Here is a 72,089-nt window from a genome sequence, read left to right on the forward strand (position 1 = left end):
GTTCATATTTCATCACAAAATCAGTTCATATTTCATCACAGTTTCATGATTTCATCATAGTTCACATATCACTATATCAGTTCATAACAGTTTCAGAGACTCAGAGTTCAGTTCATCAGAGTTCATCACAAAATTAGAAATTAGAGAATCAGAGTTCATCAGAGTTCATCAGAGTTCAGTTCATAAGAGTTCATCAGAGAATCAGTATCAGATTTCATCACAAAATCATGTACATAACTAAATGAAAAATTACCTGGAAATGAGGAAATCTATTGCTTTCTCTCAAAGCTCGAAGGACTTTAGGCTTTAATTTTTTCAACGCTTCAACGCTTCTCTATTGCTTTCTCAGAGGCAGAGCTCGACGGAGGTGACATGCGAAGTGGCTGAGGGCGCGACGGAGCTGACGGCGGGACGGTGCTGACTGCGCGAGGTATCTGAAGGCGCGACGGACCCAACGGCGCCACGGAGCTGACGGCGTGACCGTGCTGAAGGCGCGACGGAGGTGAGTGCGTTGAGGGCTTCAGGCGTTCTCTATGTCTCTCACAATCTCACTCTCTCTGAAGTCTGACCCTTGCTGAACTGTGGTGGACTGGTAGGTCGTGGCCTCGTGGAGTCGTGGCGTGGGTGTTGTTCTAATATTCTGTCTTCTGTGGGAGGCTGTAGACGAAAGTGGAGGCTGCGAAGGGAAAAAGGGAATTAAGGTTCCCACAACACAAAACGGCAGCGTTTTGCTGCAATGTTAAAAAACCGGCCGGGTCTCGGTTCGGTTCGACTGACCGGTAATCGGCCAGTTTGCCGGTTCAACACCGGTTTTTAAATTCTACGATTTTTCTTGCTATCCAAACCACTTCAGTGTCCGATTTATGGTTCAACCGGTTTGACCGGCCAGTTCAAACCGGTTTTCAGAACATTGCTTTACATAATATGTTGTAAAATGAGAACAAATATTCTTCACATGTTTAAAAGTTTGCTAATAATTTTATAATTAATCTCATTGTTCAACTTGTTTCTTAGACATTACTCTTAAATAATTATATCTGTTTACTCTATATTTTATTTTATTTTGGAGATGGTTCATCTTTGAGATATAGATCAGGAAGGATAAATAAACAGCTGCTATAAAGATATAATCACATTTGCTGAAATTTTTGTTTTAGGACATATACTTGATATTTAATTCAATTTTTGCTGCTGAAGGAACTTACCACCAGTCTACCACAAGAGCTGGGTATATGAGCTATGATATGTGGATCCATTTGCCGCTACACCTCACTCCTTGACTCCCAGCATATGTCTACACTCTTATAGTATACCGCAATGTTTCAAAAACCGGACCGGGGTTGGTCGGATCGGTTCAACTGCGAACCGACAATATTAACGATCCGGTTAAACATATAAAACTAGTGAATAACTGTTGAACCAGACAAGAACTGGTCAATCGGACCGAACCGGAACCCGGCCGGTTTACACAAAAAGGAAGCTCCTTCGTTTCTATCTCCCTTTCTCCCTTTCTTTCATTCAGAGAAATCACACAAAACCCTAGCACTGTAAGCCTACACCACCGCCGCAAGGAGTGGCATACTGCCGCCGTCCGTCGCAGTCAAAGTTCACCATCCGTCATCTAGCTTCCCTCGTGCTCCAAGTCTTCAACCCCTGTTTGCTGTCACCGATCGCGGCTGCTTCCTCGAGCTCGGCGTCCGTCTTCTTTGTCTGCTCAGCCGCGCTTCCGTCGCCGTTTGTTTGCCGTTCACGTTCGCGTCTTCGTTCAGCTGTCGTCTTCGTTCGCGTTCTTCGCCGTTCGCGTTCGCTCGGCGTTCACCGTTCGCGTTCACTCGCTGTTCCCCGCTCGAGTTCGCGTTCGTCTGGAAGCCACGTTGCTCTGCTTCAAACTCTGCGACCAACCCGCGCGCCCACCCAGCCGTCGAACAGCTCTCTTTTGTCGCCGCCGTGAGTTCCCTATACCCGCCGTTCCCTATACTCACACAACACCAATACTCTGCTTCAAACTCTGCAACTTCTGATTTCTATTACAATAAGTAATTATTTGATTTGGTAGTGGTTTGGATTTTTTCATAGACTGAATTAAAGTTACGAACTTACAATAGTTATGTTCTCTTCTCTATCACATTGAAATTAAGCTTTGAATTCTCTTATCTCGTTTTAATTTCACCGCACTCACCATGTTTGATGAAATGCTTTAACCATATTTCTGGTTGGTTTTATAATTTCTAGCTTTTAGAAACTTAGTAAGTTGATTGCATGTGAAATTAGAATATTTGGATCATAGTAATCAGGAAATTTTAGCTACACAAATAGCATCTTTGCAGAAAATATATTAGCATGATTATTCCACTTGCATTAGTGTTCTTCTGGTAAATTTTAACTGTTATTGTGAACTTGTTAATTTGCTAATTGTTCTTGTGTTGTTGTTCTGTTGTTCTTCTGTTACTTCTAATTTTTTTTGTTTTAGTTGTAATTTTCTGTTCTTGAACTTGTTAAGTTGATAATTTGCTAAATTGTTGGGCTGCTGTTGTTTTAATTTGCCAAATTGTTAGGTTGCTGCGACTTAATTTGTTGGATTTTCTATTTAGGTCTTATTCTTGTTTATTTGCTAAATTGTTGTTGTGTATTTATTGTTTATTTGCTGGATATTGGTGATCATTGTCTTTGAGATATTTATTGTTTATTTGCTGGTATTGGTGATCATTGTCTTTGAGATTATTTACTATGCAGGTTTAGTGTCATTAGAAACTGTGTTTCTGTGTGTTATGAGCATTTGGTGAAGCCTGTATTGTACCTATTCAAAGCTTAGTTTTACCAAATGGTCTTTAAAGCAACTCGTCTAAAATGCTACTGTACAAACCCAAGTCTATTGTCTCTTAAAGCCTGTATGCACCTTCATTTGGTGAAGCCTTTCTAGCACTAGTTCACTACCAACTTTGTTATTAATAATGTTATCAAATTTATTTATCCGAGTACTATGTTTATTTTTCAGTTGGATTTATGATAATTCATTTGATATTCTTATTCTTGTTAGATATTTCTTTTAACATTTTGTGTGATGATGAGGAATTGTACTTGCTTGGTATCATGCTTTCATCTGGCAATTTTGCATTTAATATAAAAAAAGGAAAATCCTAATAGAGGTAATTCACCACTCCATTGGAAAAACTTCATACTACCCTATACCCTCAACTTAATACTTGCATATTTATAATTTATTTATTATTCTATTCTAAAACGGATTTTTCGGTTGATGTGGTTGAACAGTTGGACCAATGAACCATTAAACCAGTGACTAAAGCGGTTTGATGACCGGTCCAGTTCTCAGAACCTTGGTCTACCGACCAAAGGCCTCCTTCAAGGACACTATTTCACCAAATGTGGAGCCACCTGCCGTTCTCACTCAAAACGTGTCATTTTCAGCTCTCTTTCCGTCGCTTCCTCACTCGCTCTATCCACGAGAACATTTATGACCCACCATTTTCACCCTCCAGGAAGCCACATCATAAAGTAAATGAGAAAAACAAGAAGCAAAAGAAAACAAAAAACAACAATGATCCTGATAAAATTGCATCCCCGAAACTTCCCCTAAAATCAGAGCTTCCATTTGATTTCAGATACTCTTACTCAGAAACCAGCTCTTCCGTGACACCCATCAGCTTCCGCGAATCACCGAAGTTCTCTCCGTTTGGACCTGGCCGGCTTGACCGGAAATGGACTGGGACGTGCGCACCAGTTCAGGAGGAAGTGAACCGGACGAGGCTAGAAGAGGAGCGGAACCGGGTCCTTGGAGAACCACTCACGGAGGATGAGGTGGCGGAACTCGTGGAACGATACCGTCACAGTGACTGTGCAAGGCAAATCAATTTGGGTAATCTCTTTGCAATCTCTCTTGTTATTGTTATTGTTATTGTTATCGTTATTGCTATTGCTATTGTTATCGTTATCGTTATCGTTATCGTTATCGTTATCGTTATCGTTATCGTTATCGTTATTGTTATTGTTATTGTTATTGTTATTGTTATGGTTATAGATAAATCAAATAATACAAAAGAAAAGAACCAGTAGTAGTGGTGGTAAGAGAAGTGGTTTGTCTACATGAGGTGATAGTTCAAATTTCAATATTGTTAATGTAAGGCTCTATTGATGAACTAGGGATTGCAAATCACAACCCCTTATTGGAATACACGGTTGGAACTACCAACTGTGGAGGAAGTTCTTCCTCTCCAGTTTTAACAGTTTTAACAGAAAATTCACAAAACTGAAACTAACTAATCAACTAGCTAGGACTATGACTACTGCCCTTATGCCTGCTAGTGCAGCTCAAAGGGAACAAACAGATAGCGAATTAACAGCAATTAGGAACCAAAACAACTAAAACCAGCAAGTAGACTACATGCCTCTCCTCTTGTGAACTAAACCAAACCTGTTTCTATCAGTAAGCAAAACTGCCAAAACATGTATATATGTTAAATTACTTTATGTGATTTTCTTTCCTGGCTTTAGTGGCTTCAATTCTAACACAATTGTTCTGTATGCATGTCTGTATTATTTTATGCTTATCTGCAATGCTAGTGTAAATGCTTAAGGATCGAGAAATGCCAAATACTGCAATTTTGCAGTTTCTTTTCGTTTTTGTTTCAACTGGATCTTTCTTTATAGTAAATTTTTGTACCAGGTTATCATATAGTATAATAGTATAATTATATAAGTGAATTTCAAAATCATTAGTGTAAGATTATCAATTTAAACTAGATGCATTTTTAATCTGATGCACCAAAAGAAATGCATCTTCAATTAACTCATCTACTAAATACAATAACAAAGGCTTGCCCCACTAGATAGGGTTAGCTGCATGGAGCACAAAATGTCATTGCACCTTGTTGTGAATCGTGTCTAAACTCAGTCCATTCATGCTATCTTTGGGCTAATGTATGATGGATAGTTACCAGTTACCACCTTTAATTGGAAGTAGATAATGTTGTATATGTTGTGGTGGTAGGGAAGGGAGGAGTCACACACAACATGCTGGATGACATCCATAATCACTGGAAGAAAGCTGAAGCTGTCAGAATCAAGTGCTTGGGTGTGCCAACTCTTGACATGGACAAAATTTGTTTCCACCTCGAGGTCCCCATTCTTGCTGTCTAATTTGCAGTTTACAATGTTCATTCATAATTTGTGTACTATTACTGTATTTACAGGACAAGTCTGGTGGAAAAGTCATCTACCGAAACATCAATATTTTGTTGTTGTATAGAGGTCGAAATTATGATCCCAAGAACCACCCTGTTATTCCTCTCATGCTGTGGAAGCCCTATGCACCAATATATCCAAGGCTTGTGATGAGTGTCATTGAGGGTTTGACGTATGAAAGAACGAAGGAAATGAGAAAGAAGGGGTTGGACTTAGACCCCCTGATGAAACTCAGTAAGTGAACTTTGGTATTGAAGAGACTGTATTTGGTTATGTTTTCATATTATTCTTGGGAAGATAGCATAACTGATTTAGTTTGAATTAGTTTTATTGTGAAGTGATAAGTTTGGTAGTTCGTCTAAAAGTGATTATGATAGATAGTAAAAAGATTTTACTTCTTTTAAAGTCAATTCTAGAGGCAAGAATTGATGATCGTTCATGAAAATCAAACATCATCTCAAATTGATTTTGGGCCTGTAGAATTGATTCCAATTTCTAAAGCATCTCATTTGAAATAGAAATACATGCTAAACTAATGGCTACTATTTAGTCCTTGCCTGTTTGAAAAAGTTGCTGATCATAACGTGTTATGATTTTCAAATTTTTATGTTCAGCTAGAAATGGTGTATATGTGAATGTAGTGGAGAGAGTGAGAGAAGCTTTCAAGACTCAGGAGGTTGTGAGACTGGACTGCAGGCATGTTGGAATGAGTGACTGCAAAAAGATTGGAGTTAAGCTAAGGGTATGTCAAAATCCATTGTTTGCATCGTGTAGCTGAAAATCAGATCGTACATGAGTATGTGCGTGAAGTCATTTAACCATGTTGCTATTGTAGGATTTGGTGCCGTGTGTCCCAATCTTGTTCAAGGATGAACAGATAATCCTCTGGAGAGGAAAAACAGACCAAGAACCTGCTTTTCAGGACCACGATGTAGTGTCTGCAGTGTAATCTGTAAATATTGACAGGATTATAAGCTGTTGCCATTTTTACTCTATGGAGACACCCATGTTCGGGGCAACATGGCAAAAGTTGAAACGGTGCTCTCATGAAGAAAGGAATACACATGAACGGATAGACTCTATTATTTATGCATTGATCTGCTATGAAACTAGCAAAATGTAGTGGGATGGGTTTTGTTTTTCCGTCAATTAGTTGTCAACTTGTCATGTACATGCTTTGTTGATGTATTATATGTACTCATTCTTATCTTGTAAACTGAGTCAACACACATTAGTTCACCATTAGATAAGGTGTTCGACTAATCTCATGAGGGGTTCTTAAGAGTGTCGAATAATAAGTCAGTCTATGTTGGCTCAATTTATGTAGTATGAATACATATAATTTTCTTCACAATTTAGGGGGAAGTCTAGCAAAATGCTTTGAATGCTTATTGCCACGGAAGAAAGATTTTCCATTTTCTTCCGTGTGTTATTTGTTTTACAACTCATGAAGGATTAAGTCATTATGGGAGAGTCTATGTACTACTATCTATTATATTAGTAATATATTAAAACAGAATTAAAATGGTCTTTATATGCATTATTAGCCGTCTAAATTTCTACTATTATATCATGTCAGTTTAAATGACAAATTCACACAATTTAAATATAAATTATATAATTAAATTACCTTTTAATCTTTTTATCTTTAATTAAAATACTTCTCAATTTTTTACTTTTTTTCCCTCATGTATTCTCATTATTTATTAATTTTTATATTTATTTTCAAATATAATTAAAAATAAAATTAAAAAATTGTTACTATTTATAATTTATTATGTAATGAATTGGTATTATTGGCATTAATAAGGGTACTCAAATTTTACAATCTTTTATATATTTTGATAATTTAAGAATTGTAATATTTGTTTTAAATGTAATTAAGAATAACAAAATTATATATTAAGCAATGAAAGATTACAGCCGTAACTATAATAGTCATTTTAACAGTCACGAATAACAAAAAAATATCATAAATATGTGCACACTTTTATATATATATAGTTCTGAAATATCCATTTACATTCATAGTATAACTATTTTAAAGAAATTGAGTTTTTATTTTTGTGATCTTATTGTATTTTATTCTTCTCTCCAAAGAAAAAAATAAAATAAAATGCTTATAGCTTGATCATGTGTTATTCATATGTAGTCGAAGATTTTTTTTAATATCTATGACCATCACCAAAATTTACTATGCAAAATTGCCAGCATGCCTCCAAGAATTGCTCATGAGCATTGATAAGTTCAATATTTATGTTCTTTAGCTCATTTAGCTTTTCCCACAATTTATATTTTAAATATTATTCAATTTGGCAAATATTAATTTTCAGAATCGCAACTGCTCAATTAATATCCACCCAATATCAAGAAGCAAGGTATAGACGAAAATAATTACTAAATTTCAAGAGAAATCCAACTTTCTATTAGAGTCCAGGTTGGTGTCACTTTTTTATAATGTTGATTTTTTTTTATAAATATAAAAATTAGCCGATATCTATCATTTTGCATACACTAAGTTATTTATAATTTTTCTTGCTCAAATTAGTTACTTAATTTTTAATTAACCTATATTTTTATATAACTTAACGTGGCTCCATCTACACAAAGATACTATCTTAAAATATACAACTCTAATCATGAATTGCTCTTAATATTTTAAAGTAGATTGAATGAAAATAATGTAATTAACCTATTTTATTTTTATTAAAATAAAATGACTCCAACATACAAAAATAAAAAATACAATAATATAATAAGAATATTCTTTGGTGGTGAAAAAATTAATTTTAAATCGTTTAACAAATTTTTTTTGGATATAACTATTTAGTATAATTTTAATAATATAAATAGTTTCATAGTTTAAAAAAAAAAACAGACACACACACATGCACGTCATACTTTTTATCCAAATAATCAAAATATTATATATACTACGTACCTTCATCATAAAATACTACTAAAGGATTCGAAAACCAAAATACCCGTATAGCAAAGCAAAATCACCACACACACAAATAATAGAAAAAAGAACTACATTCACAACAGTACCAAAAAAAAAACCATATCCATAATAACAAAAACAGAAAACAATAATCCACAAAATAGATAATAAATACATTTAAAAAAAGCTAAACATAATATTTTATAAAATTTGATTTGTTATTTCTACATTTGTTATCTTAAGTTGTTGCCAATATTTTTTATATATAAAAAAACTAAATATGATTAATATTAGAGGTGTCTGGTATATAGAGGTGTAATGCTTTTACCTATATATTATATTTAGTAACAATTATTTTTTCTATGATTATGTATTTTATCTTAACTATAGGCCAGGAGACATCTGTTGGGGAATACTGAGAGAATTAAAACAGGGACTCATGAGGTGCAAATCCCATTAAAATACATGATAAGAAAATAAAGAAAACACACTTTACAAAAGGTAACCAACCAAAAAATGTAAAGAAAAAGAGTATTATTGTAGCAAAAAAAAAGTATATAACAAAACAAAGAGAAGAAAACAAAAAAAAAAGTATTGTTGTGGATACTAGAATGTGAGATTTTTATTTTTTAGCAAATTGATATAGTGCTTCAAATAGTTCATTGTTTTGGGAGTATCAGTATACCAAGCAATACAAACCTTTTTTTTTTCTTTTGAAAATAATGTCATGATTTGTTTAAATCTCAGATTTGTCATTATTATCAAACTATTCACATACATCATTCAACTATTAGTGTTACAGAAAAAAAAATTCTAGATCTATCAAGAAGGTCTGTACTTTATATTCTTACTTTTTTAAGAAGAAAAAAATATCAGTATCTACATCAATTTATAAGTATACATAAGTGTTAGCCTATTTCTTCTTTCTGTAATCATTTGTACACAGCAATTCAATTTTAATTTGCACCTAACTTTCTTACAACTTAAGCCAAAAATAACCACATTTGTCGCCACCCAAAAATTACTACAATCAGATTTAAATCCGTGGGTTGCACATAACTATATTTTATCTTAATATACATGTAAATGATATTAATTTTATAATTTAATATTATGCTACCCTTCATATTTTTTTATTAATTAATATTTAAGAAAATATGTTTGGAAACTATCCTGAACATTTTTTAATTTTTGATAAATTTTATTCTTAAATATATTATTATTATGATGGTATCTTTCTACTTAGTAGTTTAGTATATTTCAATTTTTTATTGGATTTTTTTACTATAAAATTATCTTTTACAAATGTAATAGTGTAAAAGGTTGTTGAGTTTAGAAAATTAACCCATGTTTAAAGTGATGACTAAATATTATTGGGATAATAATCAAATTAGTTGGACGATCTATTTTATTTAGTGTGCAGAAGTAATTTTATTGTACAAGTTCACATACACACACTCAAATCCGACACGAAGTCCGCCTTATCAAATCATTCACTCCTTATGACAAAAAAAAAAAAACCCATTCGCTCCAAACTTAATCCAAAGTTTGAACGGCTGAACCATATGAAAAAAAAGAAAAACACATTGGCCCAATATCCATAATAAGCCCAATCATTGGTTCAACATCCAAATCCTTTCCCCTCATTATCTTGGCACCATCACATGAAATTCATTTCAATTGAATTCTTTCTCACATCCACCGAACCAGCAATTCTCTCTTCTCTCTCTTCTCTTTAACATAACATCATCTCTGAAGCAAAAAGAAAGAAAAGAAAATTTCTGGAGCTAGGGTACGATCAAGAATAAAAAGTTTGTTTCCATTCTCAAGTAAGAAAAGAAAGAAAATGGACTACAATAAGAGGGAAGATCTCGACCTAACAGAGAATCACAAAAAGGAGATTTCTCCATTTGTGCTTCATTAAGAAGCGTTGAAGAAAATAACTGGGCTACAAGCACCAAACTATAAACTATGAAGAAATTGAAATTAATGGTGCTCTGCTTGAATCTACAGTCAAAAAACAAACTTGGGGCCAAAGCAAAGATCAATGGCTCATAGTCAAGAAGCTTGAAGAAAAAGGATGAAAGAGAAACGTAAGCTTGCATGTATCTGCTTCGGTTTTCTCCTACCTCTAAAAACGCCGCTGCCAATTCTGATTGTTGGAGAAGAAGACAAACCATGTTGAAGATGCCTCAAACCGTGGAAGCTTCACTCTTCTATAATAGGGGTGAATAGTCAAGGATTGAAGCAAGAGAAAAAGAGCAATGATTTCAGTTCTCATAGCTCCCTGAACTATTCTTGTTCTTCTTCTTCATAGTTTTCATTTTGTAGTTCTTTTTCTCAGTTTAGTTTGTCTGAGCCCCATTTGAAAAAGACAAACATGGTGAAGTTTGTAAGAAAAAGCCAATGAGTGAAAAAAAGCAGAGAGCTAGACTTGGAGAAAAAGTCTAAGTTATTTCAGAAATCCTTTGTTAGTATTCCTGTTTTGTGTCATGATCCTGAAGAGATTTCCTTGCAAGTTGGGTTAGTACTTTGCAGTTGAAAGCTAAGGTAAGTCCTAGTCAAGTTCAGGTTAGTTTAGAATCTGGACTTGTCCCATATTGGATTGGGTAGATCCTAGGGAGAATTAGTGTTTGTAATCTGTTAAAAAGATAGTAAAATTCTATCATTATTGTGATGGAGACTAGATGTAGGCTACATTGCACTGAGTAACCGAACCAGGACACTTCTATGTGTCACTCTCTACTCTCTTCTCTGTTACTGATTTTGCTAAATTGGAGACAAAAATAAAGTATCTCCAAGTTTCTCTACTCAACAACATTTTATTATTACTATTTTCTCAAGAAACTCTATTCTGGCACCTACCGTGTTAGGAGACAAAATCAAAGTATCTCCTGTATTTCCTTAACAGAAAGCAAAATTACAAGAAAAGTCAAAAGAAGGCCTAGATTCAACCTCCTCTTCTCTTAACCACTGATTACCATCAATTGGTATCAGAGCTTGGTTTCATAGAGATCAAGTTTTGCAGCTTGGAGAAAAGATCTTGATGGCTAGCAATGGTGGTTCAAACCTAGTAGCTTACACACTGATAGAAGGATAGTCTAACAATAGACCTTCATTCTTCAATAGAAAAAAACTACAACTACTGAAAAGAAAGAATGAAGATCTTTGTTCAGACAGTGGACTACACCTGTGAAAGATAATCATGAATGGTCTCCAAATCTCCACCAAAACTGGCGCGGATGGAGTTGTCTCTTCCGAAACCGAAGCCGAAGCCGAAGCCGAATGGAATGAAGATGACAAAAAGAAGGTGGAATTCAATGCCAAGGCTGTCAACATGCTAAACTGTGCAATCAGTTTCGAAGAATATTGAACAGCTTTAAGATGCAAAACAGCAAAGGAGATCTGGGATAAGCTCTAAGTCACACATGAAGGAACTATTCAAGTCAAGCAAACCAAGATCGACATGTTGTGTAAAGAATACGAGATATTTTCTATGAAGGAATAAGAATCCATTGATGACATGTTTGAAAGATTCTCCATCATTGTCAACGGCTTAGATGCTCTGAGAATTACATACTTTGAATATGTACTAGTGAGAAAGGTCCTAAGAAGTCTAACAAAAGAGTGAAAAATTAAGGCGACTGTCATATATGAGAGCAGTACCATTAGTCAAATGATTTATGATGAGTTAGGAGGAAAACTACTTGCTTATGAAATCACTCACTTAAAAAATGACATAGAAAAGAAAGGAGTTGCTCTCAAATAATGTGCTAAGTCATTGGATGATGAATCCAGTTATCGTTTTTCAGATGATGAGTTTGTGTTTTTTACTAGAAAACTAAAAAAAAATTATGAAACTAAGAGGAAGAAGTAAGGGAAGCAGCACAAATGGACTAAAGAAGCACTTAAGCAAGGTCATTTGTCACAACTATAAGGAAGCAGGACACTACAAGTATGACTGTCCAAAGTAGAAGAAAGAAGACAAGTCCCGAAAAGGCAAGAAGAAAGGACTTATGGCCGACCATAGCCAACTTGATGAGTTTTGCCTAGCATCCAAGAAGAAGGATGACATGTGGTACTTGGATAGTGGATGCTCTAGGCATATGACCGAAAAGAGAACTATGATTCTAGAAGTGAAATTTTCACTTCAACCGAATGAGTATCCGGAAATCCAGTTCCAAATTCAGAAGCGAGGGTGGCAATTTCTGTGCAATCTACACACTGAAGTTGGACAATTGATGATTCAGGAATTTATGGCAACCTTTGGGTCACCTACAAGGATGTCACTGGAGTCAATGAGAAAAACCATCAAAGCTTTGTGAGAGGAGGTGGAGGTAGAGGACATCATTACACAGCAAATCTATAGCATTGCCTCCAACTCCTATTCACATGCCAGGCTGAGTTTTTCACATCTCATCTACTGTCTTTGTAAGGCTGCTAGGGTGAAGGTGGATAATGATTTCCCTATTCCAGTTGAGAGGCCTATCACTAAGAAGACTATGGAATATGTTAGGAAATACCAGAGGATCCACAAAGGAAAGCAAGCTGAAGAGGAGGCTTAGCAGGAGCCTCCCTTGCCTCAAGGAACTATTTTCCACCTAAGAAGTGCTGGCAGCAGCTCGCATCCTCTCTTGAGCAGATGAGGATGACAAAGATAGCTGCTGGGAGTAGCTTGCTTCCACCCTCGATCAGATGAGGGCAGTATAGGACAGTCAAAGCACTTTTCTCCATCAGTCCGATCCATGAACACCCCTAATTTTGGTGAGCTCTTTGTCAAGGTGGCTTGTGCTTGAATTCATCATTGAACTTCCACCAATGTTTGGACTTTAAGTGATTGACAAAATTTCCAATCAAGTGTACCAAACCTTGACGAAGTTCCACACAAGTTAAGAGCTCCCAAAATTGATCCTCATCTTGTAATCCAAGATCCCAAACTTTGTTTTCACACCCGTCTTTTGATTGATTCTTGTGATTCCACTCGGGTGAGCTCACTTCAAAATTCTCATATAGACACCAAAGTACCTTCCTAGACCCAATCAATTGAACAGTACGCCAACCTTTGCACTTAAACCTTGAAGATTCAATCTTAATAAGCCTAGAATTACGTTTCCAACCACTACACAACTCTCTCTTACTCTTTAATCCACAAAGGGCCCGAAATTGACCATCCGTCTCTAGCAAACCATATTCAAGTGGGATAATAAAGCTTAGGGACAAGAGTTTTACCCACTCAAATGTTAAGATGGATGATGGTAACTTAGGAAGAGAAGTCTCTAATAACTTTAACAATGTGATCTTCACTCTCTTTTATTCCTCTTGAATAACCTCCATCTCTTGACAAACTTCCTTAATTTTCACTTGTTTGTCAACTTCTTCCAACTCTTCCTCATTGCTTAAGTTATGTCTTGCAAGTTATGCACGGTCCTCCTCGGCATCAATATCAATTAAACCCAATGGAAGAAGGCTCAATAAGATCACCAATGTCACTAGTTGGTGCAGAATCATCCTCAATGACAGGGCTTGCTTCTTGCTTAATTTCTCTAATTCTTCAACCACTTTTCAAATTTCAATGCGTTCAACCTTCTCTATTTATTGCAACTCATACTTCAACTTAGCTTCTTTCTCTTGAGGCTCCAAAATTTCCTCCATACCACGTCGTTCACTTGAAGTGGATTCTTCGCATTTCATTTGTGAAAATACTTGAATTGTTACAAGAGCTCATTGAGGTCAAGTGGTTTAAAGCATTAGCTAGGGTAGCCATGATGGTTTCTTACCTCTTTTGAGATTCTTCTTGCTTTTTGAGAAGCATGATTGCGGTGAGTCGGTCCATCGCTTCTTTGAAACGATCCCTTGACTCTTGTTCCTCTGGGCTAACATAATTAGGATTGTTTTGCTCTTGGATCGTTGGGTGTTGATGTTCTTTTATAGAGGGTTGTGGTGTAAAAGATGGTTGATAGTATTGGGAGTAGCCATCATATATGGGAGGTGATTCATTTTAGTAAAAATATTGAGGTGGTGTATATGAAGGTGATGGTTCAAGAGGGTTATAGGAATAATGATGTTGGAGTGGTGGAGGTTCAATGGGTGCTCGTTCATAATGGTCACAAGGGTATTCGTAAGGAGGATATGGATTTGGATTCTAAGAAAGTGTTTTGTGGTGGTGGAGTGTGGATTGATAGTATGGTGGTTGAGAAAATTGTTGAGGATGGAAGTCTTGGGGATATAGTGGTTGAGGTTCATAATCATAGCAAGGACCACTATATCTATTGGATGGGTATGCACCATAAGGAGGATTATGATTATAGTGGGGGGAGGGGAGATGAGGAGATTGCCATAAAGATTGTCTATATGCATGTGACTCCTCTCTCAAGTGATAATTTCTTCTTTGGTGAAAATCGTCATTGAGATTGTCATTTTCTACAACATTTTCACAACCATACACAAAGCCAAAAAAATGATAATTCATAAAAAAGGGAGAAATCAAAACAAAAAATATCAAAAAGTAAAAAAAAAACTCCTAACTACTAGCAAAAACCAAGAAATAACAAAAAAGCAAGTTATTCACAATATTCACAATAACCAATAGTATAACACCATTTCAGTTCTTTGGTAACGGCACCAAAAACTTAACAAATAGCTAGATGTCAGTTTAGAATTTTCACAAAAGAATCGCATTGCAAGTATAGTCCATACTAATACATAACTCTCAATCAAAGTTTAAAAGGTTGTCATAATACAAATCAAAATAACTGGGAGTAGAATCCTAGGTCATTCTCCTTAAGAATTGCAATCGAGTGCTCAATTATTGGCTATGAGAGAAATCGGAGAGTTTGGATTGCAATTAACAAGAATTTAAATGACAAAAAATTAGAGAATCAAGTAATAACTAAATATCAAAACAATTAAACTAAGACATTTAAGGAAATTAGCTAAGAAAGATCTTGGCAAGGGTTGATGGTTAAAGATCACTATCCTTGTCACTAACCACAACATGATAATTATAAAGAGCAATCCTACTTTGTCATCTCCAACATCGAAAGAAAGTCAAATGGGCTTAATTAATCATAATCCATAAGTTCTAATCAACTTACTAATTAAATTAGCAAAATATTAGCTTAAATGGAAACAAGATTAGTTAAAATCTCCAAATTATCAATCAACTTAGACATTAGTGACTCAAGGTTACCCAAGTTATTAACCCAAGTCAAGAATGCAAAAATCTACTCTAAAACTAATCCAAATATTTTATCAAACACCTAGAGTGTATAAGCAAAAATTATCATAAATCACAAGAATTAGTAAAATCTATGGCTACCAAATGTAAGAAACTAATAACAATAACTCAAATAAGCATGAAGAAGACATAAGACATCAAAATGCATTAAAAGAATATGAAATTTAACAAGAGTGTTCATAAACTAAAAGTGGTAAAAACGAGAAATTAATAAAAGTAGGAAAATTAAGACACCAGAATAAAAAAATATGAAGAAAACTACACTAGAACACGATCAAAATCTACTTCTCTCTCTAGAATTGGCCTAAAACATAATGTAAAATTAAAACAACACTACTTGGTTTATTTTCCTTCAATCCGTGGTTCAATAGTATCATAAATGAGTTAGATTGGGACCAAAATATATTGAGCCCAATTGTGAGTCACATACTTCTCTAATGAGGTACGTTTTTGGTGTCCCGCGTACGCGAGATATGACTGTATACGCGGACGCTCAACGTCAACTATAGACATATGCATATCATTTTGAAACCCTGGATGTTAGCTTTCTAATGCCACTGGAACTGCCTCATTCGGAACTCTATTGCTTAAGTTATGATCACTTTAGTACAAAAAGGTCAGGATTGACATCTTTACAATCCTTCACTCCTTCATGAATTATCCACTTTTGCATACTTTTTTTCATCCTTCCAAACCATCTTTACCTTCTAAAACTTAAATAATTTAAACAAACATATCAAGGTATCAAATGAAATAAAGATGGATTAAATTCGATAATTTAAAGGCATAAAAAGTGTGTTTTTCACAATCAAGCACAATTAAGACAATTTTACAAAAGTATACTATTTCAATGAATAAATACAAGATAAGTTGATAAATTTCATTTTTTTCAACCAAAATTCATTATAAAATATGAATTTATCATTATGCCATCACACTATTAACAAAAAATGAGTCAGGCCTAAACGTAATGTACTTTTAACAAACACGTAATTCGTGCCATTGAAATTTCAGTAACGATTTTGGTGAATAAAGTGGCTTAACTCTAAGGGACTGATTGGTTTGTGAAAATATTTTTTATTTTTGTTTTTTATTTTTAATTTTTAAAAATGATTTTCATTTTCAACATTTCACATATAAGGAAACAATGATTGATTTGTAAAAAGAGGATTCATTTCTAAAAGTTTAAAATAATAAAAATATATTTGGTTGGTCTATTTTTAAAATGTATTTTTCAATGTTTTAGAGGATAAAATTATATTTTTATTAAATGTATAATTTTAGTTATTTAATTTTTTATTATGTTAACAATTTATTTGTATATAATATCAAATATTAAATAAATTATTATCTTAAACTAATGCTTAAAATATTATTTTTATTCCTAACGTTTGAGATAAGTCCTATGTATGTCCCTAATGTTTAAATCATCCTATTTGTATCTTTAATGTTTGTAAAAGTGGTTCAATGTTATCCTGCCGTCAATTACACATCATGAGCTTTAGTTGGAGTTCTGAAAAATCTCTTTTTGAAATTCGAATACAAATGTCTGGGACAAAATCAATGATCCACTCTAAATAATAGCTCATAAAAAATTAAAACTAATTCCTACAACATTCACATAATTCACTTTTTTATGGATATAATTGAACCTGAACACAAATAGTGGGTATAATATTAAAATCGAACACATCCAAGCGAGACATAATTGAGAATGAATACAGTGAGAAAAATTGAAAAATACAATCTGATTTGTTAGTATAATTAATAGTAGAATAACATTGAATTATTTTTATAAACGTTAGAGATATAAATAAATAGAATGATTACATTAGGGACATAAATAAGACTTACTCAAAATATTAGAAATAAAAACGACACTTTAATCTAAAATAATTAATTGCATTTATATTATATATATATATATATATATATATATATATATATATATACTATTAAAAATAAGACTAGCCAAAAAGTTAGTAGTTAATCTGTTATTCCTGTAATTCTTTTGATTCAATTAGTAGGTATTTAGTACTAAACAAAAAAAATTAATAAATATAGTTATCCAATTCTAAATTTTTTATCCAACTCTAAATTTTAGAACTAAATTGATCATATTTTTATTGTTTTTTTTTTATTGTTCCTAGCACTATATTTGGCTATTTTAGTTCAACTTAAAAGATTTCATCTTATTTTATACTTATATTAGATAATTATGTTATTTTTATTGAAATTAATTAATAAAATTTTATTTTAAAAAGTTGACCATATTAAAAATTTTATCTTCACTTTTTAAAAGGATATTTATGTAAGTTGGTTAAAAAATAAAAGACCTAACAACAATATTTGATGACAAAGAACGGAAGAATTGGCATACCAAAAAATTAATGATAAAAAAAGGAAGAAAAAAAATCAGCGGGTAAAATTAATAATAGAAAAGAGAAGAAAAAAAAATCAATGCATAAACAAAAAATTAAAGAAATTCAAATGGTAAAATTAAAACTAAAAATTCCATATTTTAAAATAAAAATGTTTTCAAAGATAATAACTACGAATTCCAAAAATAAAAAGACATATTTTTAACTTTGTTTTACTTTTTTTAAAAATATTTTTAATTAAAATATTTTTAAAATGCTCAAATAATTATATTTTCATGTTTTATTTTTAGAGTAATGCTACGTGTACACTAAAATCAGCGATTAAAATTAGTCACCAGTATAAAATATATGTTGAAATACAAATACACAGTGACGGATCAAAAAAATTTTAACAGTGGGAAAATATATATAATTTTTATAATAAAAATATTACATTTACATAAAAAATTAGCTATCAAATTATTTACTATATATTTGTGTGTAAATACATATATTATTTAACTTATTTTTGATGTGTATTTTGTATTTCAAAATTTGTATTTTAAAATTTATTCTATATAAGTGATTATTTTCTGTATACATAGCATAATTATTGTTATAATTATATTTTGTTACCGCAAAATATGATTAAGTTTCAAAATATCTAATTACAAATTAAATTACTAAAATATTAATTTAAAAAATGATATATAATTTAAATTTAATTTTTTATATTTCATATTTTGAAACCTTGATAATATAATCAAAATATTTTTTTTATACGCCGTTAAACAATTATTTAAAACTCAACTTTCATACAATTAGCTTTTGATGATATTCATAGTTAAAAAAGTTCATTCAATTAGTGTAGTTATTATGAAAAAATTAAAGCTAATTTCAAAAGGAAAAACACAAATAGATAGATAATATTTTTTGGAGTCAATTTTTAAAAAAGAACTCTAATCTTAATAAATTTGAAAATTAATCATTATAATAGACATCTACTATGAAGTTCTCAAATTGATTATCAAGTATCTAAAGTTGAATAAAAAATTATTTTGGGAACAAATTTAATAATTTAGTGGGACAAATAAATATTATTATTATATACTACATTACTACTCAATAAAATTTCAAATTGTGGTGGGGGCACTTGTCTCACACCAATAGAAAGAGATTCGTCCCTGTAAATACATATTAAAAATAAATTAAATTATACATATATATACACAAATACATGAACTACTGATTTGTGTAAATGAATTATAATTCAAATGACAAAATCTCCTGTATTCATTTAAAAGGTTGTGAGTTCAATCTTCCTATCTTTGGTTAAAAAAAAAAAAAAAAGAAATCTACACCTGATTTTGTGCAAGTCCGGTTGTGGCGTTGTCCCATTCTTATAAACAAATAAAGGCTTAAACCTCCATTCACCATTTGAACGCCGCACTCAAGACTACCTTCTAACTTGGAAGTTCTACTTCTTACTCCTCTCGAACAAGAGTGACAAAAAGCAAGAAAAAAAATAGGTCACGCAGCAGTGAAAGAAGGAACTCTCTTTCTGTTTGGTGAATGGCTAACGTTGTGGATCACGATCAGCAATGGCTGCTCAACTGCTTGTCCGCCACACTCGACCCCAACCACGAGGTCCGCACTTTTGCCGAAGCTTCCCTCAATCAAGCCTCTCTCCAGCCAGGTTTTCCTCTCTTTCCTCTGCGCATTCAACTTGTTCATCTGAAAATCTATCTTTAAAGGTGCGTAAATTGCGTTCAACTCTGGTGCCTACTGCACATTGCCAGAAAGATTTCACCTCTTTCCTGCTCCCAAAACCAACAAACCTAGTCAATAGAAATAAACACACTTACACACCCTAGACTTGCCGAAGACACCATACTGACCATAGAACAATGCAAGGGCAAATGTAAGACTGTTTCTGAGCTTTCCCCACACATCACACCCATGTCATTGGACATAGCTTTATGTGGTTATTGAACCTGCAAGTTATCATTAGCGTTAATTCTTTTAAGCACAAGTATCTAAGTAAAGGATTTGACTTTAGAGGGAGCTTCCAACTTCTGGATGGGTTTATCCAGGTAGAAAGAGGTTGTGTATAAGGAGTGAGTTAGAATCTGGAAATAAAGTCTACAACTAAACATGCCAATGTCTCAACTCTGAAGTGACTATAAACTTTTATTAGGGGTAGAAGACAGAGGATATTCATAATTAAGCAGACCTGAAGGAGTGACTAACTCAGAGGATCGTGAGTTTATTGTTTGAATTTACCAAAGCTTCTACTCACTATGTTCAAAAGTTTTTGGACATATGTAGAAGAAGCAAAGATTGTGTGGCTGTTCACAGTTTTTGCAGTGCTATGGTGTATTTGGTTGGAAATACTATGTTTAGGGTTTTTGGTTTATTATTATTATTATGATGATGACGATGCTTGCTTTTTTTGGTGCTCAGCACATGGTCTGTTAGTTAATGGTGATCTGAGTGTTGAGTACAAGTGGGGTTGGCAAAATGCCTCTAGTCATGGCTCTAGTACTGGAATCATCAGGCATGTTAACAACAATAAGATTTATATTAGTGAAAGAGTGAAAAAATTTGAGAGAGAAGCAAACATGATCTATTTCACTTGTGTTCACTACCCAGGCACCAGAACTTTTTCTTGTTAATTGAGAGGGATACAGCAAGGAGAGAACCTTGTGTGGTTTTTAGATTTTTAAGCTTGATGGAGTGGAGATCTGATTGATTGTTGGATTGGTTGGGTGGATTGTTGTAGGAGTGACATCAGTGCATTCCTTTAGTCATTGGTTAGGCTACAATATAGACTCTCACTGTCTTTAACTCTAGCATTGGGTGAGTCGCTGGATTCATCATTCTCGTTAGTGAACATTGTTGATAGTCCTAGTCTCTGTCTTTTGCACGTGGAGGAAGGCCATGTTTCTTGTAACATGTGTCTACTATGTGCCCCGTTCTTCTACAATAGGAACAATGTTTGGTGCTATGGTCTCGTACTTGGCCTCTACCTCTACTTACCATGTCCCATCTTCCCCTGCTTCTGCCCCTAATGCTATTTGTTCCTTCAGTTGCGACATATAAAATCTTGGAGTCTATCTGTTAAGGGATTGATTTGGTGTTCTTGCTGGGTGAGCATATTAAATATTGTATCAATTTCAGGGAGGGGTTTTAGTCACCAAATTAATCATTGAGGCCTTGAAGGAATCTTGTTGTATAGTCTTCAATTCTATAGGTTCTCATCAATCCTAATCCAAAATTGCATATGTTGGAGCAACTAGTTCACAGGGCAATTGGTCTGAAATTATGAATTTCTTCCCAAAGTCCCTTCACCTTTGTGAAATAGGATGTTATACTGAGGTCACCTTGTCTCGCATTGTACAACTTTTCATACAATTCTGAAACATGATAATGATCTCCCTGATAATAGTATAATACCTCCTCAAATCACTCCATAAATTTGATGCATCATTCCTTGAAATTATCCTTTGTGATGTCTTAAGAAAGGGACAAGTTAATCCATAACATATATTTTGCAGCGATCCCAGGCATTAAACTGTGGGTCGGATATGTCAGGTTTGGGGAGGGAGCCATCAATGAAAGGAATATTGTTTTTAGACTTCAAGACTAACCAAATTGAATCAGGCCAGGTGGTATAATTATGAGAATTGAAACAAAACAATATCAGAGGATTACCGGGACTTTTGACTAAATGTAGAAAATAGGAACTATTTGGTTCAGAAGTGGGATGCACTGTGAATTGATTCCGTTGAGTTTGGAGATGAGGAAATTGAAGAAGCAATTGAGAGAGAGTGTTGAGATCCACATTTTGAGTACCAATGTTACCAAAATCAGTTTGCTGCACATCCATTGAAGATCAGAATAGAGCACAAACCTCAATTGAAATAGGAATCAAGAATCATGAGCTAAATCTTGAAAGGTTGGATCAATGAATCTTAGGATAGAGTAGATTAAGAACTTCTTTAGAACTCGCAGATTGGAACTGTTACCCGAACCAGATTTGAAATTCTGTAGGATAAAGTAGTTCTCATCAGACTCTTTTGTGTGAGTTTAAGAGAAGGGGAAGAAGCAAGAGATGAGGGGAAGGGACGCCATTGCAATTGGTCATGAATCAAACCTAGGGATGATACCATGTGAAGAGTGGAAGAGAGGAGATATGAGGTGAGAGGAAAAGGGAGAGAGCTTGCAGCTAATGGAGAAGGAGAATGAAGTGAATTGGTGTAAATGGCAAGAAAACTGAATCTATTAGCAAACCTGCTATCTATGGCAAACTATTACAAAATATCTTAACCAACTAACGATCATCTAAAAATATCTTAACCACTAACTGTCCACCATCTATACATAAACTAACCACTAACTATCTATTTACTTTACACCTCAATTTAGAAGGAAGTAGACTAGAAGATTCAGGTAAGAGTTAGTATTTGGTGGAGACTTTTTGTTGCGAGAGCATCTTCCACCGACAGAAAATGAGTTGGATGCACAGCTGTTTGGTAAACAAGGTTGTAGAACCTGTTGCTCTTGATGGTGGCGAGTTCTTGATGGCACCGGAGGAGGAAGTTTCGGTCGTGTAGCTTCGAGGACAGTGTAGGTAGCATTCTCGGTGGCGCTTCAGAGATAGGAAGTGGCAGAGCTGATTGCTCCGAGTAGGAATGGATCAGAGTTTCCATTGAAGTTATGCAATGGAAGCCCTTGATACCATAACAGAAGATGGAAAGAAGAGAGAATAGAGAGAAAAGGGAGAGAAGATATTTTCTGAATTTGTTGCTTTGAGTTACTAAATTTCGGTTAGCTTATATAGTATTGTAGAGGAGGCTTGTTGAACAAGCTCATCAAGGGTATATTAGGTATTTAACCTGTAAGTTAGATATCCTAATCTACCTAGGAGTTCTGGCTGGTAGAGTCAGTTTCTTAAGTCCTGCCTCTTCTAATGTAATTCAAGAGTTTTGTAGCTTTTATTCTATTATGTGAGGATGTCTAACCTTGTTGTGCACATTGTCTTATCTTTCAATAAATTTCTTTTCTGTTAAAAGAACATGATGCTGGGGATAGATATTAGTAAGGTTTCTGTCTTAATAAGTGGGAATGGATAATAAATTTGGGCAAATACTCTTTTATACATTGAGGACCTGTGGTCCACTGTGCTGTTTGTACCTTGATCATAATATTTCTTCTTTCATTAAGAGAGGTTGTGAAAATAATTTACGGTGTCTAGAACAATTTCTTTCTTTATTGAATTACTGTGTTATCTCTTAATTGGGTTGGAAGAATATGGATATATAATTAGGATATGGATCAATATTGTATGTAAAATGAGGGAGCTTTATAAATGAGGATCGTTTATTTTCTGCACAAAGTCATTATTCTCTTTTAACTGCTAGTGATGTTTTTCTTATAATTCATATAACTTTTGGCATGTCTTTCTAGTTCTTCATGGACTGATAGTGATTGGAGCAATGCCCGTGGTCATACTAACTTTCATGCTAAGTGCACATAATTTTCTCATTAGTTTTAGGGCAATGAGAATTGGTTCAGTTCTTCTTATATTTCAACTTCTAGCTTGGATATTACTGTATTTTAATGGTAAATTGCTATGTTGTCTCAATATGGTGTGTGTTGCATTAATTGAAATTGTCAATCTGAATGGCCGTGTAGGATTTGGCAGTGCATTAACAAAAGTTGCTGCAAATAAGGAATTTGCCGTGGGATTGCGTCAGATATCCTTCTTAGTTATCCCGTAATTTTTATTTTCAATTTTCATTTGGAGTTGAAATATTTTCCTGAATCTTTTCTTGTTTTGTGATAAGTTTTTATATCAACTGCTGAAAGTAACATTCATTATGCTACTTTTCATCATTGGTGGCTGTTTTCCTTGTTTTGAAAATTTGAATCTTTCCAATGATTTAAGTAATCAGGACATTCTTTCCTCATGTCAGTTAAATAGTCAACTGTTTCAAAAGAAAGGAAAACAATCTTATGAAATTTGATTACTTAACATTCCTATACTTAGCTGCAGTTCTTCTTAAGCAGTTTGTTAAAAAGCATTGGTATGAGGGTGAGGACGCTTTTGAACCTCCTGTTGTTCCTGACGATGAGAAGGTAAATATATTCTCATTTCCAAAATTATTAAGCTTACTATAAATGGTTGTATGTACTGATATTGTTTCCACTTAGTGGAAAAGACTTGGTTGTTGTTTTCTAAAGATTTTTTGGAATTAAGATTTAGGGTTTATTCATCTGTTGAAGGCCATTTAATGAAATTTTCTACAACTATGCTTGCTTCTCATGCTAGCTACATCATGTTTCATCATCAGGAAATTGTACGCAGAATACTTCTGTTAGCATTGGATGACGGTCATAGGAAAATCTGCACAGCTATTGGTATGGCTGTGGCATCCATTGCAGTGTATGACTGGCCAGAATCATGGCCAGACTTGTTACCAGTTCTGTTAAATTTGATTAACAATCAAACCAACTTAAATGGAGGTATGAGCATTTTTGTATAACTTGGTGATTGTGGCATTTTATGTGTGTGAACAACTTTTGCGTCAGATGAAACGGGATCTATTTTCTTGTAGAGACAACATTAGATTAAAAGATAACTTTTTTGTTTTGCCCTTTGGTTTTCTTAGCATGTTGTTACTAGGCTTGGATCATTGGTCACCCAGTTCATATACCAATGAAATATGGCATGATGCAGCTTACTAGTTGATTTTCTTTCAATTTCACTTTTTTCTTGTACTGTAAATAAATTTGTGATACCTGTTTGTTTTTTCTTTTGTTATTTTTGGGGTTTTGTTGTTGATTTTGGTGCTACTATGTTTGTGGAATCACTATGTTAATACACTTGCTTTTGTCTCCTCACGTAATTTTACTTTAGTGCATGGAGCTATGAGATGCTTGGCTCTTCTTTGTGCGGACTTGGATGATAAAATGGTTCCAACACTAATACCTGCCATGTTCCCAAGTTTGATGACAGTTGTCTCCTCTCCCCAGGTGATTTTCTTAAGTTGCTCTTTGGTGGATTGTTCATTTCAAAATTGATACATGTGACTAATGTTTTGTGCCACTCTCTTAAGATGATACTGGGTACGATGGAAATTTCAAACTGAAAATAATAGAGGATGTGGCATCAAAATAATAGAGGATGTCTTTTTTTTTTTCTTTGCATGGTGTATAGTGTTGATCAATGTCTATCCTCAAGAGAGCAAGAATTGAACCTAAGGATTGAAGCCACATATACTTGTTTCACCTTCACAAAATTTATTATTATTTTTCTACCAATTCAATATGATATCAAATGGAACCATCCTCCATGATGTTTACCAACTCATTGCTATTTTCTTTAGGGAAAAAAGGAATTCCTTGTTGAGTATGCTTTGAAAAATTTTCATGCCATCAAAGATCACGAGCTTTACACGAAATAGAGGTCTAATTTCTAATCCTATCCCATAAAACTTGCTTATTTGTAAATCTTAAGTGAAGGTGGGTGCCCTTCAACAAAATACTCCAACTGCTGACATGGATTCCACTAAATCTTTCCTACACCTACAACTAGTAACCTAATCAAGTTGAAATTGACATAAGGTTGTAGGGCAGATCAAACACTCACCAAAGATGACAAATAAAATATTACATAAAGAGTCAGCCATAAGCCACTGCAAGGAAAATTTATTCTAAGTTTTCCCTGCACATAACACACAAAAGAAAATAGCTTTTTGTGGCCTTGCAAAATTTCATTGATATTATTTTGTTGTGCATAGTTGTTCGAATAAAGGATCTGGTCGTGACAGATATTGCTTCTAATGGTGTCTTTCATAAGAGGACTAAACATATTGGTGTATATGATCTATATACTCAAGCTTGATGGGGAGTGTTGAAAGTCAGCATGTAGTTGGTTGTTAGTAGCTTAGCATTTATTAATGTAGTTGGTTGATAGTAGTTTAGCATTTGTGATAGTAGTGATAGATATCTTTATATATACCTCTCTTTGGACGAAATGAAAATGCAATGAGTTCTTTCTTCTATTTTCTCTACATTAACAATAACTTCTAATCTAGGAAAAGAGGGGAGCATATTGGAATGAAATTGACAGGTCTGGTTATAGATAATGGTCCTTTCTGCCTACTGGCATCTTGCACTATTGCATATTAGCTTTGTCAGCTGTAAAAAAATTCATTTTTATTTTATTAGTGCGATTTCCTTTTGTTTTTTGTTTTTTTTTTTTTTTTATCAAAGATAGGAAGAGTTGAACCCACGACCTCTTAAGTGAGTATGGGGAGACTATGCCGTTTGAGTTGAAATATTTTTACTAATCTAATCTTGTTGATAATTCATTTTCATACTTACCCATGATCAATGAATTCTTGACAAAATAAAATAATATAGAATGGAAATTAGCATTTTTCTGTAAGCTGAGCATATTGTATATCTGGTTTTGCATTTAGATATATGACATGTACTTAAGAAGCAAGGCTCTTTCAATTGTGTATTCTTGCACCTCCGTGTTGGGGACAATGGCTGGTGTATATAAGGTATTTCTTTCAGCTAAGTGACTGAATGATTCTTGTGCATTGTTGGATTAGTGTATTTTTCTTTTAATTATTAATATATCAACATGTTCTGCTCAGACAGAAACAAGTTCTCTGATTCTTCCTATGATTAAACCATGGATGCAACAATTCTCTTCTATTCTAGAAATTCCAGTCCAACCTGAAAATCCAGACGATTGGAGTGTCAGAATGGAGGTTTGTCTGGTTCTTTCAAAAGTCCTGTTCGTAATTTTTCTTTTTAGTTTTGTAATTAATAATGTGATAAGGAATTTCCCTTGTTCAAGGTTGTGAAATGCTTGAATCAGTTTGTCCAATATTTTTCGAGCCTCATCAAAAGCGAATTTGAGGGTATGTTCTTCTGCTTATTAGTATGCCGAGCCTTTTATTGGTGGTCCTGTAATATTTGTTCTACATCATGCTGGTCTTGTAGTTGTACTGGGACCGTTGTGGAATACATTTATCTCCACTTTGAGAGTATATGAGCAGGCATCGATTGAAGGAGCAGAAGATTCATATGACGGAAGATATGATTCTGATGGCTCAGAGAAAAGCCTTGATTCTTTTGTTATCCAGGTGATGATAAAACAGATAGTTGTTATGTTTATTGTATGATTTTATGATATCAGAATGGACATTCCACTATTGGAGATATTTTTCATGTCAGTCAACTAACTAATTGATTTCCCCTATTATAGGTGGTTTCTTCAATTTCCTTTCCAGTTACTTTATTTTTACGTGTGTCTCTTATTATTGAGTAAATGGGGAACTAGAACCCTATTAAAGATATCCTTGGTTAATCAATCCAAATTTCAGATATCTATTGTTCAGCACCATTTTTGAATTTCTTAATGGCGAAACAATGTGTTTGGATATTTTCTAAAGAGAATTTCAAAATTCAAGTGATTTTATCGAGGGGTTTTGGCTATTAAAAATGAGGAATTTTAATTCCCCCAAAAGAGGAGTTTCTCTCTCTACCTCACTTCAAAATGCATTTATATGCATTAATTAACACTTAAACTGATAAATGATAAAATCAACTATATATTTTATTAATGAAGATAATCTAACTATCTTTTCCAAAACAAAGCATTTTAAAAATACAACTAATATAATTACTTCAACCAAACAAAAAATTTTAAAATTGAAGGGAGTTTAATTACAGAATTTAAATTCCTTTATATTTGAAATACAATGAAATTTAAGAATATTCTATCCAAACACACCCTAAATTTAATTATCAAAGTCAGTCAAAACAGATTCTGCAGAAGATATTGAAGTTCCTGAAATGACAATGATATTGTTCTGTGTTATCAAATGTAGTGGTTTTATCAACTTATTAGCAGAGAGGGCCGCCTATAGTTTTTGATTTTTATCTTTCCTTAGTTCTTGTAAATGTTTTGCTGAATAATTGGAAAGGATTAAATGTTGTAGTGCTTGGATGTCAAGTAATCAACTGGTTGATTTGAACTGGTTCAGTCAGGTCTACATAGTTTTATATGCTTTTGTTTCCTTGATTTCTCATCATAACTTCTTAACTATATTTTTGGTTCTTAACTTTTATACAGCTGTTTGAACTTCTATTGACCATTGTTGGTAATTCAAGACTAAGCCAGGTTTGGTTTGCAACATTATAAAATGTTATTTTCTGATAATTTTTTCTATTGTGAAGGGTTTTATTTAGTTTTGTTTTTGTTAAATGTGTTTTTCTTTTCTGTAGCTGGTTCTAGCGAATGCCAAAGAATTGGTTTTCCACACTATTGCTTTTCTTCAGATGACTGAACAACAGGTATTACATTTTGAGTCTTTGCATTACTCCTAGTTCACATGCTTTTCTTCCACTATCTTGCTGGTTGATCCCATGCAATGCCAATGACTTTTTAGTACCTATTTCACTGTAGAAGGATGGATGGAAGTCTAATATTTGTGTCTTTTTTTACCACATGTGCAAGTTGCAACTACATACATCTTATGGTTTGCATATTTATGCATTTTTGTGTCATATATATGAAAGGGAAAGATCGATGAGAATCTTCTAGTTAGTTTTATCATGCTCATTGTGTGTTGCACCAAGGGGTTTTGGATTTATATGTTGGAACTGATGAACTGTTGAGTGTTAGAGAAGGGGAGAAAAGACATAAGAATTCTGTGTGTTGAGTTACACAGGGGAGCAAAGTTTATATAGCTTGAAAAAGGAATTCTGTACATAATTACAGGATATACATAATTAACTACCGTGAGATTGGATTAGAAGTGATGTGCAAATCCCCCTGGTTGTCACATGTAAGTGTCATTGGTTTGATTGTCCAAAATTGGATTTCTGCAAGTTGTTTCAGCCACAAAAGCTCGCAGGAGGTTAATGCCATGGGCCAATATTCTGCTTCAGCACTAGATCTTGCAACCACAATATTCTGGTATATGAAAAATGGGTTCCTCGGTGCATGAGGTCCTATGGTTATGAACTCTAGTCTCTAAAGAAGGATAAGATATATGCATCCTTACTTGCCACTAAATCACCGGTGGAGTGTTTCCTCAATTAGGAAGAGTGTTCATTTTGCTACAAAGCAGGACCTATATTTGCACACTACAACAACAACAAAGTTTTATCCCACTAGATGGGGTTAGCTATATGGATTCAGCGACACCAGAGTGGTCTGTTATAAAGCATATGTGTCTAGCCCATTTATACTTGAGTTTCTTTTAATGATTCCTTGGATCTCTCTACCTCTAGCTACAAGGCTATCGAACAAGCCTCGTATTTCCTCCTAAAACTTGACCGAGTTATCAATAAATTTCTCTCAACTGATATTGATTGAATGAAATAATAAGAATACACTGGAGCAATTATGGATTGTTGGTTTGAGATAGGACATATATTTGGTTTAATTCCTTGACAGATTAAAAATTATGGGTGTATAGTGGCACCATTGGTTCAACCTCTGTCTTTTCCAAGTTTTCTGGATTTGCATCTTGACTAATAAAAATTAAAAACAATGACACTTAGGATTTGTTCTATCACTTTCTAGGTTCATACGTGGACAACAGATGCCAACCAGTTCATTGCTGATGAAGAGGATGCTACTTACAGCTGTCGCATCTCTGGTCAGGAACTCCTTACAACTTTGTTATTTTATGTTCTTTGAATCTGGTCTTATATTTCAATGATTGACCCCATATGTTTGATCAGTTATGTTCATCATACTTAGTGATTGATGCATAGGAACCCCGGGGTGGGGAGAATTTTATGTAAGTCCCAATAGTTATTAAATGAGGGAAATTGAAAGGTGTGCCAGCTCTTAATGTGCCTAACAAACTGATGAGATGGCAGAGAGGGAATAGAGAGTGGCAATCCTGTGTGATTTTGTAAGGAGATATTATTTTCAAGGGAGTAGGATGGAGGGGGATATACAAGAATTTGGAATTGGAACTTGTTAGGACCATTAATTAGTTAGGAGTTATTGACTCTAAATAAACAGAAAAAATGATTCGTAGGAGACCAGGAGTGGCTGATAATTTGTGGCATATTACTTAGCGATTGTTGGAGCTCTTGCACTTCCACAAATTAGTGTTATCCCCCATGGGTTTGGGGTTACCATTGATCCTACAGCAACATTAAAATTACTTTCATTTCCTGGTACCAGTTCTAACAACTAACAAGGCTTAGGAGAAAATCAAGCCTCTTTTTGTCTGTTTTTAAATTCCTCCTGTATTCACTGATATTTCTTAATACGGTTCTGCATTCAGAAATACAAGCTCGTTCTCCTTCATATTTTCTATGTGGATACCAGGATCCTATCAATATGATTAGAGAGTATTCAATAGCTTATTCGTCAACTCATTTCTGGATTATTTCTATTAATTGTTTCTATTATTCTGAATCTGATTCACATTTTATCCAATAAAGAATTGAGTGAACAGTAATTTCTTTACATTCTCTCCTTTTTTTCAAAATCACCGAGCCACTCTTCTTAGTGGAGTACCTGAACTTCTCTCTTACCACTATGGACGGAGCAACCATAGGCTGACCTCTGAAGGGTGAGATTGCATTGGCCGTCAGTCCGGTTGCCTGAGCCACGTCTCCCCAAATTTCGTCACGGGCCTCCACGTGCAGTGTCGTCTTCTGGAGCTTTTTTTGATGGTTTAGATCACTTGAAGTGTCTGAATATTATATATATTCAAATGTATAGGAAATCATCTCTTTATAAAGGAATTACAGAAATAGAAATAACTAAAAAATGGGAAAAATACTAGCCTAAAATAAGGAAAGATTTCTAATCATAAAATCCCTAAAAGTAAGCTAAACTAAAATTGAAAAGGATATTATAATTAATTCTATTTACAGAAAAGATTCATGAAATAAATTAGGAATCTGATTTTGATTTAATCTAGTCAACACTCCTCCTCAAGCTGGCTTGAAGATATCCTTCATTGATAGCTTGCTTATTATGCTATTAAAAGTCTTTTTGGGTAATCCTTTAGTTAGAACATCTACCAATTGTTCCGTGGTTAGAACATATGGGATACAAACTCTCTCGATCTTTTCCTTTATAAAATGCTTGTCAACTTCAACTTGTTTAGTTCTATCATGTAGAATTGGATTATGGGCAATAGAAATTGCAGATTTGTTGTCACAATACAACCTTATTGGTGGAGAAATGGGAACCTTTAGTTCTTGTAGGATTTTCTCTACCCATAGTGCTTCACATATTCTATGAGCCACTGCTCTAAACTTAGCTTCTGCACTACTTCGTGGCACAACACTCTGTTTTTTACTCCTTCAACTAACCAGGTTTCCTCCAACAAAGGTGCAATACCCAGATGTTGACCTTTTATCCATGACATTCCCAGCCCAATCTGCATCTGTATAGGCTTCTACTTGAAGATGTCCATAGTTTTTGTAGAGTAACCCTTTCCCAGGCGACCCCTTCAAGTACCTTAGGATTCTAAAGACAGCATCCATGTGTTCTCGGCAAGGTGAATGCATAAATTGGCTTACCATGGTCACAACAAAGGTTATATCCGGGCGTGTATGGGATAAATAGATTAGCCTCCCCACTAACCGCTGATATTTTTCTTTGTCCATTATATTTTCTGGTTCAGCTGGCTTCAATTTTAAGTTAGGCTCTATAGGTGTTTCAGCAGCTTTACAACCAAGTAATCCCGTCTCTTTTAAAAGATCTAGGATGTACTTTCGTTGGTTCATAAAAATGCCTTCCTTAGACTTTGCAAATTCAATTCCAAGGAAGTATTTTAATGAGCCAAGTTCTTTAATTTCAAAAGCTTTGGCAAGCTTTTCTTTCAAGTCTTTTAGCTCCAAGCTATCATCACCTGTCAGAATAATGTCATCCACATATATAATTAAGATAGCAGTTTTATTAATTGCTGAATGTTTATAGAAAAGTGTATGGTCAACTTGGCTTTGAGTATAACCAAGTCCCTTCACCACCATTCCAAGTCGTTCAAACCAAGCTCTTGGGGATTGTTTCAATCCATAGAGAGATTTCTTTAGTTTGCACACTTTATTCCTCCTTAGTTCAGCCTCAAATCCAAGTGGAAGTTTCATGAACACCTCTTCCTGTAGCTCCTCATTCAGGAAAGCATTTTTTACATCCAATTGATGTAAAGGCCAATTGTAATTCGCAGGAAGAGATAAGAGAATCCGCATAGAGTTGAGTTTAGCAACTGGAGCAAAAGTCTCTCGATAATCTCCTCCATAGGTTTGTGTAAATTCCCTAACTACTAATTTAGCCTTATACCTCTCTATGCTTCCATCAGCATTGCACTTGATGTTGAAAATCCACCTGCAGCCAACCACTTTTGTATTCTGTGGCAGATCTACAATCTCCCAAGTTTTATTCTTCTTGAGTGCATGCCACTCTTCCATCACTGCTAATTTTTAATTGGGATCATCTAGTACTAACTCTATATTCCTAGGTTCAAACAGATTTGTAATTTTAGAAGTAAAAGCTCGATGTTTTTGAGAGAAATTTTGGTAAGAGACATAATTGGAAATAGGATGGTTGGTGCTGGTTTTGAATACCTTTTTGGTGCAGGTTCTGGTTTCTTTCTTAAGGGCTATTGGCAAATTATTATTAGAAGTAGCAATATCAGATTTACGTGGAAGATCCTCAGGTACTACAGTTGGGCCGTCTTCCGGATTTTCAGATTGGGTTGGTACATAGATGATGGGCTGGTCTCTATTCTTCTTGGAATATTTCTGAACATAACATCAAAGCTCTTTTTCTTATTGTGGTATTTCTTTTTCTGTTTGTGTTCCAACTAATTCTGGCACAATTTCAGAATTGATTTCCACATCTTTTTTGGCAATTATTTTAGAGTTTGTTTGATCAGTGAAAGTTGTATCCTCAATATGTAAGATAGGAGTGGGTAAAGGTTCATGTAAAAAATTTTCTTTACTTAGACTCTCCCCCTAAAGAAATTTTTTCTGAAAAAATGTTTCATGTTCCAAAAAAGTAACATCCATGCTTACATGACATTTCTTTGTGTGTAGATTGAAACATTTATAACCCTTTTGACTTGGGGAATAGCCAATAAAAATGCATTTTTCTGCCCTTGGATCAAGTTTACTTCGGGGTGAAGGTGTATGAAAAAATACAGTACAACCAAATACTTTTAAAGGTAAATCAGAATGCAACCTACATGCTGAAAAATTCTTTTCGAAAATATCCAACGGTGTGCAGTAATTTAACACACGCGTAGGCATTGGATTTATGAGATAGGCTGCTGTTAGGACAGCATCTCCCCATAAATACTTTGGAACATTATCCTCAAACATAATGGCACGTGCTACTTCAAGATGTTTATTCTTCCTTTCAGCAATGCCATTTTGTTGGGGTGTATTGGGGCATGTAGATTGATGTTGAATACCTATTTTTTGAAGAATTTCACCAAGATTTTTGTTAAAGAATTCAGTACCATTATCACTTCTTAATATTGAAATTTTTGTGTCAAATTGAGTTTTTACCATTTTTGAAAAATAACGAAAAATTTTAGAAACCTCGGATTTTTCATGCATGAGATAGATCCAACATAGTCGTGTGTGGTCATCGATAAAAGTCACAAACCATTTCTTTCCAAATTGAGTTGTTATTTTCGATGGACCCCATACATCACTATGAATCAACTGAAAAGGTTTAGATGCATGATAAGGTTGAGAGTAATAAGGAACTCTGACTCTTTGCACGAATACAACTTTCACATTAAGTAAGGAAGAATCAATATTCTTAAACAAACTTAGAAACAAATGTTTGAGATATGGAAAATTAGGGTGTCCTAGTCTATTGTGTCAGAGCATTATTTGGTCCTTTATAGGCATAGAACTTATACCACTAAGTCCTTGAGTTACTTTATCTTCCAAAATATCCTCAAAATGATAGAGTCCGTCCATCATCTTAGCATTGCCAATCATCTTTTCCGAGGTCCGGTCCTGAAAAATACCATGAGTGTCAAAGAATGTCACAGCACAATTGGAATCTTTGCAGATTTTACTAATAGAGAGAAGATTACAAGAAAGTTTTGGTACATGTAGGACATTTTTTAGGTTAATGTTTATGGACAATTGTACCTTTTCTAACAATGGATGAAAAACTACCATCAGCAGCTCTAATTTTTCTCATTTTCAAAAGGAGAATAAGTTTTAAATAAAAGAAAGAGGCTGGTCATATGGTCAGATGCACTTGAATCGACAATCCATGGTGCATTCAAGTTTGAAGTGCAGTTAAGGGACATAGGAATACTAAAATTATCTGTTTGAGCTAAAGAACCACTAGGAGTATTAGATACAGAACTGGAATTTAACAGCCTTATGAGTTGATCAACCTATTCCTTACTCAAGGATGATTTTTTAGCCTCATGAGCAGTTGGGGTAGAACGTATTTTGAGACCAGGTTTGCTGCCTTTAAGATGTGCTGGTTTTTCATGAATCTTCCGGCAGGTTTCTCGGGTGTGACGAGGTTTATTGCAGTGGTCACACCAAAGATTGGAAGGATGTTTTTGATTTGATGAACTTTTAAGTGCAGCAGGTGCTACTAAGAGTGCATTAGACTCCAAAGAAGTCTGTTCAGTCTTGCCTTTCCTCATCATCACTACTCTACGAGTTTTCTCTCTTCTAACCTCAGCAAAAACTTCTCCAATTGAGGGTAGGATTGCTCTTTCAATAATTCTGCCACGAACTTCATGTAGCTCCACATTGAGGCCTGCAAGAAATTGAAATATCCTCCATTCTTCCACTGTTTGTTGGTGGTGTTTGGCATCAGCGGCTGAAATCCACTTGTAGTTATTGAAGTGGTTAAGGTCCTGCCACACCCGCTTCAATGTGTGAAAATATTTGGTGACATTGTCACTCCCTTGTTGAATTTCTCTAGCTTTTAGAGTAAGTTCATAAATTTGGGATTTATTCCCAAGATCAGAGTACATTTTCTTGATATTATCCCACAATTCTTTGGCAGTGGTATAGTACATATAGTTACTACTGATATCCTCCTCCATTGAGTTCACCAGCCATGTCATCACCATGGAATTTTCGGTAGTATCCCTCACATTATATTGTGTGTCAGTGACGTTAGGCTGGCTTCGCTCACCGGTGAGATATCCAATCTTTTCTCCTTGACGAATGTACATCTGAACTGATTGAGACCACCTAAGGTAGTTTGACTCATTGAGTCGAAATGTGGTGATCTGAACTGAATGTGAGTAACCACTAACTAGTACCCGTTGCTCAGATTTTAAATTTGATGGAGTAGGAGTGGTGTTCTTTTGTTCATGATTAATGACTGAGGAACTGTCAGCCATATCTATAAATTAGAGGTACAGTGCAGAGATTCTGCTCTGATACCAACTTGAAGTGTCTGAATATTATATATATTCAAATGTACAGGAAATCATCTCTTTATAGAGGAATTACAGAAATAGAAATAACTAGAAAATGAAAAAAATACTAGCCTAAAATAAAGAAAGATTTCTAATCATAAAATTCCTAAAAATAAGTTAAACTAAAACTGAAAAGGATATTATAATTAATTTTATTTATAGAAAAGATTCATGAAATAAATTAGGAATCTGATTTTGATTTTGATTTGATCTAGTCACCAAGATCTATCCCACATCCATCAAAGAAAGACAACTCTCCTAAAAAGACCTTTTGAGGAAGATGAAATTAGCTAGTTATTTGGTGTATGGACAAAGACAAGACATTTGGTTCAGATGGTTTAACTGCAACATTTTTTTACGGCTGCTGGGGTATCTTTAAATATCTTCTCAAGGTGTTTGATGAACTTCATAAGAATGGAAAGATTGGTGTTAACATTACTTCTACTTTCATCACTCTAATTCCTAAGATAGACAAGTTAGTTAGAGTAAAAGATTCCAGAACTATAGCGCTAGTCACTGGTTTGTATAAGATCTTCACAAAGGTCCTTTCAATCCTCGTTTGAAGTTTTGTGGGACAACCATTTCGAAAAGTCAACGTATTTTTGTAGCAGGAAGGTAGATTTTGGATGTAGCTTTGGTTGCTAACGAGGTGGTCTCTGGTATGAAAAAGTGAGCGAGAGTGTTTAGTGTTCAAATTAGATTTTGAGAGTTTATGATAGGGTCAAATGGGGTTTTTGGATAAGGTGTTAAATGATTTTTGGATAAGGAAAAGGATTTGGTTTTAAATGGACAAACTGGATTTTCTACCTTGCTACAATTACTTTCTCAGCTTAGACATGGTTAATGATGAGCCAAAGTCGTGGTTCCATGGTGAGAGGAGTTTGAGGCAAGGTGACTATCTATTTTCCTTATTCAATTTAGCGGTTAACTTCACTTATGCTACACCTGCGGTACATATCCGATCCCAAACTTGGATAAAGAAGGAGGGTTGTGTTAGGCCTTCGCCAACATAAAAACTTAGTCGAATCTTCATGATATGAATCAAAAACATTATTACGTTAAAGTTAGGTTGTTGCCTGTACGAGTGTTAAATGAGTAAGGGTTCCTGTGTTTATGTGAACGGATGAGGATAAATAAACTAGTTCACAAAGAAAAATGTAAAGGTAAAGGTCGGAGCGACAAAGGGTTGAAATTTGGGACATGGAACATAAGCGCTCTAACAAGAAAATCCATGGAGGTGGTGGATACCATGACAAGGAGAAAGATTAACATCATGTACCTACAAAAAACAAAATGGGTCAGCGTGAAGGCAAGAGAGTTCTTCGAGTTCAAACTTTGGTATACTGGAACGGTGAAGAATAGGAATGGGGTAAGTATTATCGCGAATAAGCAGTGGAAGAAGGACGTAGTGGATATCAAGAGGGTGTGTGATTGGAGCATCTCTATCAAACTTGTGGAAGGAGGTATTTTTCATGTGATTAACGTTTAGGCACCGCAAGTGGATTTGGACGAGTAATACAAGATGATGTTTTGGGAGGATCTAGAGGTTTTCTTAGAAAGAGATTTAAATGGCCATGTTGTTGGAAGAGAAGTAACTGGGTATAGAAGTATTCGCAGAAACCATGGTTTCGGGGTGGCCAATATCGAGGGTAAGACTATATTGGACTTTTCCTCAAACTTTGTGACCTTCTCATCGCAAATACATGTTTTAAAAAGAGAGATGAATATCTTATAACCTATAGGAGTAGTATGACAAACTCTCAAATCGACTTGTTGTTGAGGAGAGTCGACCGAAAATTTTGCATTAATTGTAAAATTATTATGGGAGAGAGTTTAACAACACAACATATGATGCTCGTCATGGATTTTTGCATTAAGTAAAAGTTGAGAAAAAGACAGCATACGAAGAACCCAAGGACGAGGTGGTGGCGGATGAAAGGTGAGAAACAAAGAAGCTTTTTAAGATTGGTAGGAAAAGAGGTAAAGTGGGAAGGGAATGAAAGTGGAGAGAAGATGTGGAGGGAGATGGTAGAAGTTATTAGAAGAATAGTAAAAGAAAGTTTTGGTAAAGTTAGAGGGATATGACCAAGAGACAAGAAATCCTGGTGGTGAAATGCGAGTGTACAAGAAAAGATAAAGGCAAAAAGGGAGTGCTCTAAAGAATGGTCTTTGTGCCGCAATGCAAATAATTGGGAAATATATAAGGTGGCTAAGAAAGAGACAAAAGTGGCTGTAAGTGAAGTAAGAACTAGAGCATATGAGGGTCTCTACCAGTATTTAGGCACGAAGGAATGAGGAAAATGTACATATAGAATCGCAAAGAGCCGTGAAAGAAGAACGAGAGACTTGGATCAAGTTAAGTGCATAAAGGATAAAGAAAGGGAGGTTTTGGCTCAAGATGAAAAGATTAGTGAAAGGTAGAAGAACTACTTCTACAAGTTATTTAATAAAGAACAGAAGACTCTTTCGAGCATTGGTTGGCCATGCACGAGGGAAGAAGATTAAAACTTCGACTATTATTAAAGGAATCGAGAATTCGAGGCCAAAAAGGCTCTAACGCGGATGAAAAATGGTAGGTAGTAAGACCGGATAATATTGAGATTGAAGTTTGGAAGGGCTAGGAGAAAAAGGCATTAGTTGGTTAACCAAGCTTTTTAATGAGATTTTAAGGTCAAAGAAGATGCCAGATGAGTGGAGAAAGAGCACATTGGTATCTATCTACAAGAATAAGGGAGATATATAGAGTTGCGAAAATTATAGAAGGATCAAACTCATGAGTCATACCATGAAGTATTGGGAAAGAGTAATAGAACGGAGACTGAGCTAAGAAACACAAGTAACAGAGAATTAATTTGACTTAATGCTAGGCAGATCCACCACTAAAGCTACATACCTGTTAAGAAGGATGATGAAGATGTATCATAGTAATAAAATGGATCTATATATAATATTTATTAATTTGAAAAAAGCGTACGATAGGGCTCCAAGGGAGGTCTTATGGAAGATTTTGGAAAGGAAGAGAGCAACAATCACATATTTGTGCAATTAAAGACATGTATGATGGGGTACAACTAGTGTGAAGACTCAAGGTGGTGTGACAGAAGAATTTCCTATTGGTATAGGATTACATCAGGGATCATTCTTAAGTTTATACCTTTTCACATTAGTCTTAGAAGTACTCACAAAGCATATCTAAGAGCTTGTGCCATGATGCATGTTTTTTGTCGATAATATTGTCTTTATGGGAGAGTCAAAGAAAGACCTAAATAAAAAGTTGGAATTTATTGAGAGAAGCTCTAGAAGTGTATGGTCTGCACATAAGCCGTAGTAAGATAGAATATATAGAATGTAAGTTCGGCCGCGGAAGGAAAAACTCTAATATAGAGGTGAAGATTGGAGAAAATATCGTACGAAGAGTTAAAAGTATATTGGATGCATCATATAAAATAATGGGGAGATTGAACAAGGATCCAAGCAGGTTGGTCAAAATGGTAGAGTGCGTCTGGTTTTATATGTGACAAAAAAATGTCTTTAAAATTTAAAGGTAAATTCTATCGCACTGCTATCACACCGGCTATGCTTTATGGTATAGAGTGTTGGGCGGTCAAAGGGGAGTACGAACATAAGTTAAGTGTGATAGAGATGAAGATGTTGAGATGGATGAGTGGTTGTACGTGATTGGATAGAATAAGGAACGAAGATATAAGAGAGTTAGAGTAGCACCTATTGTAGAAAAGATGGTAGAATCCCGTTTCAGGTGGTTTGAACGTGAGAAGAAGACCGACAAAGCACCCAGTCAAGAGAATGGATGAGATGGAAGATGGATAAGTGGTGAAAGACAGAGGAAGGCCTAAGAAGACCATCCATAAGGTGGTCAAACAAGATCTATATGTAAACGGTCTCTCTGTAGACATGATACATGATAAAGCTAAATGACGTCTTTAAATCCATGTAGCCGACCCTACCTAGTGGGACAAGACTTTGTTGTTGTTGTTGTATTCAATTTAGTGGTTGATGTATATAATTAGTTGATCATTAGAGCAGGGAGGAGAGGGCTTGTTAAGAGTAGGATCCATAGGGAGTGCAATTTCTCATTTTCAGTTTGCCGATGATACCATTGTTTTCTTGGAAAAATGATAAGGAGAGCTTCTCTAATGCACTCTCCATCTTTAAGGTTTTCCAGCTAGCCTCTGGTTTAACAATCGATATGGTTAAAAATGGCTTAGTGGGGATTAATATTGACCCAACTCATCTCTTTGACATAGCATCTTTGGCTGGATGTCAAATTCTAAAATGGCCTCTTTTTTATTTGGGTGTTCCTTTAGGTGGGAGCCTTACTTGAACCTCTTTCTGGGATCCTATTGTGAAGAAGATTTCTAAGTATCAAGTTTGGAAAAGGAGCGTATTTCTTACTAGGAGGAAGGATCACTTCTATTCGGTTCTGCTTATCAAGTATCTCTCTTTATTTCCTATCTTTGTTTCGTATACCAAATGAAGTGCCTAAAACCATTGAGAAAATAATGCGGAACTTCTTTTGGTCTGGTGCAATGGATTTTACATTGGATCATCTGGTGAGTTGGGAGATTTTCTGTCTACCAAATAAACAAGGAGGACTGGGTTTTTGATAATATTGTATTAAAAAGAAAAAATTAGCTTGGCAACAAAATGGCAATGACTTTTTCCTGTAGAACCACATTCTCTTTGGCATAAGGTTATTAGAAACAAGTATGACTTGAACAGAAATTGATGGGATTCAAATCTTGCTTCACATGCTGCTCGTTCTAGCCCTTGGAAATTTATTTCTAGTGGTTATGTTACTTTCATACCTTTGCTTTCTTCAAAGGTAGGGGATGGATCTCGCTTTCTTTTAGGGGAAGATCATTGGCTAGGCGATGCTCCTTTTAACTTGTCTTTTCCATTTTACATAACTTTCCTGTTAGGGATTTGTATTCAATACAGGGTAGTCTTCCTATTCTTGGAATTTTCACTCTTTTAGAGATCTTAGTGATAGAGAGTCCATGGAGTTGGGAAATCTTTTAGGTCTGCTTGAAAATGCCCGTTAGGAAATCATTTATCTTCCTTGTTTCATGAGATTTATTTGAATGTTGGTTCTTTCAGGTGTGCTTTTATTGGATGAGATAATAAGTTCTTTTGGTGCTGAAGGATATCTGGCCATCGAAGATGCTGCAAAACGGTGGTTCACTGAGTCGCAAACAAGAAAAATGTCTGGGACTGCAAGCTGGTGGAGGGTATAGATAAAATTTTGGTTTCCTTTGTTCTTTGAATAATCTATAGTATGTCTGAGAGAGAATATAGTTGTGAAATTTAAATAACCTACAGTATTTAGAATATTCCGAGTCTCAAACAAGAAAAATGTCTGGCATTGCAAGCTGGTGGGGGGTATAGATAAAAAATTGGTTTTCCTGGGTCTTTGAATAATCTATTATGTTTGATAGAGAATATAATTTGTGAAATTGGATTTGTCTTCTGACATTTGTTACTTTAGAATATTGCTAGCTCTGAATTCCTTTTTTATTCTTTGATTTTCAGTCTGCAACTCTTTCCTTGCTTTGAGTTCTATTCATCTCGTTGAAAAGCTTGAAAGATTTATTCTGTTATTCTTAGCCATTTTATGCATGCTCATGGTTATTGAAAAGGCTGAGCCATTTGCAATGTTTATGATATGGCATACTGATTTAGCTTATTTGCGAATCATTTGTAGAGATATTCAGGTTGTTACGTCTCACTTTTGATTATAATTTCTAATTCCTAACCATGGCACAACAATTTTTTTTTTGGCAGTTAAGAGAAGCTACGCTCTTTGCCTTATCATCTCTTTCAGAACAACTGCTTGAGACAGAGGTTTTGGAATTTTGAATTCAATTGTTAATTCTTTTTCCAGCGACGTATTATTTTGCTTTGCAATTTGATTTTTTTTTTTTTTTTTTTTTACATATGTTTCTTTCAGGAGACAGGGTTTGAATCAGCAAGCTTGAAACACCTGATTGAACAGCTTGTCAGTGATGACTCTCAAGCAGGTCGCATCTCGACTGTTCCCGCACCTCTTTAATGCTTCCAATTTGTTTCAGTTACTGCCATGGGTTCAATTATTAATGTCTTATTTGTCCATCATTTCTTGCAGGTCCTCTTGAATACCCTTTCTTGTATGCTCGCATTTTTACTGCAGTTGCTAAATTTTCCCCTGTGGTAACCTATTCTGTCATTATCTCTATCTAGCTCCTCTCTTTCTGTCATATTTCTGATTGTACTTGTCATTTTACAGCTAAGCAGTGGTACACTAGAGCACTTTCTTTACATGGCAATGAAGGCACTTTCAATGGATTTGTGAGCACAGTCAACTTGTGTTAGTTTGTATTTGTCATATACTTTCTTCTAACATTGTGTTTGACAGGCCTCCACCTGTAAAAGTAGGTGCTTGCCGAGCACTTTCCCAGCTCCTCCCTGAAGCAAATAAAGAAACTATTCAACCTCAGTTGTTGGATTTATTTTCATCCCTCACCAATCTTCTTATTCAAGTACTATACAATATAAATCATTTTGCCTTTCATTTTGTATTATTTTTGCTTGCAATAGTTATGTTCATATGATTTCCAGGCATCTGATGAAACCTTGCATATGGTACTTGAAACATTACTTGCAGTAGTTAAGACAGGTTAGTGTATATTGCTTTTTGATATTTCAATAATAAATATCCAGTCCTCCTTCTGGACTGGTTTCTCCTTTTGTACCCGCATCTCTGAGTGCAACGCATATCTGACATCTTTGTGTGTGCTGTTCATCTTGGCGTTTCAATTCATTTATATTTATGCTGATATTTTTACTTATAGCTCATGAATCTCCGGAACTGGTTGAAAGCATTATTTCTCCTGTGATCCTCAATGTTTGGGCATTGCATGTTTCGGATCCTTTTATCAGTATTGATGCCCTTGAAGTTATTGAGGTAATAATTTGTCTTTCCCCCAAATTTTGTTTCTGAAAAATACTCTCTGTTTAGTGTTTAGTTCCTTTGTTGTTTAAATTAATCTTTTTTAACTCACTACCTGGAATTCTAAGAGAGACAAAACCCCCCTTAGCCCTTTTGACTTATATTGAATGCTGCATGATCCAATCCCATATCGATATGGGTTATAGGAATTGGCAACAGCTAAATAATCTATTTGCAATTCCAGTTACAGAAGTATGGATGAGTATCATCCTAAAGCAAGTGACATGTTAACAATATCAACTAACATCTGAAGACTTACCCTCAATTTAGTGCATAAGCATTCGTCAAGCTTAGTATATATATATATAATCCAAGGGCCCTAAAGAGAAATTATTAGGGAGCTTTGCTTTATTCATAGTTTCTTCTGCTGTTTGATTGGTCAGAGAATTGAGAAACTTGTGTGTGTTTTGGAGAAAAAAAAAAAGGGGGGGGGGGGGGGTTGGCATCCAAGAATATGACATTTGCAGCTAAGTGACATTGTAAAATTTTCTCTTACAATCTACTTCATGATGGTTTGAATCCAAGTGGTTGGCAAATACAGTTTCTGACGCTAGTAGTCTTTGGGTATTCAATTTTGCATAATGCTTGATTTTCAATGATTATGCTTGATCAAGATGTTAATAAAATTGAGTCTTCTACTCCTTTGCTTGATTCTGTTCATCTCTGTCTTTTTAGGTAATCATAAATTTCAGTTCAGTTTTGAAATCCAAAGCTACAGCAAAAGGTTGAAGCTTTTGTTTGGACTGCTATTCTTACTCAAATTAAGGCAAATGATGTTCATAGAACTCACAAAACTCAAAACAGAACATATATATATAAACATGTAGTATTAACTATAAGCACATCGGAAAATGATAGAGTAAAATCAGCACAGGAAAGAGAGAACTATGAAAATTAACAAAACAAGGAGTCACTTGAGCACTATAGCTGCTAGGTTTCACTTAGGCCTATTAAAATCCATAACTAACCACGAAAGTAATAAAGCAAATAATAGCAACTCAGCAAGTGAGAGAAAGAATATATTACTCTTAGGTGCTTTGTCTTACATGAGAGGAATACTAGCATCTATTTATAACAACAGTAAATCCTTGATACTACTAAGGAAATAATGATAAATGCAATGCTAATCCTAAGAGATCATATTTGATACTCTTTGATATGACATGATCGTATCCTGATTTCTGACAAGGCCTGACTTACTTCAATCCTATTTCCCCCTTTATATCCAGTACTTCACACACCTTGATTCTATTACCATAGCTAGTGTTTGGTTTACAGAGGAACGGAGACAGACAAACAGGCAGAGACAATAGAGGCAGACACAAAACATTTGTCAATGTTATCTTGTGTTATGTACTCCATATATGGTTTCAGGTAAATAAGTAGAAAGTAAAGTCTTGAAACTAACTCTGTCAGCTTGGCACAGTAGTGATGTATGGCCATTTTCTTAGAGGAAAGAGAGAGAGAGTTGCACCAATATTATCCTTATCAGACAGCCACTTGATAAGTTGTTCGCAGTGGCAGTTTGACAACCAGCTTTGATGCTCTGATAGGGCAATGAGGTGAATAATTTTTTGTCCCTAGGACACACTCTCTGTCCCTGTCTCTCATTTTCTCACTCCAAAAGTCCAAACATTTCAAAGCTTTTGACCGTGTTTCTATGTGCCTGTCCCTCTAAAAAACTCGGACTCCTCTTCCAAATCACTCACTTCTGACATCTCTTACTAATATTCAGGAATAAATGGAGGCCAATAATGCTTGGCTCAGTCCCTTTTGTTCTGATCACATGCACTTCAAAAAATTGTAGGCCTTTTACTGCTGTCGTCAAATGTGTATTACCTGTGGTTTAGATTTTGATTGCTGGCTCATCGAATTTGGGATTGCCTATAGTGAGATCACTTTGGTATATGCATTTGGTGCTTTAAATAACTATGGGTTCGCTTAGTAGATTTATTTAATTTTCTCCTTAGATCTCGTAAAGATGCAAAGATCTTGTGGCTGCGCTTAGATTATGCTGGGAGTTGGAAGAAGGGTACTAAAACATAACTTTTGTTTTTTCCACTTACGACCATTAAAAGATATTTGAATATAAATGTTTTGCTTGATCTGAGATCTGAAATTATTAATCATTTGGTTCGTTATGCTCCATCGATGGTTTAGCTGCTAGATTTCTATCTGCACACTTCATTTTTTTTTCCAGGCAGTCAAGGGTGTTCCTGGATGTATACATCCTTTGGTTTCCAGAATTTTGCCGTATATTGGACCAATTTTGAATAAAGTATGACTACTTAAATTTATTTTTTATTTCTATAGACAGTTATTTCTGATCCACTTTTTTGAACTTTCTGATAGCCCTGATGCACTTCTTAAAATTTTCTGGTAGCCCCAAGAGCAGGCTGATGGGTTGGTAGCTGGCTCCTTAGATCTGCTAACAATGCTGTTGAAGGCAAGTCAACTTGCACTGTAGCCAATTTCTTTTACTTTTGTTAAATTCATTAACTAACTTAGATGTTTAAGCTTGTATTTTGTTTTTCTCTTTTTCTAATGTCAGCTTGTCATAGCTTTGTGCAGAATGCACCCAATGATGTTGTCAAAGCAATATATGATGTCTGTTTTAGTGCCATTATCAGAATAATCCTTCAAAGTGATGACCACAGTGAAATTCAGGTCAACTTTTTCAGATACACATAAATATCCAACAATTTCATTACTGTATTTGAAATTACTTTCAATTGTAACACAGAATTGAATGTTTGCATGTGCAGAATGCTACGGAATGTTTGTCTGCTTTTATATCTGGGGGAAGAGAACAAGTTCTTGTTTGGGGGGATTTTGGATCAACTATGAGAAGTTTACTTGATATAGCTTCAAGGTAGTCATGGTTATTTTACATGTCTTGGTAGATAAAAATCTACAATTAGTGCGCATTGCATTCTGAGGACTAGAATACATTTTCTAGACCCCCACAATTTTTCATGGAGTTCAAGGAAAAATTCACAATCAGATTAATTGACGGAAACTTGTTATAATAATTAAAATTTCTTTGTGCTGTTCAGTTTTCATGTCAAACCTTGCTGCAGGACATGAAAAAAAGCAAATGGGTGACTTCTAGCTCTACATATATTTATTCAGTTATTCCAGTTATGTCGTTATCGATTTTTATTTTATGAAATTATCCCCGTTACATTTTGAGGCTGGAAATAAGTGGAAGCTTCAACTTTTGTGGTGATTGCTGAATGGTTGTAGTAACCAAAACGCAAGACAGCATACATTCTTTCTATTTTTTATTTTTGATTTATTTATTTATTTTTCATGTTGAATCCTCATGATAACTACAAGTTGTAAATTTGTTATTTTCTTTGTTTTTCTGTTTTGTGCATGGTCTATTTGTTTGTCTGTGTGTGTTTACATTTAATGTTTCAGATTTTTCACTCTATTTCTTGTAAATTTGTAACAGGCTACTGGATCCCAATTTGGAAAGCTCGGGATCTCTTTTTGTTGGAAGTTACATTCTTCAACTTATATTGCATTTACCGTCACATATGGCAACACATATACGAGATTTGGTTGCTGCTATTGTTAGACGTATGCAATCTGCCCAAATTTCCAGCTTGAGAAGCTCACTGCTAGTAGTTTTTGCAAGATTGGTAATATATGCAAACTTATATATTAAGTTTGATTAATTCTTTTGTTGGTGTTTACCTGGGAGGGATATCTGGTTAGTAGCATATAGAAGTGGAAACACTAATAGAACTTGAATGCCTTGATTTCTTAGATTCCATCATTTTTAAAAATATCTTTAGTAGATTCCTCTTGTGTATGGCTGCATTAAAATATTAAAATATGGATGGAAAGAAATACAAGCTGTGACAAATTTGACCTAACCTACTTGTGGGTTAAGTTTGAAATTTGTAAGTCTATAATATTTGGTAGCTAATTAAACTCTTTTAGTATTTAGTTAAATATTCAGTTTTAATAATATGCAGGTTCATATGAGTGTTCCTAATGTTGGACAATTTATTGATTTGCTGATCTCTATTCCTGCTGAAGGTCATGATAACTCCTTTGCTTACGTAATGTCAGAATGGACTAAGCAGCAAGGTGAACATCCTTATGCCCTTCATATTGTGAAATCCTTCTGTCGTTGCTTTTTGGAAACAAAAGTAGTTAAGGAAAGTCCTGCGAATTTTCTGGGAATTGTTTTAGGCGTAGAAATAGAAATATAGTATATACGTTGTCTCACTCAGAGTCACCCACTTACCCTTTTTCTGATTACAGCAGCCCGAAAATTGTTTGTTGATGGATAATAGAATTTCATAGAATAGCAAGTTAAAATACACACCATATGCATTGGCACAGACATATCTGAATGTTGGAAATTTTAGTTCTTTTTTCGCGAGAGTCAATTTGGGGGGGGGGGGGGGGGGGGGGGGGTTAATAGAGACTCAAACATTAGAATGATTAACAGCAAATGGTTAACATGCATATAGACAAGATCTAACAAATTTAACTGTATGGCATGTGATGGCAGGTGAGATACAAGGGGCCTATCAAATAAAAATTACTACAACTGCCCTGGCCTTGTTGATAGCCAGTAGGCACAATGAATTGGCAAGAGTACACGTACAAGGCCATCTAATTAAGGTATTACAATATTATATTGATTCAATATATTCGTTTAAACATTCTTTTCGAAGTGGCTGCTGAGTAGTTGAGCTTATTTGCTTTTCAAAGTCTGATGTGGGAATAACGACAAGATCAAAAGCTAAATCAGCTCCAGATCAATGGGTAATGTTGCCACTTCCTACAAAGGTAACCCCATTTTATTATATATAGAACATTAGAACCTTAAATTGCATATGATATTATTTAATCACAAAGGCTACTTGTTGCAGCATGCTGTGTACTGGCAAATGGTAAACCATGTGAACTCATTGCACTGTGTAAGAATCCCCGAACATAGGGACTAGAGGAAGTAGTATGATTGTATTATTCGCACAGATGAGTCTAGGTCTTAGCTCACAATTGAAGAGAAAATAGAACAACATATGCAACGAGCAAGAGAAACAGCACACTATAGCAGCCCTACTCTCACATGCCAACTCCCAAATTTTTCCTCCTCCATCTTTCCTCTATCCTTTATATCCCTCTTTCTCCTAACAGGAAATACAGATGCATTATGCGCACACCCACGTGCTAGCATGGCATTTCCTTTGTTCTCAGTTTCTGCCCAAATTAGTTAGAAATTGAGGATTCACTCAATTTTCCAACTCTCTGGTTCTGCTTAAATCCAAAACTATCCCTGAAGCTTTTGTGCCTATATAGCTGCATCCCTTTGGGGTATTTATCCTTAAAGCTAACACACTGTCAAGTGGTCTCATTTTTGTTGTTTATCATTGCGACACTCATGGCTGTTTCATCCAGAGACATCAACTGCCAATGATTTCATATCAAATCAGTATGGAGAATATTATTGAAGTAAAAAATCATATTCAAAACTTTGTTTTTCATGGACAAAGCACACTTCACTCCATCATATGTATTGATGATTAATTTGTTTTACTTACGTATTTATTTACATATTTAAGTGTTCAAATATCAAATTTATTGAACTTGTATTTAAATACATCAAAAGATTTATGCATTATAATTATATGAAACATCAGTGTATACAAACCCGCAATCCAATTTTTGTCAATCAAAAGCTTTGAAGCTCTCTTAACTAAGTTAATGTTGTAATGGACTCTATCTGATTTTTCTTCCACCAATTTGCAGATAGTAGGTTTGTTGGCAGATGCATTAAGTGAAATACAAGAACAAACTTTGGCCGGAGATGAAGAGGTAAAATTTCCACCTGGATGTGTACTAAGTTTGTCAGTGTATCTTATGATGCATACTAATTAAAACTTTTCATTTCTCATATGAGAAACAAGGAATAGAACTGTTAATTCCGGAAAGCCACTAAAATGAGGCAGTTTAATGCAAATTGCTGTTTGCAATTTATACACTGATTATTGGAACACTGCAGATTTATACTACGAAATTCCTTTGTAGCTTGTAGTCAGGTTGATAAGCACAAATTACTTTTAACTGTTTAGAAACTGAAGGACCGATTGGGAAATCCTATTGCATTATTTCTATAGAGAGATTACTCTTGATAAAGTACTTGATGTCTTATTGCTTACATTAAACCCTAAACTCTGAATCATCTAATGCAAGATTTCTACCTCCATATTTAAAAAGGGCAATGGAAACTTGTTTCTTCATCTCTCTTTATAAATGTTTATTCAGGAAAGCGATTGGGAAGAAGTTCAAGCTGATACCAATGAAAAGGATAGAGAGTTTCTTCAATCAGTCTCTATATCTGCATCCGGAAGACACAATGATGAACATCTTGAAGCAATGGCAAAAGTGTTTAATGAGGTTTGTTGAGCTATGGTTTATGCTACTCTCAAGGTCAATTTTTGGATCATATATTTATTACTATTATATTCTGAACTTCCTTAAAAATTTTAAGGATCAAGAGGACCAATATGAAGATGACCTATTAAGCGTCACCGATCCGCTTAACCAGGTCTGTGCTGGGAGTTTATACGTTTCATTTCAACGTAATGCACAAAAAATTACTTATTGAATTTTCAATAATATTACTTGTTATTGACAGATAAATCTGGCCAATTACCTTGTGGATTTCTTTGTCAACTTTTCTCAGTCAGACAGACAGCTCTTAGATCACATTTGCAAGGTTATCTGCCATTTTGAAATTATTTTCTACTGATTGAACTTTCTTGTATATGGATGAATATAACTTAACCTTTATTTTGTGTTATTTGCTCCACAGAGCTTGAATCAGTCTCAACAAAATGCAATTCAAATGGTACTGCAAACATGAGCACATTTGGGATGAAGTACAATTAGGATAATTCTAAATGATGGTGAGAAATCGAAAAGGCATTTTTCTTTTTCTTTTGTTTTTGGCAAGGTTGGGGAATCTGTTTGGGGTTTCTACGGATGATTTCTTCTTCTGTTCCCCGTTGTCTCCCCCTTGTATCGTTTCATTCAATGTGTTGTATGTTATGGGTTTCAGTTTTGGGATTGACTCCACGTTCATTGTCTAACTTGAAAATTTATGCGTATCAATACGGTAACGTTTGTGTGCAATTTATTAACGAGGGAAATAGAAGAAACAAGTGGTGTATAAGAATGTAGCACGGACATTCACTTTTTTAGACTAAATTGACCAAATTTTATTTTTAGAAAAATGTAAGACTTGCAAATGGTTTATACATTTGAACTAACTTTATTTTGGAAATATTTAAACCGTTATCTAAAAGATGAATGAAAAAAGTTGCAACAAACTACAATCTTTAAATTTTTTTTTTATTTGAGTAGAAATAAAATTGCCAAAAGCTTTCCTTGTAAAAAATCACAATACTAATACGGGTAAAATTATATTGTTTTTGTATTTGTACATGCAAAAACATTATGTTAAGATTTTATTTCGTCTTTTTAAGAACTTATCTCGTATCTATTCATTTTTGCTAAACTGGTATTTTTTGAAAATATTTTTATCATTTTTTTAGATGTTTAGTTGAGACCACAAATGGAAAATAACGTTCAAAGACTCAACAAAACAACCAAAATGAGCCATCAAAATAACAACAAAACAGCATCCAACCTCATAAGAAGCATTCGAACCTCAATAACCGACACACTCAAACTCAACCAGAACAGCACCCCACCTGACCAAACAAAACAAAAACCATAAGACCAAAATAGAAGCAAAAAACACAAACAAATCTTGATTCGTGGGCTGTAAATGGATATTTGCTTGAATCGTCCTGTTCCATTTACACTGGAGAACATTCAGGTTTGGCAGAAAAAAATTTTTTTTTTTTGTCTGATGGATTAGACAGCCTCTAATCCTAGACATTACTTATGTTTTACACATCCACACAACACACTCACACACACTACATGCTCTTATGAGGCAGCAGATTCTACCACTAGCTCAAGTCTTGGCTGCGTCAGAAAAAGATTTAATCAGTTGGGGTTCCAATATCATATGGTCTTTGAACCAATATCACCATCAAAATTATCAATACAAACACAATTAGCACTAAAAACTAGACAACCAATTTTTAACTCCGGACATCTTCCTCCAACCTCCCAAGCCTCTAATCAAAGTTTATCTTCTCTTCATGATTGTCTCTAAAAAATTCTGGTTTTTTAACTGGTTCATCCTATCTAGTATCTACTCACATAAAAAGGCCACACCATCTCTTCTCAATTCTCTGTAATCAAGCGAAGATATAACTTGCTCAAATCCCAGGGAAGAACAATGATAACAACACAGGTAATAATGTTAACTCATATTATAATTGGGACAACAAAAAAATGATTTGTTTGGATTTAAATTTATCTCAGACTGCCTGAGAACCAAACGACAACCACAACCACACTATTTTTGCACCTGCGAATTTTTGCTCCTATTTCACATTCTTGTCCAATACTCACTATATGGTGACTGGATAGAGCTTCCGGCTGCAGTGCTTCTACCACCCATCATTGATATGAAGAAGAAGGAAAATGAGAAGAAAAAGAGGAAGAAGAAGAAGAAGAAGAAAGTAACTTTCACAAGATTTGGGAAGTTAGGGTTAAATAGAAAGAGAGGAATCAAATTGAGTCCAAATTGTAATTTTGCCGGCTAAGCTAGTCGTTGCACACTTTAACGTGACAAAATAATGCCACGTCAGTACTACGATAGTTGAGTCATCACTAAAATTAGGGACTATAACGGTGAAATTGGAATTTCGATAATTAAATTAGATAATTGCATGAATCTGAAAGATCACTATAAAAATTTACTCTTGATTTTACTAAAACATGTTTGGGTCAAGGTAGATCAAAACAAGTTTGATGCACGTACCATCTGATTAATGGATCAATCCGGACTAAAATTTGGGTGATCAGTTTTTTAAAATTAAAAATATATTTGTTTTGTTGATTTTTAGCAAATCGAAGGTGGTTTGATATTTAGTGATTTGGGAGTGAAACCTACTCCTCTTTGTGAGTACTAATTTTTTAAAAGTGCATCAAAAGACCTTTCAATTGAACAAAATAAAAAGAAAATCTGAAAGACAACCAAAGCAATTTCGAAAATAAATTGACTAGAACTGAAATAAATTGCATTGAATTTAAACAAAAACAGTAAAATGGCTTCGATCAAATCAAAGGACTTTTAAACTTGAAAATAAAGTACTGAAATGTAAAATTAAACAAAGAAATTAAATGTTTTCCTTGAAAAGTAAATTTGCAAAAGAATTAAAGATGACAAAAAATATAAATGAAAGTGTAAAAACAATGGAATGAACTCTACAGAAAAGAAATTCGAGGCAAATTCAGAAAGTCTCTGGAATGTGAATATGCTTGAGTGTTTTTCTAAAAAGATTCTAATCTTTATTCATTCAAGTCTTCTCATATTTATAAGTATCTTCAACTAATCAAATTGAAATGTAACTTTCACATTCCTTAGTCTTTTAAACAACTGTCCTCGCTCCTTTTGCCCAGTATAAATAATTGTTGAAAACAACTTTCGACACTTGAATTCTTCGATTCGAACATATCATCTAACATCCTCGACTAGATTCACCGATTAGCTCCTGCTTCATATTCTCTGCCATAAATTTTTTCAATACGAACCTTTACTCTTTAAGATATAAATTTATTAAATCTCGAATTCAGCATTTTTTCAAAATATAATATTTTCCACTAACAATAGTATATCCAAAAAAAACGTAATTAAATGAGAGGGGTGTTGTTAGATGTTATCCGTAAGGTCCATGGTTAAAAGAAACTAAGAAAGTGACCTTACTACACCTACATCTTCCGAAGAAAAGACTATATACTATATAGCAAAGCAAGAGTTTACCTCTATCATCTTGCCATTTTACCTTACACGAGTTGGTGACAAAAATGCGCTAGAACTATTTGTTCATCAAGTCAAACAGACACGCTTCCGTACTTCACACTCAAGTCAAAACAAACATCTAGCCATATAGTTATCATTAATTAGGTCTATTTGACAGTTTTGTAGACGTGAGAGAACCGTCATAGACATGAAAAATCCAAATTTCATCTAAATTGATTTGTTAATGTTACGTTGTCAGTAGTAATTGTATTCATTATTTTTTTTTCTTTTAAAATAATGTTTTAGTCAGTTTTATTCATTACTTACTAAAAATATTTATTCCCTCCGCTATCATTTTCTAAATAACTACAGCAATTATAATTGTTGTAATCATAATAAAAATTATAGTAATTTATGAATGAAATTAGCAAAATAATAAAAAAAGGGAAAAGCATAATAACAGAGGAAAAAAATATTTCTTTTCAGAAAATAATTTTGATAAAAAAATATATCAAAATAAAATATTAAAAACGAAAATAAAATATTTTAAATTATCAATAACTTCTTGATCCATCATGTTCGTTCTTCTTAGAAATTCAAGAGAACATATACATTGGGCATCCGAAGAGGCTACACATCTATTTTATGATTCTATGTAACAAAATCAATTAATTTATTCTCTACGATCAATACGTACAAAAGCGACTTCTTTACAGATAATTACAGGAACAAAATTGCTGCCAAAGAACAGCTAACAATGATAAAAGAATGATGAAATTCTATCACAGATTCAACAGTGTGAAACTGATGCAGCCAATTCCAGAACCAAAAGCATTGATGCACCTTAGCTGATCCATCATCTTCATCCAATTATATTCAGCCATGGCCATTCCTCGGCTTAACTTGACTAAGTTATTTTGGTCCAAAAATCAAGCCTCCGCGTAGCTAGTGCCTTTCACGTATTTGAACTACCCTTGCTAAAGAAATCGGTGCTATAATTTTGATCACCAAATGCCATTCTCCTAAACAATCTTATCTCTTCCGATAGCTGCGCAGAGTTAAAAGCCTCGCTTTCTCCAACTCGCAATCCATTCGTTAGGTCAGAAGCTCCTAAGCTATCAAAAGCTCTAACAACCTATTAAGCAAAATAACTCCTTAGCACTAACGTCTACGTTAAGTACAAAAAACATATTTTACACTTACAGCAATTACCTGTCCCATGCGAGGCCTCTTTGCAGCTGAATGTCGAACGCAAGATGCAGCAACTTCTATCATACAGAAAATTTCACTTTCAACATAATTCTTTTCTAGCCTTGGATCCGTCAAAATCCCCAACTCCCCACTATCAAGTACATGACTCAATAATGGTCGAGCCTGAAAAGGAATATTGCTTCTGTGAGGAAAGGCTGATGAATTGTGAACATTAAAGAATGATTTTAGGTAAGGTTTAGACCCGATAGTCGCATATCTAACTGTTGAACTTTAAATTCTTCTGATGTATGTATGCATAATTTACCGATGCAAGCACACTATAACATGTCTAACCAAAATGTCACATTCTGTAAGTACAAATTTAACATTTATGCGATGTTCAGTGACCTCAATCTTGAAACTTACACTCATCATCTTGTTAAATTATCAAATGCCTCAAAATTTAAAAACATGAAATTCAGTATTTGATCATCAAAAGATTGCAGTCTATTGAGAGATGGAGGCATGGAACGGCAACCACTTTGTATGGATGTGAAGCCACTTAAGTTGAACCTGTCATTCCTAAATTCTAGCATTCTATGCAACATGGGCACTGGAATTCTCAAGAAAGTACAGAAGTTTTTCATAACATTGATTAACTCCGTTTGATCCTTTTAAAAGCATCCTCACTTTCCCATATGACTGATTCAATTTCAACAATGGTGTTAGAATTCCTAACAGAAACAGACCTAGTGTCATTCAAAATTTACTAGGGATGAAATTTTGCAACTGCGGATTCAGTGGAAGGTTGACAAAGTTTTAACCATTTTAAGTGACTGTGATAAAGGATGAAATTTCCAAAAGGATAAAAGCACACATCATGATTGATTATCAAGACTGCAAGGGCCAAGAACGATCAAACCCCTATATTCATATGGGGTTTGATCGTTCTGAGACATGGAGACATGGACATGATGACACATGTCTGCTGTTTGGTTTGGTGAGACATAGATTTTTGAAGGATATAGGAGTACACGGATGGACACAGAGACACCAAATTTGTGTACCTTCAATTTGGTGAGACAAAGATACAACTTGTGAGACACTAATTTTTTACTCTTTTACCCTTATTCAATTTTTAAATTTTCAAAATTTGTCCTCGTATCTCCCCAAACCTTTTTCGAATGAAGGGTAATTCAGTCTTTTTCAAATATTTGTATGTCTTATTCATTAATTTTGCCAAACACAATACATAGACACAAATATTTTATGTCTACGTCCTTAATGTCTGTGTCATTCTGTCTATGTCTCATCCTATACATCAACCAAAACGGAGCCTAAATAGACACTAATGGTATCTCAAACCACATTATAAAAAATTAGATGCAGTTGCAAAAAAGAGCAATATGAACAAGACTGGCATGGATCTTTACCCATTCAACTAAACTCTCATCTCCCAAGGGTTGAGATGTATCTACTGGCTTCCGCCCAGTAATGAGCTCCAAGAGCACAACCCCAAAGGAATATACATCAGACTTCTCAGTCAATTTGCCACTGGATGCATATTCAGGGGCTACGTACCTTTAAGAGAACAAAAAAGAAATTAATGTTTATAGATAGTTAGTCTCAGAGCAATCTAAAATAATATAAGAGACACATTAGATTGGAGGTGTATTAATGAATACCGACCCAAAAGTTCCCATGACTCGTGTGGTTATATGTGTATTTGCATCTAGGGCTAATTTTGCTAGCCCAAAATCTGAAACCTATAGCATTAGAAGTAGTAGTACTAAGATTAGAATACAAAATAGAACCATTGAGATTGAACTTTGAACAAGTAAAACGGTACATACTTTAGCTTCGAAGTTATAATCTAAAAGAATGTTCGATGACTTGATATCCCTGTGAATAACCCGAGGATTACCTGAAAGTGCAAAACAGTTAACAGCATAAATAACAATACAACAAAAGCTATATTGCACTAGATGTGGTCATTTACATGGATGATTTTCTATAATACGGAATTCACACCAGAAAACGATTTCTTGGACTAATTAATCAAAACTTTGCTGGAGAGTACCTGACTTCAACATAACAAGATTTCCTATAAAATCACAACATCCTTGATTATCAATAAAAATTAATGCATGTAGATCTTCTTAGGTATCTTACTATAGAAATGGACATTTATCATTCCGTTCCTTAGTTCGACGATCATGTTTCAAAATTCAGATTAGCAAAAAGAACTTGAGAGAAGCATATTCTATCAACCATCATTAACTAGTAGCCCCGCAAAATTATAATTCAGTATCTTGCTAATCTCAAATATCAAAATCTCCAAGAGAAAAGATGGCCGATATGCATGTATGCACATGTCAAGACCCTAATTAAAACGATAAGGATTGATAATTACAGTCTTCATGGAGATAAGCTATCCCTCGAGCTGCACCAGCTGCAATTTTAACACGGTTTGCCCACTCTAACACCGGCCTACCATCCCCTGCAAATTTCAATTTTAGTTTAGCATAACCAAAGAACATCATGAAACAACAATTTAGCACTCGCAAAAGCTTTACCATGTAGATGAAAATAAAGGGTATTATTGGGGACATAGTCATAGACAAGCAGTCTTCTGGTATCTTGAATACAATATCCAACCAGTGAAACCAGATGACGATGATGTATGCGACTAATAATCTCGACTTCAGCTTTGAATTCTTTCTCTCCCTGACCACCACCAATTTTCAGCTGTTTGACTGCTATCTCTCTCCCATCCGGCAGGTATCCTTTATACACGGAACCAAATCCACCTTCGCCTAAGAGATTTTCAGTTGAGAAACCATTTGTGGCCTTGATTAATTCTTCATACGAAAACCACGACCTTGAGTGGCCTAGTCCACCAGGATCAGATGGTGTATACAAAACATCACTGCCAGAGCCGCTTTGTACAAGAGGAGCTGAAGAATGCGTCTTATAGAATGAGGAATCTGGACAAAAGTCACAACATTTAACTAATTTAATGGCCAATAAATGAGGAAAGTTATTATGTACTATAAATGGTTTATCAAAGCCAACATCATATTCCCCAAAATAATGAAAAGCTTGGTCTTATTAAATTTCAAAAGTAAACAAACCACCAAATAAAAAGAAGACCAAATTATTAAAGAAACCATTAGTGCCCAATGTTTTTAGCTTAGTTTTACCTGAATCAGGAGATGAGGCAGGAGTTGTTGGCATGACGTAACCACCATTGCTCAGCACCTTTTTCTTTTTCCTCTTTATCATGCACCAAATTGCAACTCCAATGATCCCAAACAGCAGAATTCCCGCCACTACACTGATAGCCACTATTGCAGCGGTACCAATTCCATTACCACCTCCAGCTGTAGGACCTGAATTCTCTGTCTGTGATCCGTTTCCAGGTGGAGTAAGAATGGATGCCGGAGGCGGCGCCAACTGATTTGGCGCTGGTGGGGATGATGATGACCTAGGTGGAAAATTTGAAGGAGCCGGTTGAGTGCTAGGTGTTGTGGGAGGAGGAGGAGGAGACGTGGAAGTCGAAGGAGGAGATGAATTTTGGGGAGGAGGGGTTGATGCCGGTGATGGCGATGATCTTGGCGGCGGCACAGATGCGGGACTTGGGGGTGAGGAATTCGCCGGAGGCGGCACGGATGGTTGAGGTGGAGGCGAAGTTTTTGGTGGTGGCGCAGACCGTGGCGGGGGAGGGGAGCCCCGTGGTGGTGCAGACCGTGGCGGGGGAGGGGAGCCTCGTGGTGGCGGCGCGGCTGTTGTTGGAGGAGAAGGAGCAGGGGGTGGTGAATTCTCCGGTGGCGGTGACTGTCGCGGCGGAGATGTGCTCTTAGGAGGGTCTGATGGAGGCGTGGGAGGGGGATTCGATGGTGGTGGAGAGCTTCTCGGTGGGGCCAGTGATGGCGGTGGCGGAGATGGTGGTGGCGATTGGGGAGGGTCTGATTGCGGCGGGGTTGGTGGAGGAGCTCTTGGAGGCGGGTTTCCAGGTGAAGCAGGAGGTGAAGCAGGAGGCGGTGGTTCGGACGGCGTAGGTGACGGTTGCACCGGCGGCGGCGCGGTTGGAGGAGGAGAAGATGGTGTTGTGGTCGTTGGTGGCGGGGACTGAGATGGCGTGGTTGAAGTCGAAGGTAGTGGTGGCGTCGGCGACAGCGGCGGTGGCGAAGCTGAAGTGTCAGGTGCAGGCGAAGCAGGTGGTGATGGTGGTGGTTGTTGTGGCGGTTGAGTGTCGCCAGAAGCTGCCGGTGAAGGCGACGCGGCTGACATCTCTTGCAATCAAATTCAAATCCAATCAAATCAATGAAACAATGGTGTCTGTTCCTTGAACCTCTCTCATGTCACATGTCACATCACATTCACAATTTCACATCACACACAACAACAACAACAAATGAAACTTGAAATTTCAGATTCCAAAGAATATCTTGATACAACTCCTCACAATTTTCTCTTCTTTTTTCTACTGATATAAAAAAAGAGAAAGATCAGTGTTTTATTAGAATGAAAATTTTAGGACGAAGAAACAAAGCTGCGGTCACCAAACTTCACCAACCAAATAACACCAATATTATTAGAGTGGAAAACCAAGGTCACTGAAAAGACCTTGTTAATTGCACACGCTAGATATCAAAAACTAGTGTTCCTGAGCAACAGAACGATCCAATCCACTAATAATATTCATATATCATATGTCTTGTCTGTTTCTTCCCTATCCCAAAATGGATAAAATACGATCACACCAGAACCAAGGAAAACACTTGAGATTGAAAACCTCTATATCTGGGTAAAATTTCTAGTGTGTTGAAATTTGGCTGGTACAAGAGTGTTTTTCAGAATCTTCAGTGGTCTTAGGACACAGCACCTATCAATCAACCCCAAAATGAAATTGAAATCTCGAAAATCTCAAAAATACCCTCGGTCCACCTTCCCAGCTTCTCTGAGTTGTAAACCAATGTTGTTGGAAGCGTTTGACGGTTTGAGGGAGGGTGTGTGCAATGTGGTCTTGTTCTGCTGTGTGTTATGTCTGCAAAGGCTTTTGGTGAGGAACACGGTTACACGGATTGTGGGGTCACAAATCCAAAAACCACGTGAAAGCGACACCGAAGAATGCTACCAAAGAATTCTCCAACCTTTTTGTCATACAAGAATTTCATGTGCAATATTAGATAATTATGCAGAAATAAAATTTGAAAATTTCAATCATTTACCATTTTCCTCCGTCCGCGCCAGTCAAACATATAGGGATGAAAATGAGGCGAACTAAAGCTTATGAAAATTGAATTTGTTTTACGATTTGATTTAATAACAGTTGAGTCTATTTTTTAATTTAAGTTCAGTTTGTAAAAAATTTACGATATCAAACTAACTCAAATAATAAAAATATAATTTATAATTTTATATTAATAAATTATAATTTATGTATTTTAAAATATTTAAAATATTAATTTTATATATTATTTATTTATTAATAAATTATAAATTTTTATTTATATTCTACATTAAAATTATATATAAAAAATAAATATAAAATTTTAAATAATTAAAATTATTAATATGTATAAAATTATATATTATTATTTTATATGTATATATATAATATTAAAAATATAAATTAAATGCATATAAGATATGTGTATTAATAATTTTATTTATATATATAAAATTGAATTAGTTGATGAGCTAATGAATTGAGCTTATACAAGTTTAAATTCGACTTATTTAATTTATGAGCTCAATTGCAGGTTTAAGCTCGTCTCACTAGCTCACGAGTTTAAATTATCGAGTTATAGCATTTGTTTTGAGGTATTGAGACGAAAACTGAAAGACTGGAACTTAGTATCATGTTTATTAGTCTAGAGATTGGTACTAAAATTTCAGTCTCTGTCCCCAAAATTTCAGTATTTCAATAAGTAAGGACACAGAAGACTAAAATTTTTGGAGACAGAGACTGAAACTTTAATAACATTTTATACCTAAAATAGTCTCATATCAATTAATTAATTCCAACTTTACCCTTTGTGCAAATTAAATTAGAGTTTTATTTTTATTTCAATCTCTATTTCCCACTTTACACCAAACACAATATTGAGACTTATTTCAATTTCTGTTTCTCAGTCTCTGTCTCTCTTCCAAATACTACCTTAATGAGTTAAATTTAAACCAAGGTTCTAAAAATCGGATCGGACCGGCCAATTTAACTGGCTTAATCGAAAACTGGTCACTAGGCCAATCCGATTGACTCCTAAAATCATCTTGCAAAAAATCGATAAAAACCGATTGAACCGGACAGAAGGACTTCCAACGGGCGACGGTCATCGACGTCGTCTGGGTATCTGAACTATGGTCATATGGGTATCTGAACTCCAAAGCTTCCGTGGTCGACGTCGTCTGCTCATCTGGTAAGCTTTTCTGTCAATGTCGTTGGGCATCTGTTTTGCCGTCGTGACCTAGACGTCTACTCTACTCTCTGTCGCAGTGAGTTGTACTGATTTTTCAACTATTTTTTTATTTTGTTAATGAACTATATAAATTGATGCAGAGTTATTTATTTGGTTAATTATATAGATTGATGCAGAGTTCTGTATGTAATGGCTGCTGTATGTAATTCAATTTTGAATTATTGGGGTAATTAATTATTTGGTTAATTATATGTAATGGCTGCTGTACTGGTTTTTTGAATTTTGGATTTTGAATTTTGATTGTTGAATAAAATTTTGATATAATTTTAGATTTTGTATGATTGTAATTCTAAATTTTGCTGTAATTGCTGTAATGGCAGAAGTTTTATTAATATGTGGAAGTACTGTTTATTATATAGCTACAATTGGGAATAATTTTTTTTTTATTTATTTTCTTAATCAAATTTTGGAAGTCTCTGGTTAGGTTGGAAACGGATAATATTGTTGTTGGCTCATGATAATATTGTTGTTGCATATGGAAGCTGTCACAGCAATGTATTGTTCAATGAGTATAAGATTTAGATGAGTTTATAAATAAGATCAAGGAACAAATATTTGGTTAGTAAATCTTCTGCTATTAAGAAAATTCGGTTGATTGTTATTATATATTGAATTTTTTTATAATTTTATTATGTATTTAACTAGATCGGTTTAACCACAGTTCGATTTCAGTTAAATTATTGAACCATTAAACTAGTCACTCGACCAATTCAATAATAAATCCGATTCTTGCAACTTTAATTTAAACTGACTCATGAATTAGCTTAACTCACTTTTAATCCTAGACTCATGCTCAACCTAGCATTAACAAATTTGTAATGTCAGCAAATTATATATATATATATATATATATATATATATATATATATATATATATATATATTTTGATACAGCGCAAAATAATAATAATAATAATAATAATAATAATAATAATAATAATAATAATAATAAACATTAATTTAAGTAATAAAAAATAAAATATATTATTAAATACAATGATAAATAATTCATTAATTATTAAGATAAATTTTAATAATATTTTAATATATTTATTTGTTTACTTCAAAACATATGTTAACATTATAAAAATTAACAATAACTTTTTAAATATATTATTAATTTTTAACTATGTATTGTCAAAAAGCATTTAATACGTCAAATTGAATAATCCTACAATTAAATGTATAAGATAAATGAGATAGAATCAAATTAATCTTATGACTTAATAGTTTATTATAAATTTATAGATTTAAAATATTAATGGTGTATAATGATGTTTTGAAAAAATAATATATTATATTAATATTTAATTATAAAATTTGGTACAAATATGGAAAATTAAAATAATATTTTATTCTATAAAAAATAACTATTAAATAATATTTAAATTGCTTATGTTACGAAGATTTGAAACGCATATTATTTTTTTTCCCTCAACTCAAACCGTTGTTATTAACAAAACTAAAGCTAAAACTCCAAGATAATTCGGCACAACGTTGACAATTTTAAATTTTTAATACAATCAATCAGACCACGTCAATATACAGATGATGTAAGTTCCAAAATTGATTGATGCATAAAAAATGTTTACGATTTTTTTGTATTTTTAATACAGAGAATTTTGTATATATCAAAATTTTGAAAAATAGATTGTTCATTAAATCATTTTAATTATTAATTTATTAATTTATTGGTCTAATTAAGTTAATTGTAGTTTAATCAAAAAAATTATTTTATAATAAAATAATAAATAAATTATAAATAAATATTTAAAATCATAATTATAGTATAATACAAATTTTAAAATATTTTTTAAATATAAAATACTGCAACAACCAAAATTTAATATAATTTTTTATTTCATTAATTATTAATAATTTATTACTCATTAGTCATTATATCACTTTAAGATAATCACAAAAAACAAAGAAAAAATCATTGAATTAATCAAACCAATAACAAATATTCGATCATCTACTTATCTAGTTAATTGAGTTAATTCAATTCATCTATTTCTTTATTAAAAAAAATGACAAATTTATTTAAGTAAATACCCTTTTCGGTTCCTGTCTTTTTTGAAAATTGACAAGTCGCCACCTAACATTTAAAAAATGACAAATCGGTCACTGTTTATTTCTTCTGTTAGACACATTGACCCTTTCGTTAGACAAATTAGCTCTTGTCTATTTCTTCCGTTAGATACATCGACCCTTGTCTATTGGCCACAAAAGGATTGATGTGTCTAACGGAAGAAATATAGACAGGGGCTGAAAGAAATAGACAGGGGCCAATTTATCATTTTTTAAAAGTTAGGGGGCGACTTGTCAATTTTCAAAAAAGACAGGTACTGGAAAAGATATTTACTCAATTTATTTTTTCTATAACAAAAGACTGATTATAATGAACAAATAAAAGCTCTAACAAACTTTTACAAAATTTTTAACATAATTTTAATAAATATTAACAAGATTTTCAACTGATCACAATTTTAGCAAAAGTTTAACACAATTTTAACAAAGATTAAAAATCTTTTTTCAAAAATTAACAAAAAAATCTAGTAATAAATTAATAATTCAATGATTCAATCAACACCAAGAATACAAAGTATAGAGTACAGAATAGCACTGGAGCATAGGTAATCATTCAATAATTCAAGTTATGGAAGGAAAAGCTCTAAGATGGGTCAATCATCGCTAACAACCAGTTATGCGTCCAATCTTGCAAAAATCAAGCAACAATTCAGCAATCATCAACCATAATTTCAGATCCAAAAACAGCAACAACAAAAATTATATGATTGCAAATTAGTAATTACAACGAAGTAGCACAAATTCGGCAACAACAGAACCAATTGCAACAACTAAAAAACTTCATCCCAAAATTTAAAAATCAGAGATGCAGTATAAGAAGTAATAGAACTGCACATTGAGAGTTTAGATCTAAGAAATTCAATTGAGCAAAATGTGACCTCACTCACTGTGGATCTGTTGTCGCACAGCGGAGCAAAGCAATGACACCAAGATTGGTGCCTTGATAAACGAGGAAGGAGCAGATACTGCGATGAAGGAAGGGACAGTGTGTTGAATGGCAACTTGGATAGAGGTGCAATAAACGGTGGTGGCACAATGAACGAGAGTGGAGCTAGTGGTTCTGCGGGTGTGCTTCATTGCGACCCTATGAACAAGCATGGCGGCACTGTCGTGATGCAAATAAGAGAAAATGGGAGCACTAAGCACTGACCTTCAGCGAGCAGATGAGGACGACATTGACCAGAGGGCAGACGAGGACGACGATGACTAGAGGGCAGACGAAGACTATGGCTACTGTGACGAAGCTGCTCGACGAAGACAATGACAGTGGTGCAGGCTAGGGTTGTCGTTTGAGCCTTTGGAGTTTGGAGGCTAGGGTCGCTTTTTGATTCAAAAAAGGGGTTGGGGGTCACACGATCACTCGAAGCTGAAGAGTGAAGGACGCTTTTCTTTTTTGTTTTCGGTGGAACGTTATGAAACGACGTCATTTTCTTTGAAGCAGCCAGTTCCAGTTCGACATGCCGGTTCAACGACTCACTCCCAGTTTTTGTCTGAACGGTTTATGCCCGTGAGCCAAACCGCTATTGCTACCGATTCACGATCGGACCGGTTTGACCAGCCAGTTCGATCCGGTCTTTAGAGCCATGGTAAATATGAGTGTTCCTCTTATATTTCTTCTTCCAAACCCAAAAATATTTTATTTATTTAATTCTTATAAGTTATTTATTTAACTAATAAACTGTTTATATTAAAAAAATGATTTTTTCTTAGACTGAAACCCTAAACCCCTTAAAAAACTGTAACATAATATACAACTTTTCAACTGTTCCGGACCCGATCCCTAGATTCCCCAGCAAAGTAGCAACAATCCGATTAACCGGGCCCAGGTCACCACCACGACCCAAATTGCCCAGATGACCTCAAATCCCTAATCGACATTTAAATTCAAAGACTTCCATTATCTTATCCAACAAGATAGCGACCGCAAACTATATAAAAGGAGCCAATAGCTCCTTCGGGTACGTTACACATTCCTAACCCCCAGTTATATCTCTCAGATCCATTTTGACTTGAGCATCAGAGTGTCTTTGTAGATACCACCCCCAGCCGCTCTAGATGTTCGATCTCGTCATCCCCAAATTTGGTGATTCCTTGATCCTTCCCTCAACCCGTACCAGCAAAGACTTGTACATTGTCGTTGTCTGTAGGGACTTGTCAAATTTTGGCGGCCTAGGAGAAAAAGTGATCCGGGCAGTTCAATAGCTCTATCAAAGGTTACAAACCTAGAAGGTTGGGTCACTTCCAAAGAACGATACCAGCCGGAACACACAAGCAAAGCGATCTCCAAGAGCATATCAGGATGAGAAGCCAGGAACGAGAGGTCACCCAACTGACACCACAGCAGAGCCAGAATTGTAGTGTATCCCAAAAGCCCCAACGCCAGCACGACAACGATAAAAGGAGATACTGAGGAGATTCCAAACGAAGAAAGAATGAACACATGATATAATAGGAACTACCCCGTTCATCGAAAGAATCCTAAGAGCTAGGTTACCGAAGGATTTTGACAAGCCGACCGACATAAAGTACGACGGGACGAAAGACCCACAAGAACACCTAACGGCCTTCAAGGCCATGATGAACCTAGAAGGAGCTACCGACGTAGTTTGCTACAGGGCCTTTCCGGTAACTCTAGCCAGCCCAGTAATCAAGTGGTTCAACTTCCTCCCAAATGGCTCGATAGCCAATTTCGACGATGTCTCCAGGAAATTCATGGCCCAATTCACCACTACAATCACAAAAGTAAAACACTTAATCAGCTTGCTCGGCGTCACGCAACAATCAGATGAACCCACGAGGAAGTACCTTGACAGGTTTAATGATGAATTCCTAGCAGTTGATGGGCTCACAAACTCCTTGGTCAGCCTGTGCCTAACCAACAGGCTCATGAATGAAGATTTTTGGAAGCATCTCACAACAAAACCGGTCTAGACGATGCATGAAATCCAGAACGTCGCTAGGAAATACATAACAATGAGAAGGTAAGCTAAGTCATGGTGCCAATAAACGAAACCATGGCAACGCGACACCCCAGAGTAACCTACTGCCCTAAAAAACCCCAAAGGAACACTTCAAACTTTCCCCCAATTGGTCGTCTGGAGTGGAGAAGTTCACAAACTACACCCTCTACTAGCCCCAATCACAGAAATCTACCACCAGACAGCAGAGCGGGCATCCTCCCGAAGGCCAGACAAGTGAAAGAACACATAGGTGGTAACAAAAGCCTATACTACCATTATCATAGAGGATATGGACACAAGACTCAAGACTACTTTGACTTTAAAGACACTCTCAAATAAGCCATCCAAAATGACAAGCTCCCCGAGTTCACCAAAATTATTCATGAGCTCAAGAAAGTTGAAAGGGAGAGATCGCCAGAGCAGGAAGGACTAAACCCTGGAATGGTGAGACAGGTGAACTAGGAGAGCCTGGAGACCTACCCAATGATCATAGTAAACATTATCACTAGGAAAGACGCATCTGAAAAGTCAAAATCCTCTTTGATAAAAGATCTTCGGGTGCTAGCCATAAAAGATGAAAAAAACCCTCTTCCCTTCCGATAACAATCAAATTCTCCCCTAATGATTGCCAAAATGGCACTTCAACGTGAGACGCCCCCTTCGTCATCTCCGCCAAGGTCGGGACCGGCTTAGTAAGACATATCATAGTGGACACCTAAGCCGACTCTAGCTTCTTCTTCAGGGGAGCCTTCGACAAGCTCGAACTCTAAAATGAAAACCTACAAAATCATAGCAACGAAGTAACCAGACTCAGAGACAACTTTCTCTGGCTGGATGGTTCCATAGTCCTACCAGTCACCATCAAAACTAGAAGCCAAAAGAAAACCATACTCACCGAGTTCATGGTTTCAAAGGATTCCACGGCCTACAACATCATCTTGGAAAGAAAGACAATCAACGACCTCTCTGTCGCCATATTTACCAAGTTCCTACTCATGAAGTTTCAAGTGGACAACAAAACCATAGGAATGATACACGGTGACCAGGAAGTCACGGTAGAATGTGACAACGCCAGCCTAGCCCTCCGGAAGCGATCTCAGGATGCGACGGGAATCTTCCTTGCTGACCTAGACGCACGTCAAGACGATCAACCCAGACCGGAACCAGAGGAAGACATGGAAAATCTATAGCTAGGGGAAACCAAAGACGAATTCACCTTCATCAACAAGAATCTACCCCTCAACCTAAAAAGCAAACTCATGGAACTCCTGAAACAAAACAGGGACCTTTTTGCATTCACTCCGGGAACTACCCTACATGACCTGGCTGGCCAACGTCGTGTTGGTCAAAAGGCAAATGGTAAACGACGAATGTCCATCAATTTCACAGATTTAAACAAAGCTTGTTCAAAGGACGCCTTTTCCTTGCCAAACATTAACGGACTAGTGGATGCCTTTTCCCATGCACTGACCGAATGAGGAGAAAACAACGTTCGAAACTCTCGAAGGCACATACTACTACACAGTCACGCCCTTCGGGTTAAAGAATGCTGGGCCACCTACCAAAGGCTCGTCACAAAGATTTTTAAAGACTTCTCAGGGACCAAATTGGAGGTCTATATTGACAACATGCTAGTCAAAATAGAAACAGGTGACGAGCTCATTGATGACCTCAATCTCATATCAGGCTCTCTGAAGAAGCACCGAATACGCCTCAATTTGACGAAATGCGCATCCGAGATGGAGGTCGAGAAGTTTCTAGGCTTCATGATCACACAAAAAGGAGTAGAGACAAACCCGAAATAGTGCAGAGCCATCCTCGAGATGAGCAACCCCAGAAGCCTCAAGGATGTCCAAAGGCTAACTGGGCAACTTACCACCCTATCACACTTCATCAGAGCCTCAACCTAGAAGGTCATCCCCTTCTTCAAACTCATGAAAAAGGGTATAAGCTTCAAAGGGGAACCCGAATACAAAGAGGCTTTCCAATACTTTAAAAGAGTGTTAGAAGAACCTCCCATACTCTCAAAACCCAGAATGGGACAAAAACTATACCTCTACTTATCCACAACAGAGGAAGCGTTGGCGGTGGTGCTAATCCAGGAAGATGACCAAAAAACACAAAGTCCTGTATCCTTCATAAGTAAGGTTCTCCAAAGCGCTGAGATGCGCTACTCCAGACTTGAGAAGCTCACCTATACATTACTCACAACATCCCGATGACATCAACAGTACTTCCAAAGCCACCTTTGGCGGAGACCGACACTCTGGAACCCACTTCAGCTTTTGGCAAAGAATGCAATCGAGAGGTGGGCATGGAGGTTCCCCTGTCACACCATCCTTAGGCCATTGAAAGTGGCGATTTTTGTACCCCCTTGTTCATCTATGAATGCATCGAGGACGGTGCAATCTTTAAGTGTGAGGAGGTCGATGACCGACTTCCGTGGGTAACAAGTCCTTTTTCCAACACCTAAACTATAATTTTCTTTGTTAGTTAGCATAATTTGCTTTTTTTAGATAGTTGTTACATGATAGATTACATGATAGTTAGAGTTTGTACATATTATACCCATCTTTATGCTAGGACTACTTGGTTGAAGTGATGATTTCTTTTTCGAGAAACTGTTTTAGGGCATTCCACCAATTTGAATAAAATTTTTTTGTTGAACTTGCTTGAAGGAATTAATTTTGAAACATGGTTTTAGAAGTAGAACATACAAGCCTAGTGAGATTTTGAGCCTATTTGATTAGTTGCATCTTATCAACCAATATTTTGTTTTGGTGTGTGTTGTTCTCTCTAAGATTGTGATCTTTGTCTTGCTTGATTCTATATGTCCATTGTTCAATGTATGCATGCATTTATGTGATTGAGGCTTTTGTTTCACTAAAGCTTACATACCTAAATGGCCTTACCCTTTCATCATCCTTTGCAAACCAATGTTGAGCCTATTTAACCCTATTTGTTCTTTATTTTAGCACATCACTAACTCTAAGCAGAAAATAATGAATGTCTTTAATTTGAATCCTTGATTAGCTTAGACTAGTGAGAGTATGCATAATTTAAGTGTGGGGAAATTAGGTTTAAGAACGTTTGGTTTGAGAATTGGGTATTTATACTATATGTGAAAATGTGAAAAAAATCTTTTGGCGAATATTCATGCATTCAATACTTTAATTATATGCATTAATTTCTTGTGTATATATATATGGGGTATTACTCCTGCAAGAGTTTGATATAGAAACCAGAGACAGAAAAGGGTCAAAAAATCAAGTGGCTGACCACTTGTCTCGGATTGAACCAGTAGAAGGGACATCTCCTTCCTCTATTGAGGTGTCTGAAACCTTCCCAGATGAGCAATTCGTTGCTATTCGGATGACACCTTGGTTTGCAGATATTGCAAATTACAGGGCTATAAGATTCATCCCCAAGGAATACAGTAGGCAGCAAGCCCGAAAGCTCATTCATGATACTAGATACTACTTGTGGGATGAACCATATCTCTTTAAGAGATGCTCGGATGGGATAATCCGCCGTTGTGTATCTAAAGAAGAGGCACGGAAAATCCTATGGCACTGTCATGGCTCTGATTATGGAGGACACTTTGGAGGAGAGCGCACAACTACTAAAGTCCTCCAAAGTGGTTTCTACTGGCCCACACTCTTTAAGGATTCCCAAGAGTTTGTCCGTTGGTGTGACAGTTGCCAAAGGGCTGGCAACCTCCCTCATGGTCACGACATGCCTCAGCAAGGAATCCTAAAGATTGAGCTATTTGACGTATGGGGTATAGACTTCATGGGTCCTTTCCCTCCTCCAGACTTAAACACCTACATCCGTGTAGCCATAGATTATGTGTCTAAATGGCTGGAGGCTATTGCATCACCCCACAAATGACACTAGAGTAGTAATGAAGTTCCTTTAAAAGAACATCTTCAGCAGGTTTGGTGTCCCTTGGACACTGATCAGTGTTGGAGGAACTCATTTCTGCAATAAACAGCTTGACTCTGTGCTGAGCCGATATGGAGTTCGCCATAAAGTGGCCACCCTATATCATCCATAGACAAATGAAAAAGCTGAAGTCTCAAATAGAGAACTAAAGAGAATCCTGGAAAGAACGGTGAATACTTCTAGAAGGATTGGGTAAGAAAGCTTGATGATGCTCTCTGGGCATACAGAACAACTTTCAAAACCCCCTATAGGAACATCACCATATCAATTGGTGGATGGGAAGGCATGCCACCTGCCAGTGGAGCTGGAACACAAGGCTTACTAGGCAACCAAACTCCTGAACCTTGATGCAAGAGCAGCAGGAGAGAAACGTTTGCTCCAGCTAAATGAGTTTGATGAATTCTGACTTGCTGCATTTGAGAATACAAAGATTTATAAAAAAAGGGCCAAGAAGTGGCATGACAGAAAGATTTCTTCCAGAGTCTTTGAACTTGGACAGAAAGTTCTGCTCTTCAATTCTAGACTAAAGTTCTTCCCTGAAAAACTTAAGTCACATTGGACAGGACTATTCCTGATCACTAATGTATCACCCTATGGTCATATAGAACTCTAGTGCAATTACTCTGATAAACGATTTACTATTAATGGCCACAGAGTGAAACATTACTTGGGTAATGAGATTGAGCAAGACAAATCTACCCTATTGCTGACATGAGTGCAGTACCGTCAAGCTAGTGACGTTAAAGAAGCGCTTGTTGGGAGGCAACCCAATCATAATTAGAGTTATTTCTTGTTTATTAAAGTTTATTTGAATCATATCAATTTAATTTTCATAATTATTTTCTTAAGTTTGTGATCAAGTGCAGTAGTCAAAACAGAAGCAGAAGCAGTCAGAGCAGAAAACAGAATATCCTGAGAGAAACCCCTTGATGGCGTTGAAACGCCAGACAAGAGGGAAAGAGGGACGTTGGACGCCCCCAAGAGGTAGCAAGACTGACATTCAATGCCAGCTAGGAGGTACTAGTTGGGCATTGAACGCCTCCAAGGTGCAGCAATCCTAGCGTTGAACGCCAGCCAGGGGGCACTGGCTAGGCGTTCAATGCCCTGAAAGGAGGAAGCAAGGCTGGCGTTGAACGCTAGCCAGGAGGCACTGGCTGGACGTTCAACACCCATAAGGATCATCAGCATGGCATTGAATGCCAGAATCAAAGCATTCTGGGCATTGAAACACCCAAAACAGGATAGGAAAGTTGTTGACTTTTTTAAAGCTTATCTTTTCCAATTTTTATCTTTTTTAATCATCTTTTCTAAATAAGATTCTTTTAACCATCATCTTTTAATTTCAAATTCCCTTCAAATCTAAGATCTTTTCAAATCAATTTCATATCTTTTTCAATTCCTTTTCAAATCTATTATTTAACTTTAAAATCTTTTTCATACCTTCTATCTTATCTTTTTATCTTTTTCATATCTTTTGATTTTTAAAACTTATCTTTTTCTATCTTTTACTAAAGTGTGAATCATATCTTATTTATCTTTTATCTAATTGACTTTCGAATTCCCACCTTCCCCATCCCTATTTATACCATTCGGCCACCCTTATATTCCTTGCATTCAAATTTTTCCTTTTCTCTTCATCTTCTTTCTTCTCTTTTGCTCGAGGACGAGCAAACCTTTTAAGTTTGGTGTGGAAAGAGTCTTTTCTTCTCACTCTATTCGAATTCCATGGCTCCAAAAAGTGAAAATCCCACTTCAAAAAGCAAGAAAGAAGACAACCAAATAGTTGTTTTCAAACCTTTCAAATTCTACACAAAGCAGCATGAAGAAAATTATTACAAAATAATGTGCAAGAGGACAATGATCCCGGAAGCCAAATTCAAATTAAAAGAAGATGAGTACCTGGGATCCAAGAGAAAATTCGAAAGAGAGGCTGGGAGATCCTGGCTGATCTCAAGATCAATGTTGGAATAACAATAATCCATGAATTCTATGTAAATCTGTGGATGACAGATAAGCAAAAGAAAGATGGACAAGGATTCCATACTTTTTGCACCATGGTGCAAGGGAAGACTCTCTATTTTCATCTTGATAAGGTGAGAGAGATGTTCAAGTTACCTCCCCAAAGAATGATCCGAAATCCTTTAATAGGAGGGTGGTGGCTAATCCAAAGTTGGATCAGATTCTAGAAGACATATGTCTGCCTGGAACTAAGTGGATCAACAACACAAAAGGTAACCCAAACCAACTGAGAAGAGTAGATCTCAACCAGTTGCTATGGGTTGGTTCTATACTCCCTACTAGCAACCGTTCTGAAGTTACCATTAGAAGGGCTGTGATGATTCACTGCATCATGATGGGGAATGAGGTGGAAGTCCACCAACTGATTCCCTTTGTGATGTACAAGGTTGCAAACAGGATGTCAACTCAAGTCAGATTGGCCTATCCAAACCTTATCTTTCGCTTGTGTAAAGAGGCTGGAGTCATGATTAACAAAGACTTATTTAACCCAGCAGAAAGCCCAATCACCAAGCAAGTGATGGAAAGCGCCCAAGTACCAGTTGATCAACCCAAAAGGAAGGCGCCTGAGCCTCTTCAGGTGCAAGAGATCCCTCCAATTGAATATTGGACCCAGCTGGAAGCATCTGTTACACAATTGCAAACCACCTTGGATCAGTTAAGAGAGGAGCAAAAAGACCAAACTAGCATGCTTTGCAAACTGGTCAAGGAACAAGAAAAGCAGGGGCGTGAGCTAGAAGATCTGAAACGTCAGAAATTATCCCCTGAAGAGCCTAACGCCTCCCATAATTAAGGTGGTTGAGTTCCACCTCTCTATTTTTGTGGCTATTCTAATTCCTGTTTCTTATGTTTAGATTTAGATGATCACTAGTAGTCTTTAAGTTTTTATGTTTATTTAAAATTCTGTCTTTTAATTTAAGAAGTGTTAGAGTATTATTGGGATTTAAGTTGTTATTTTCCAATTAGCTATAAAATGTTCCTTTTATCATCTCATTGAACTTGAATAAAATTTTAATTTTTTTAGAAGCAGTAATGATACATAAATTTCGAATTTTATATTAAGAATAGTTCAATTATTTATTGTGGTGGCATTGCTTTTGTTTTATGAATGCATAAACAAACAGTGCATATTTGATATTGGAGTAAGGAATATTGGCTCTTGAAAGAATGATGATGAAAGTGAAGTGTTATTGGTAATCTAAAAAATCCAAAAAATTGATTCTTGAAACAAGAAAAAGTAGCAAAGAGAAAGAGAAAGAAAAATAT

The 72,089-nt window shown here is 35.3% G+C and overlaps 3 protein-coding genes across 5 annotated transcripts; 2 read left to right on the plus strand and 1 right to left on the minus strand.

The window, feature by feature from the left end:
• The first annotated feature begins 1,521 nt into the window (after positions 1-1,521).
• On the plus strand, positions 1,522-6,662 carry LOC130982427 (CRS2-associated factor 2, mitochondrial). Of its 2 annotated transcripts, XM_057906434.1 has the most exons (7): positions 1,522-1,947; positions 3,271-3,513; positions 3,621-3,874; positions 5,006-5,133; positions 5,208-5,433; positions 5,814-5,941; positions 6,035-6,662. In XM_057906434.1, exons 2-7 carry the CDS (start codon positions 3,473-3,475, stop codon positions 6,146-6,148), a joined length of 891 nt encoding a protein of 296 aa, XP_057762417.1. In that variant the 5' UTR covers positions 1,522-1,947; positions 3,271-3,472; the 3' UTR covers positions 6,149-6,662. The 2 variants fall into 2 exon arrangements, with proteins under 2 accessions (XP_057762417.1, XP_057762416.1); XM_057906433.1 differs by having other exon boundaries at positions 3,271-3,874.
• Positions 6,663-19,163: 12,501 nt separating this feature from the next.
• On the plus strand, positions 19,164-49,511 carry LOC130980205 (uncharacterized). 2 transcript variants are annotated; one of them, XM_057903859.1, is made up of 33 exons: positions 19,164-19,436; positions 23,438-23,499; positions 23,789-23,881; positions 24,097-24,268; positions 24,663-24,778; positions 26,230-26,316; positions 26,413-26,529; positions 26,619-26,682; positions 26,765-26,907; positions 27,900-27,947; positions 28,052-28,120; positions 29,358-29,433; positions 40,339-40,469; positions 41,023-41,082; positions 41,189-41,258; positions 41,363-41,427; positions 41,504-41,565; positions 41,633-41,756; positions 41,836-41,893; positions 42,069-42,181; positions 44,427-44,504; positions 44,610-44,672; positions 44,798-44,893; positions 44,992-45,098; positions 45,684-45,873; positions 46,213-46,327; positions 46,758-46,870; positions 46,961-47,038; positions 48,002-48,067; positions 48,518-48,649; positions 48,744-48,800; positions 48,891-48,971; positions 49,068-49,511. In XM_057903859.1, exons 1-33 carry the CDS (start codon positions 19,313-19,315, stop codon positions 49,116-49,118), a joined length of 3,081 nt encoding a protein of 1,026 aa, XP_057759842.1. In that variant the 5' UTR covers positions 19,164-19,312; the 3' UTR covers positions 49,119-49,511. The 2 variants fall into 2 exon arrangements, with proteins under 2 accessions (XP_057759842.1, XP_057759841.1); XM_057903858.1 differs by lacking the exons at positions 19,164-19,436; positions 23,438-23,499; positions 23,789-23,881; positions 24,097-24,268; positions 24,663-24,778 and adding an exon at positions 25,797-25,877 and having other exon boundaries at positions 49,068-49,509.
• A 3,149-nt stretch (positions 49,512-52,660) lies between these two features.
• On the minus strand, positions 52,661-58,487 carry LOC130980227 (proline-rich receptor-like protein kinase PERK9). Its single transcript, XM_057903887.1, has 8 exons — positions 56,531-58,487; positions 55,904-56,314; positions 55,741-55,827; positions 55,181-55,251; positions 55,017-55,093; positions 54,761-54,908; positions 53,349-53,510; positions 52,661-53,271 (listed from the first exon to the last, which is right to left on the minus strand). The coding sequence occupies exons 1-8, from the start codon at positions 57,618-57,620 to the stop codon at positions 53,092-53,094; spliced, it is 2,226 nt and encodes a 741-aa protein (XP_057759870.1). The 5' UTR covers positions 57,621-58,487; the 3' UTR covers positions 52,661-53,091.
• Between the last annotated feature and the right edge of the window lie 13,602 nt (positions 58,488-72,089).

Source organism: Arachis stenosperma, chromosome 5, assembly GCF_014773155.1.
Source record: "Arachis stenosperma cultivar V10309 chromosome 5, arast.V10309.gnm1.PFL2, whole genome shotgun sequence".
Taxonomy (NCBI): domain Eukaryota; kingdom Viridiplantae; phylum Streptophyta; class Magnoliopsida; order Fabales; family Fabaceae; genus Arachis; species Arachis stenosperma.

Bases quoted from the DNA above. Each gene is read 5' to 3' on its own strand.
- LOC130980227 (XM_057903887.1), bottom strand. From the start codon at position 57,620: ATGTCAGCCGCGTCGCCTTCACCGGCAGCTTCTGGCGACACTCAACCG. The intron at 56,315-56,530 runs GTAAAACTAAGC...ACTTTTGTCCAG, and splicing joins TGCCTCATCTCCTGATTCAG to ATTCCTCATTCTATAAGACG. The intron at 55,094-55,180 runs GTATGTACCGTT...CTAATGCTATAG, and splicing joins ATTATAACTTCGAAGCTAAA to GTTTCAGATTTTGGGCTAGC.
- LOC130982427 (XM_057906433.1), top strand. From the start codon at position 3,382: ATGTGGAGCCACCTGCCGTTCTCACTCAAAACGTGTCATTTTCAGCTC. The intron at 5,134-5,207 runs GTCCCCATTCTT...CTGTATTTACAG, and splicing joins AAATTTGTTTCCACCTCGAG to GACAAGTCTGGTGGAAAAGT. The intron at 5,942-6,034 runs GTATGTCAAAAT...TTGCTATTGTAG, and splicing joins AGATTGGAGTTAAGCTAAGG to GATTTGGTGCCGTGTGTCCC.
- LOC130980205 (XM_057903859.1), top strand. From the start codon at position 19,313: ATGGCTAACGTTGTGGATCACGATCAGCAATGGCTGCTCAACTGCTTG. The intron at 27,948-28,051 runs GTTTGGTTTGCA...TCTTTTCTGTAG, and splicing joins GTAATTCAAGACTAAGCCAG to CTGGTTCTAGCGAATGCCAA. The intron at 46,871-46,960 runs GTATTACAATAT...TGCTTTTCAAAG, and splicing joins TACAAGGCCATCTAATTAAG to TCTGATGTGGGAATAACGAC.